Genomic DNA, 71,113 nt, shown 5'->3' with positions numbered 1-71,113 from the left:
ATAGCTAAGTAGACAGATGTGAGGCATATTTTTTCTGAACATATCCACAAAAAACTTAAGAGTGGATATGTTTTGGGAAAGGGACTGGGTGGGACTTTGTTTTTCTTTGTGTCATTTAAAAATGTTCTAGCTGCACGCTGGTTTTTTTATGTGAAGACAGTAAAATTGTGAGCCATTTTTGTTTTCTTTCTTGTACTTTCTATAATTAAAAAAAAATGTCCCCCACTCCAAGAAAAAAAAAATTAAATGAATTGCTCAGGGCCACAACAGCTGGCAAGTGGCAGAGAAAGTCGCTTACAGGCCAGAGGGTCCCCAAACCCAGGCTCTCTCCACACTAGGTCATTCGGAGATGCTGTCGGGGAGGCAGTACCAGGCCACGCCTTGACAGTGACCGACAACAGAGGCTACCAAGCTGCAGGGGCCACAGCAAGCTCTCCGTCCTGATGTCACCTCATTACCTGGGGCAGGCAGGAGCCATACTTTAGAAATATACATATGTATATATATATATTTGCATTGTGCTAGGCCTCAAGCCCTTAGCTTCTTTTTCAGCTTTTTCCTTTGGTGATGCCTTTGTCCTAAGTGCAAGACAGGCCTGCAGTGTTGACCCTATGTCAGATAGAAAACTCTGAACTCCAGGGCTGGAGTCACCAGAACATGTCACTAGGGGAAATCTGAGAATGTCCTTTAAACACAGATAACCATCTGGGATGGTTTATAAAGTCCTTGAGCTCCACTTTTCACTGGAACAGTTGCCTTAGGCAAACCCCCATTGCCATCAAGTAGGATGGGTGACAAGACAGAGGTGTATGTGAGGGTGAGGGTTTCAGGAAACAGTTGGAAAATTAGGAAACACTATTCTTCCAGCCAAAATCTATGTAAGTTTATTCAGTATAATAAGGGAAGCCCAAGCGACAGAACTAAGCCTTGGTGAAGAGCCCTGGAGGAGGAAGCAGATGGGAGAGCACAGTGAGCCCCATTCATTCAGTCATTACTGACCCTGAAGGCTGACCAGCTGAATCCACCCCTGCGAGGTTCACGGGGAAACAGAGGTCATGGTCACTGTACACAGATGTACTGAGCACCCACTATGTGCCAGCACTGTGCTGGACCCTGGAATACATCAATGAACTGAACAGGCAACAATCTCTGTTCTCCTGAGGCTCACAATCTTTTGGGAGGAGAAAGACCAAAACAATAATGTAACAAGTAGGTAAGCCATATAGAGTATTATTGAAAAGTGCCACAGAGAAAAGTAACAGAGCAGGGTAAGGTCAGGAACCCTGGGGAACTTAGTTCAACATTTGATTAAATACCATTTGTGACTATTGTTCAGTGCTGATTATCCCTTTTTTGGCCCAGCCAGACAGACTCCTTTGGGAGTGGGGAAAGGGAGTTATCACCTTTTCTTAAAAAACAACCAGGGCTTCCCTGGTGGCGCAGTGGTTGGGAGTCCGCCTGCTGATGCAGGGGGCGCGGGTTCGTGCCCCGGTCCGGGAGGATCCCACATGCTGCGGAGCGGCTGGGCCCGTGGGCCACGGCCGCTGAGCCTGCATGTCCGGAGCCTGTGCTCCGCAGCGGGAGGGGCCGCAGCGGTGAGAGGCCCGCGTACGGGGGGGGGGGAAACACAACCAGTTACTGAGTACCCACAAGGGCCAGATATCTTGCAATGTATTAAAGTAAAAACCGCTTAAATTATGGCCCTATTGTGAAGTTATCTGTAACCTTTTCTAGGAGACAACTCATGATGCTAATGACAATCAATCATCATACCAGCGGCAGTGTAGCTACCACTCATTATTGAAGCAAGCGCTTTACATTTATCTTTCTCCATTCTGGGGGAAGAAATGCTTTTTCTTAATTTTTATTTTTAAATTATTTTCTTTTAATTTTTCTTGGCTGCGCCACACAGCTTGTGGGATCTTAGTTCCCCGACCAAGGACTGAACCTGGCCCCGGAAGTGAAAGCTCAAGTCCTAACCACTAGACCGCCATCTTTCTCTATTCTTGCAACCATGTATGAGCTACTAGTATTAGCTCCATTTTATTCCTGAAGAAACTGATTCTCAGAGTGGTTAAGTGATGTGGCTCAAGGTCTCAGAGCTGTGAAGGAGCCACAGTGACAAGTGAGCACACAAGGGCCACCTAGGAACCGAATGCACGGTGGGGGCCCTTTCGGGATCCTGATGAGAACACCACTTACAAACAAAATGTACGAGACAATGGGGAAGTCTGAACACTGACTGCATATTTTAATTTTAGATATGATAATTGCATAGTGACTTGATAAGGGGGAAAAAGTCCTTTATCTTTTAGAGACACGTAACTAGGAATTGAATGAACTGAATGAAATGATATGATATCTGAGATTTGTTTAAAAATAGTCCAGTTTGGAGAGCAATGAGGAGAATTAGTGGGGCACAGATGAAGCAATTCGTCCATGGGATGATAAAGGTTGATCTCAGGTGCTTTTAAGAATTACATACTAAGTAGTAAAAGAAAAACATTGAAAAAAAAAAAAACCCAAACCCAAAACCCCACAAGCTTTGAGCTAATCAAGGGAGGTTCTAGCAGCAGCTTTTCCACTGTAAGATCTTAAGTAAGTCACTTCCCCTCTCTAGGGCTCTGTTTCTTTATCTCCAAGACAAAGATCAGACTAGATCAGCACTTTACAAAGCTTTTACTTGACCCTCCCCCTGCCCCCTTCCCCCCCTCCAAAAGAAGAAGAGGTCCATGGTTAACTGTTTCACAGATACTGGTTAAGCAGGTTGCTTTACTGCAGGACTTTTCAGAGCCCTGAGATATGTTAATGTGCGTGTAAATCTCCAAGATTCCAAGGCTGGGGGGTGCGGGGACAGTATTTTATGACCCTGTCTGGCCACTGAAGTCTTTTCTGGATGAAAACAACAATCTGGGGGAAGACTGATCTGGAGAGTTCTCGAGGTCCTTTCAGCTCTAACAAGCTGCACTTCTACAATGAGGTCTTACTGCACAAGCAGGACCAGGATGAGGGAAGGCGAAGAGAATGAGGGCCTCACACTTCAGACTAGATTGGGGAAGGCCCTGAATGCCAAGTTAAGGACTACAGAATTTATTATGCAAAATAAACAGTTGAGAGGAACAGCAGGATCCAAGGATCCAAGTTGTACTATACTCCAGGGCAAACTGGAATCTGGGATGGGAGAACAGAAGCGGAGATGTTGCTGCCGTAACAAGGCATGAAGGGCTAAGAACGTGCTCTGGGATGGCAGCCTTTGGGACCGAAAAGAAAATGGCACATTGGGAATTCCCTGGCGGTCCAGTGGTTAGGGCTCCATGCTTTCACTGCCGAGGGCCCGGGTTCAATCTGTGGTTGGGGAACTAAAATCCCACAAGCCGTGCAGTGCAGATAAAAAAAAAAAAAAGGAAAAGAAAATGGCACATCAGGCCAAGGGATGAGGAAGAGGCCAAGAGACTTACAAGCTACCTCAGATGCTTAGGAGATGCTCTGGAAGAAATGGAGAATTCAAGCAGAAAAACTCTGCCGGAAGAGAAAAGTCAGATTGCATGAGAACAAAAAGAAGAGTAAAACAAATTCTTGAGAGCTACTGAGAAGTACAGCAAACCTGAGACTTCGATTCTAGAACTTGAAAAGCTTGAAAAGCTTTGGGACATTAAATAGTCAAGAGGTGAATTCAGATCCTCTCCATTAGATGAAGGAAGGAACGTTCTACCTGATGATCTGATATCGAGGCAAAGGACTGAATAAGGACTAAATAATGTTGAAGTTCAGCAAGCACTGTACTAACTCATTTATTCTTAACACCAACACCATAAGCTGCTCTTATTATTCCGTTTTTCAGATGAGAAACTGAGGCACCAAGAGGCTGATTTGTCCAAGGCCAAATAGCTACATTAGGTGATATGACCAAGACTCAAATCCAAGTGAGCTTGCAAAGCCCATCCCTGGAACTCAGCATACCTCAGTGTTCTCTGCATCTATAGAAAACAGTCTGCTTGAAGAATATACACCCAGCATCCCCTGGGAGGATCACAGGGTCTCCCAAGTTCAGCTCAACTCACCTAGCATGTACTAAAAGCTCCTGCTCTGTGTCTTCACTTTACTTGTGACTGTGGCTTAGGAAAGTAGTACAGACATGCCCCTGACTTCAAAGAACTGTCTGTTAGGGCCACGAGATAGACACACACAAAACAGCATGATCAACAGAAAACAAAATGATTAGAGTCCAAAATGAGAGCTGCAGATAAAAGAACCTATCTCGGTTGTTGAGAGGAAGGGGAGGTCACCATGGACTGAAATGGTTTGGGAAGACTTTCTGAAAGAGGTAGAACAGAGGCTGGAGCGCAAGGATGAGGAGGGATTAAGGCAGTCTGGCAGGATGGAATGCGGTGGGGAGCAGAGATGAGAAGGACAGGAAAGAACCGAGGCAGGGACACCAGACAGAGATCTCCTGAAAAACCAGTATCCACAACAGCTCACAGGTTTCCCCATTCCCACAGGTGTAGGCTAGACAATGGGAATAAAGAGAATAAGTACTCCTGATTCTGCACTCTGGGCACCTGTCCTACGAAATGCTCACCTAAGTTAAGAACATAGATTTTCTAAGGACGTTCACTGCGATATTGTTTCTAAGAGTGAAGAGTCAGAACTAAAATGTCCAGCAACAGGAAATGGATTAACTAAAAGAAGATACATTCAGTCCAAGGTACACTGCAGTCATCAGAAGAACGAAGTTGATGTGGAGAGATCTCCACGATGTACTAGGTCTGAAAAAATGCAAGCCGCAGAGCAATTCTATGGTTTATTACCATTTGTGAAAAACAAAACTACATGAATGTATACGTGTACGTCTGTCAGTGTATACAAAAATATAAAAAGATATACACTGGACTTCCCTGGTGGCACAGTGGTTAAGAATCTGCCTGCCAATGCAGGGGTCAGGGGTTTGAGTCCTGGTTCAGGAAGATCCTACATGGTTCAGAGCGGCTAAGCCCGTGCACCACAACTACTGAGCCTGCACTCTAGAGCCTGAGAGCCACAACTACTGAGCTTGCATGCCACAGCTACTGAAGCCCACACGCCTAGAGCCCATGATCCACAACAAGAGAAGCCACCGCAATGAGAAGCCCACGCACTGCAATGAAAAGTAGCCCCCGCTCGCTGCAACTAGAGGAAGCCTGTGCACAGCAACAAAGACCCAACGCAGACAAAAATAAATAAATAAATAATAATAATTTTTAAAAAAGGATATACACCAAAATTATACTGTGATTATTCCTAGAGACAAGAGTGGGATGAGAGTAAAAGCGGATTTTCCCTTTGACTCTCCAGAGCTCTGCAGTTTTAAGTTTATAATGAAAATTTATTCCTGTGTTAAAAAGACTGCAAGTTCCCATCCAGCCTTGTGGTTCTCATGCTTTAACCTGCCATGAGGGCAAAGAATGCAAGAACTGCACAAACAGAGGATCACAAAATTTCACAGCTGGAAACCTCAGGGATGTTCTGATTCACACCGCCTGAACCTTAGGAGCACAAGACACGGCAAAGGAAAGGATCTGCACTAAGATGTAACAGAAGGCCCGACAGGAACAAACAAATCAAGCACCCAACTTTTAATGCACCTTTGTGCTGAGATCTTGGGAAGATCAGCTTATTACTGATTTTTAAAATATGCAAACTGGGGATGCTATTTTACCTCCTCTCAGCCCGGTTGACATTTATTCATTCCTTAAGACTGGGCTCAAATGTCATGTCTCTCTTTAAATAAAATTAACTTTTAATTAAATTGCCAAATTAATTCTTGCAACTTTTTAGACAAAACATAGCTAAAAATAAACAATTAAAACAACCTGCAGGGCTTCCCTGGTGGCGCAGTGGTTGGGAGTCCGCCTGCTGATGCAGGGGACACGGGTTCGTGCCCCGGTCTGGGAAGATCCCACATGCCGTGGAGCGGCTGGGCCCGTGAGCCATGGCCGCTGAGCCTGCGCGTCCGGAGCCTGTGCTCCACAACGGGAGAGGCCACAACAGTGAGAGGCCCGCGTACCGCAAAAAAAAAAAAAACAACCTGCAGTCCTACTACCCAGATAGAGCCACAGTTAACTTTTTTTTATGCAAAAATAGGACGGTGGCAGACAGTATTAAACAGAATACTGTGAAAGGTTTTCCATATCATTACATTTTTCTCAACAGCATCTTTTTAAATTACTACATAATTTGAAAAATAAGAACAACCTTTTGCTGAGGTACTGTGCTAAGCATTTTATTTACATTATCTTAATTAATCTTCAAAAGAACTCCATGCACACACCAAAAACAAGCTTAGATGGAGGGGAACAACTGCTGGGGGACGGTTGTTGCTAGGGGTTGAAAGAGATCAGGTACTTAGCCAAAGTCACACTACTTATCAAGGGCCAGACTCACACTCAGGTCCTACTAAGTCAAACTGAATTCTTGACCACCGTGATACTCCCCTCTAAAAATGGACCACAACTCGTTACACCAATTTCCAGCTGCTGGGTAATTTGATTGCTTCTAATTTTTCTCTGTCATAAACAGTGCTACGACGGACAGCCCTACAGCTCAACCTTTGTGATCACCTCACTTCTGGCTAGAAACTTTCTCTGATTGCTCTAAGGCAAACCCTGCTTCTCAAACTATCTGCAGCAAAAGACCTATCTTTAAAATTTTTCAATCCATCATGGACTGATATTTTTGTAAAATACAATGAAAATTAATTCCTAGAACTATGAAATGAAAAAAACACATACAAAATATAAGCCCCAGGCTTCCCTGGTGACGCAGTGGTTGAGAGTCCACCTGCCAATGCAGGGGACACGGGTTTGTGCCCCGGTCTAGGAGGATCCCACATGCCACGGAGCGGCTGGGCCTGTGAGCCATGGCCGCTGAGCCTGCGTGTCCGGAGCCTGTGTTCCGCAACAGGAGAGGCCACAACAGTGAGAGGCCCATGTACCGCCAAAAATAAATAAATAAATAAATAAATAAATAAATAAATATAAGCCCCAAATGGTTACAATGGTCAATTACATGTTTATGTATTATTTTACCACAGTTTTAAAAAAGCCCCATTTAAAAAAATTAACTGACTGAAGAGACTTCATCAAATTGTCATAAAAGTTTCTAAATTCTTACTCTCAGTTTCTGCGCCTATCACGTAGAGGACCAAATAAGTCTGGGCACGGAAGCTGGGATGCAGACCGCAATTATCCTCTCCCATGGCTATCTGTTTACCTGGCTTCCCTTCCTAGACTGCAGTCACGCCCATGTCTGGTTCACTACCAAACGCTCTGGCCCAGTGCCCAGAGTACACTTGCCAACCCGGTGGATTGAGGGAATGTTCAAGTAATGTCTCTGGCCTTGGCTGCCGGGAGAGGCTACTCACCATGTGGAACCAGGAGGAGGCTCTTCACGATGCCTCTGAGGGGGCCGAGACTGATCTGGTTGGTGGTGGCAAATTCAGAGAGCTGAGCCAGAAACCTTTCCACCTGCAGAGAGGGGACAGCACAAACCAGGCCTTCACGTGCTAAGCATCTCAGGACTGTAGGCCCGCACTCGGGAACGCTCCTTATCACAAGACACTTTACCTCTTTTGGCTCAGTTAGGAAGTGGAAGAGTACTTCTGTCAGGGCTGAGAACTTCTGTGAAGAGAACACAGAACATCAGTAAAATTCTACTCCTGGGTCAGTGTTCCCACATCCCATCCTACTACAGCCCCTTAAGAGAGAAGAGGAACACACAGATGTTGATACCTGTTTTGATCACCTTAAAGTTACAAACATTCATAATTTGAAAATATGTAAGCACACCAATGCTCACTGCAGCTCTACTTACAATAGCCGAGATGCGCAAGCAACCTAAGCGTCCATCAACAGATGAATGGATAAGGAAGATGTGGTACATGTATACAATGGAATATTACTCAACCATGAAAAGAATGAAATCTTGCCATTGGCAACAACAGGGATGGATGTAGAAGGTACTATGCTAAGTGAAATAAGTTGGAGAAAGACAAATACCATATGATCTCACTTATATCTGGAATCTGAAAAACAAAACAAACAAAACAAAAACAGACTCACAGATACAGGGGGGAGAGGGGTGGGGTATGAAGTGGGCTAAGGGGATTAAGAGGTACAAACTTCCAGTTACAAAATAAATTAGCCACAGGGATGTAATATACAGCATAAGGAATATGGTGAATAATACTGTAATAAGTTTGTATGGTGACAGATGGTTACTAGACTTATGGTGATCATTTCATAATGTATACAAATGTCAAGTCACTGTGTAGTACACCTGAAACTAACATAATATTGTATGTCAACTATATTACAATTAAAAAAAAAGTTACAAATATTCACAATACACACCACCAGTGTCAATCTATCTGTACCACTATATTGTCTGAAAAACTCATATATCTTTTTGGGATACTTAGGCGATACATATTGAGAGATGGTGAGTGTGTGCACACATGTTCACACATACATCTCAAGGGTCTAGATACCACCCCTCCAACACCTCCCCCCGCATAAGACCTGAAAAGGAAAAATCACTGGAACATTCATAGCAGTTACTTTTTTTTCTTTTCTCTTTTTGTTTATACTTTCACATACTTATTATTCAAACGTAAGTCAATTCAAATATATAATTTCTCCCATTTTCACCCTCACAAATGGTAACATATCATATGAACTTTTTCTCTACCTTGCTTTTGAAAGCAGTTACTTCTGTGTGGCAAGATTTTAGATGATTTTTATTTTCTTCTGTTTTGTCTATCCATGTTTTCTGGGTTTCCTTCTCCCACAATAAACATCTTGTTGAGCATATGACAAAACAGTAAAGTTTAACACGTTATTATACACTGTCTTAGAAGAGTCTCTTATTCTTTTGTGCATGTGAACCTCTTTATCAGTACCGATTACTAAGAACTGAATAGGGGCTTCCCTGGTGGCGCAGTGGTTGAGAGTCCGCCTGCCGATGCAGGGGACACGGGTTCGTGCCCCAGTCCGGAAAGATCCCACATGCCGCGAAGCGGCTGGGCCCGTGAGCCATGGCCACTGAGCCTGCGCGTCCGGAGCCTGTGCTCCGCAACGGGAGAGGCCACAACAGTGAGAGGCCCGCGTACCGCAAAAAAAAAAAAAAAAAAAAAAAAAAGAACTGAATAGATGTGTGTCCCCAAATTCATATGTTGAAGTCCTAATACCAAATACAGGGTATTACTGTATTTGGAGAGAGGGGCTGTGAGGAGGTGACAAAGGTTAAATGAGGTCATAAGGGTGGGGTGCTACTTGGATAGGGCTGGTGCCCTTGTAAGCAGAGGAAGACACCCCAGTGCTCTCTCTGTGAGGCACATGTCATGAAGACACGAAGGCAAGCCAGGAAGAGAGCTCTCACCAGGAGCTGAATCTATTGGCACCCTGATCTTGGAATCACCAGCCTCCAGACTGAGAGAAATCAATCTCTGCTGTTCAAGCCGCCCAGTCTGTGGTATTTTGTTATAGCAGCCCAAGCAGACTGAGACACATGTCCTTACTTTCCCATGTTCCCTCCCAATGGACACAGTGTGTGTGGCATAGTGGGGAAAATCAACACACAAGAGTTTAAAAGACCCAGATGTGAATCATTGTTCTGCTGACCACCCAGTGTGACCCTGGGCAAGTCACTCGGCCTCACTGTGATTCAGTGCCCATTGGGAAAATGAAGGTAATAATACATAGCTTCCAGAACAGTACTAATTGGCACATGCAAAGCCTCCAGTACAGTGCCAGGCTAGAGGCTAAACCAACAGCAGCAATTACCACAGCTACAATTAAAGTCACTATGCCAGGGCTTCCCTGGTGGCGCAGTGGTTAAGAGTCCGCCTGCTGATGCAGGGGACACGGGTTCGTGCCCCGGTCTGGGAAGATCCCACATGCCGCAGAGCGGCTAGGCCCGTGAGCCATGGCGCTGAGCCTGCGCGTCCGGAGCCTGTGCTCCGCAAGGGGAGAGGCCACAACAGTGAGAGGCCCGCGTACCGCAAAAAAAAAAAAAAAAAAGTCACTATGCCAATAGAGCCACCTTCCTGAAGCAATATAACATTTAAACAAAAAAGATTACAGATACTTCAGCTCAGAGCCCCCAAAGCTATACGTGTAATATGACTGTCAAATGCATCTGCCCTTTTTCCCATGACACTAAACTCCACGCAAAGCCCTGGCAAGGCTCTGTATTATTTTATTCTAAAGTGTATTCTATTTTAAAATATAAAACTAGCGTTTGAAAATATAAAATATATGCAGAAGGTTTTAAAAAGACCCAGCTAACTTAAAAGAATATAAAATAAAAGGTCTTGCTGCCTCCCTGCCCCCTCCCACCTTAGTCGCACTCCCCAGGGTAGTTACTGCTAACACCTCTGTGGCCTTCCCATCATTTTATTTTCATTTAATTTCTTTTAAATACAAATGGGATCATATGGAACCCACTCCCTGCACCTCACCTTTTTTTCACTCAATTACATCTTAGAGATCAATCATGTCAGCAGATATAAATCTACCCAGTTCTTTTAACAACTGCATGACATTCAACTGGTAAAGACTTAGCATAATTTAGTTCCCTAGAAATGAACATTAATGGGTGTGTTTGTTGGTGTTATGTAAATGATGCTGCAATGAATATCCTCCCACATATTTCTTTGTGACATGTATGTCTATAAGATATATTCTCAGGAATTCCCGGGAGGTCCAACGGTTAGGACTCTGAGCTTTCACTGCCAAGGGCCCGGCTTCAATCCCTGGTCAGGAAACTAAGATCCTACAAACCTCGTGGTGCAGTTAAAAAAAAAAAAAAAAAAAAAAAGATATATTCTTAAAATGCATCCTAAGTCAAAGGATATGTGCATTTTTTATGTTGAGGTGTAGTTCAAGTACAACATTATATAAGTTCCAGGTGTACAACACAGTAATTCATAATTTTTAAAGGCTAGATTCCATTTACAGTTTTTATAAAATATTGGCTATATTCCCTGTGTTGTACAATATATCCTTATAGCTTATTTATTTTATTTATTTATTTATTTTTATTTTTGGCTGCGTTGGGTCTTCATTGCTGTGCGCAGGCTTTCTCTAGTTGCCCTGAGCGGAGGCTACTCTTCATTGTGGTATGCGAGCTTCTCATTGTCATGGCTTCTCTTGTTGCAGAGGACAGGCTCGCAGGCTTCAGTAGTTGTGGCCTGCGGGCTCTAGAGCTCAGGCTCAGTAGTTGTGATGCACGGGCTCGAACCCGTGTCCCTTGCATTGGCAGGCAGATTCTTAACCACTGTGCCACCAGGGAAGCCCTTTATAGTTTATTTATTTTTTACATAACAGTTTGTACCTCTTAATCCCCTACCCCTATCTTGCCCCTCCCCCGTTCCCTCTCCCCCCTGGGAACCACTAGTTTATTCTCTAAGACAAATGCATTTTAAATTCTGAGAAAATATTGCCAAATTGCCTTGCAAAGACGTTGCATGGATTTACACTCCCACCACCCAACGGCCTAGAGGTGTCTGCTTTCTCAAAACTTCATGGATATTCCTGGGAACACTTTAACCAGTGCTGGTCCAGGGGCTGTTTTTCTGCAGTATTTGGGATATTGGGTATCAGCCTTGCCCAAATGCTGATATAGTGAAAACAAGAACAGTCAAGACTGGCTTGAGAATGTGTCCTCAAACTGTGAGTTTTCCTCTATTTCTTTAATTTTTATTTTTTTTTCTTTTTGCTGCAGATCTGTGAACTGTCAGATCTTTGGCCAACTGTGTTTCCTACGCCACCCGGGGCCTTTTAAAACATGGGGCGACTGCAGTGGTTGAGAGTCCGCCTGCGGATGCAGGGGACACAGGTTCGTGCCCCGGTCCGGGAGGATCCCACATGCCGCGGAGCGGCTGGGCCTGTGAGCCATGGCCGCTGAGCCTGCGCGTCCGGAGCCTGTGCTCCGCAACGGGAGAGGCCACAACAGTGAGAGGCCCGCGTACCGCAAAAAAAAAAAAAAAAAAAAAAAAAAAATGGGGCGACTGAGAAGGCCTCCAGCTGCTTTTCCATTTCCAGGCCTCAGCCTAGCACTCAGGCTTGGGCTCCTTGTGTGGTCTCATCCCTGCCTCTCCTCTCAAGAAGGGCCTCAAGCTACTGTGGTCTGTAGGCTGTTACAGACCCCCATCCCTATCTCCACTCTTCCAAAACCTCCTTATCCTCAAAGTCCTGCCAAGATACCAGGACACTCCCAACAAGAAAGGGACCTACCCAGATTCTTAAGTTCTGAGGCTCCCTCTTGGAACCTTACCTGGGGGCACTTAGAATTTTCAATCTTGATAAGGAACACAAACCTGTCTTAACAGAGAAGGTTCCTCCTCCAGCTTTGTAAGGTCAACTGCACCTTAATTATTGCCAGTGCACAGTAAGTATTTGTTGAATAAGTCTTCCCTAAACACTTTCCCCATTCTTTGCCTTTGTACCTGCATAGCTGTCTCTCCCTGGAATGCTCACCTGCTCATGAATATCCATGAAATCAAAATCTTAACTATTCTTACCAGTTAAACATATGAAAAGATGCTCAAGATCATTCCAGATAAGAAATGCAAATAAGCAAAACAAGGAGATACCAATTTTTCACTTATCAGATCTTCAAACTAATAGTCTGATGACACCAGTGTTGGTGAAAGTAACAGACATGCTTGCACACTGTTGAGAAGATAAACAAACTGGGGCAACCTTTCTGGACTGTAACTTTGCAAAATCCATATCTACTTTTTTTAAACAATCAGACCCTTTGACCTAGTAACTCCACTGCAAGAAGTATACCCTTCACAGATGTTCTAAAAAGTAAACCCAGACACACACAAAGCAGTTTGTTGACAGCATTGTTCTTAAAAATAAAAAACTGAAAGCAACTTAAGTGTCTATTAATAGGGGACTGATTAAATTATGTTAGATCTGTTTCAAGGAATATCACACTCCCTTTTGTGTAAAAAAAAGGTTTTAAAGGATACCCATACATATGATGGCAGATTGCAGACTTTTTTTTTTCTATAAAGATACATGAGAAACTATCAAAATGATGATTTCTGGAGACAAGAGAAATAGGTGTTTTTCTTTTAATTTTATACCTTTGAATACTGTCTGAATTTTCTAACTGTGTGTGTTGCTAGGTGAGAGACTGCAGACATTTGTTTTCTTTATATTTTTCTGAATATCCTCTCATAACCACTCTAAAAGTGATTTTTTTTTTTTTTTTTTGCGGTACGAGGGCCTCTCCTGTTGCGGAGCACAGGCTCCGGACGCGCAGGCTCAGCGGCCATGGCTCACGGGCCCAGCCGCTCCGCGGCATGTGGGATCTTCCCGGACTGGGGCACGAACCCGTGTCCCCTGCATCGGCAGGCGGACTCTCAACCACTGAGCCACCAGGGAAGCCCTAAAAGTGATTATTTTTAAATCCTACCTACTCTCAAGGCTCCATGTTACCTAGGACTGTCCATGGCATCAGAGAGCACATGCAGATCCACTCAGTGCTGTACTGTGTCTCCATATTCTGACCTGCCCCAGCAGATCACAACTTCCCCAGCACAAGAGGCCTCATTCATCAAGCCTTTGTAAATCTCACTGAGTTTAGTGGCTATTTGGTACACAGTAGGCATTCAGATAAATACCCACCGAATAAGCAATAAATGGTGATGACAACATTAATACAATGATTCTTTTTCTCCTTGAGGCCTGGGCCTCAGACTTCAAGGTAAGTTCAGCTAACAGAGTGGCTACTCAGAAAAGTTTGATCACCCAAGAAAAGGGGGGAAAATGGCCCAAAGGACTCTGATAAGTTGCTCATCAGGAAAAAGCTTTCTGTATTAAAAACAAAGGTAAAGGTTTAAAGTGCGTTTCAAGGTTAGAAAATGAGTCCAGCTCTGATCTTAAAGGAGGTGGATTATCTTTGGAATACCAAGTTGGAGGTAAGCTTAGAGATCATACAATCCAGAAGCTTTAAAAAAAGTTTTTTAGCAGCAGAATCTTTTTTATTCCCCAAATAGAAGTCTTTCAGAATGCCCCAATACACAAACAAGTAAAAGCTAAACTACCTGATTGGGGAGATCACCTACAAAGCTCTATTCTAGTGTGTTTAATTCCCCAGGATCTGAAGTCAGGTGTCCGGTCCTGAATTCCTGGCTCCACCACTTCCTGGTTGCCTGCCCTTAAACAGGTCAATTTATTTCCCTGAACCATTTTTCTTATCTGTGAAATGGGAATGGTAATAGTACCTGACTCCTAGGGTGGTTGCAAGAACTCGGTGACTTAATACACATAAAAGCACTTAGAACTGGGCTGTAAAATACCGTGGCCTTAATACACATAAAAGCACTTAGAACTGGGCTGTAAAATACCGTGGCCGCTAGCCATGTGTGGCTACTGAGCACTTGAAAAAGGCTAATCTAATTTCAGATGTGCTTTAAAATACACACTAGAATCAGAAACCTCAGTACCAAAAAGTGAAAAATCTCACTGATATATTTTATGTGGGTTACACATTGAAATGATAATATTCTGATATAGTGGATTACAGAAAACACATTAAATTCATTTCCTGTTTCTTTTGAATTTTTAAATGTGGCTAATAGAAAATGTAAAAGTAGACCTGAGGCTTGCAGTTCATTTTTCTTGGACACTGAAGCCGTAGAACATGACTGGCATTACAATTAGTGTTACTTCATGAGAAAACAATAAGTTGTGAGGATGTTGAGATGAAAGAGAGGGGCCCCACCTCCTGGGAAGTTACAAACCCAGTGGGGGAAATAAATGCACCTTTGCTGTGATGGTGAGAAGTGACATTTTAACTTGCTTCATTTGTCTGACTTAGTGGTATGAAAGGGGCATCCCAACCAGCACAGGAGCAGGAAGACTTCAGGGTTGACTGGCTGGCACCTGCAGCCTGAATAGTGAGAAAAAGCCTTTGCCAGCTCCACTACCATCAAGGACCCGCCCTCTACTGTGTAGGGTACATGGTTTCTTTCCTTGGGGACTACCAGTATCTCCCTTAATTGGGGCGGATGGGAGTGGCGACGAGGACTGGATGTCATCGCTTGCCCACAGAGCCATTCTGGCCTGGCCATTACCTACACACACATCCCACCCCCTGATGACCTGCCCCCACTCCAGGCTCCTTCAGCCCCCTCGAGATGCTAAGACCCTCCTCAGTCTCCCCAAGACCCCCGGCCTTCCTACAAAATGTCTCAGTCCCTCGCCTGGCCCACCAAATTCCACGGCTCCCCCAAACTCCATCAGCCTCCCAAGGCCCTTAGTCTGTTACTTCGGTTCTCCCAACTCCCTTCGGCCTCATCAAGACTCCCCTCAGCCCCCCGTCCAGGACCCTGCAAACTCTCCTGGTTCCCAGGACCCCCAGAAGTCCCCCAGTCCCATTTCTGGGTCCCCGAGATCCCCCCTGGGATCCGTCAGCTCGGCCTTAGGCCTCCCGAGATCCTTCGGCCCTCAAAACTGGCCTGAGACCCCAATTCCCCTCAGCCCCTCCCCGAATCCCTCCCTACCGCCACAACGCACAGCGGGCGGCCGCGGCCTAAACCGCCATCCCCTCCGGCGCCCCCGCCCGGATCCCGCGCCGCGGTCGCCCGGCCCACCTGCGCGCCCAGCTGGTTCAGCTGCTGCATGTCGCCGCCCACGGCCTCGGGAACGGGGTCCTGCGTGCAGTGCAGGCGGCCCATGGCGTCCGCTCGGCGCCGCAGACCCCCAGCTCCCGCGCCTCCCCGGACTTCCTCCTTCGCGCCGCCGGCCTCGCCGCGCTTCCGCAGCCGCACTTTCGCCACGGGCCGCCGCCGCCGCCGCGCTCCTCTCGGACCGGTTCCGGGTGCTCCCTCACCGAGCCGCTGACGCGCGCGGACCCCGGGTGGGGCGGGGCAGGGGCGCCCTCGCGGAGCCCTGGATACCCGAGACCGCTGTGCCCAGTCCAGGGCGCTGAGCAGCACAGCGGTGAAACGCGGGATTCCCTGCGTGATCTCCCCCTGGGCTCAGAGCTTGGCCCCTCGGAACCTGCTTCACTATCCGTAAAATGATCCCGGGGGTGGCGCCTTAAATGCGCTCACCCTCTTAAAATGTTTAGAAGATAGCCTGGCACACTGGAGGTCCTCAACCAATGGCTAGCTGCTATCATTAACATCGTTACTATGCATCAGAAGATATTTAGGGCATGCCTCCTAGATGCCAGGCACTGGGGATATAGAAACGTGAACAGGCAGGCCAAGTGTCTCTGGGAGAGCTTGGGTCAGAGCAGAGCAATAAAAGTTCAAACCTGGGCTTGCACCAGCATCATCTGGAGGGCATGCCAATTGCTGGGCCCCACCCACAGAGTCTCTGACTAGAAAAGCCTGGGATAGAACCTGAGAATTTTGCGTTTCCAACAACTTTCCAAAGACCAGAGTTGAAGAAACTCTGGAGTGAAGGAAACACTGACCCAAAGAAGTGCAAGGAGTGTGATAGTGCCAGGCAGGAAGGTGGTCAGGTTGGTGGGGGAGATTATTGAGACAGTGATAATCACTGCAGCCCCTGAAACATTTTAACCCCCATGCTCTCTTCCCAAGGACCCCTTGCAGCCCGAGATAAGTAATAATTACCCTGATCCCCACTGGACAGATGAGAAAACCAAGACATGCTCCTTGGAATCTAAGACCTGAGCCCTGCAAGCCCCAAAGCATCTTCACCTACCCCTGAGTCCAGCCTTGAGTGTAGGGAGAGGGTTCCTAGATACTTGGGGTGGGGGAGTGTGGGGAGGATTGGCTGGCTTTCTCCACCAGGCTTTTTTCTCTACGCTTTCCTAAAAATCCCTTCGGAAAGGGTATGAACAAATTCCTTCATACATTCATTCAACAGATAATCCTGAGTACCACCTGTGGGGCAGTTGCCCTGACAGGTGCTGGGATACCACAGTGACAAAACCAGATGCAGTGCCTGGCCTGGGAGAAGTCAGAGTTTAGTCAGGGAGGTAGACACACACGTGAAAAATCATGTGTGGGTGAAATTATGAAATGATGCCAAAAAGTACAAAGTGCTTTGAGAATGTATACAGGGCACCTGTCGAAATCCAAGGTACCTGGAAGAAAGTAAACCTTCGGGTGACTGACAGACAGGGACTGAACTCAGACCCCCTGACTCACTGTCCAGGAATTTAATTTTAAAATAGTTTTAACCTATTAAAAAAGATCCCTATCAGGGACTTATATTTCTTCATATCTTTAAGTATTAAATCAACTTTGTTCAGGTATAAATTATATACAATGAAATGTACCCATTTTAAGTGTGTTTATTTTAAACTTAAAAAAAATAATAATCTTGAGGAAACCACTAAATTTCCTTCATTTCTGCTCCCACAGTGACTGGTGCTGAGGCACTCAATAGATATGTGTGGAATTGAATGTGACAGAAAATAGAGGAAGGGAAAGAAATTCACTTGAAACTGCAGCCCAACACCACAGTAGGACAGTAACTTTTTTTCCACATCACAGGTCATTGGGGCCGCTGTGATTTGTTTGGTTTTTACATATTCGGGGCTCTCCCACTTTGCCAAGCTATTTAATCTCTGGTACTCAAAGTGTGGTCCTTGGACCAGCAGCATGGACATTACCCAGGAGCTTGGTGGAAATGCAGACTCCCAGACTTATCCTAGACCAGCATTTTAAACAAGATCCCCTGGTGATTCATGATCACATTCAAGTTTGAGGTACAAATAATCACAGTTTTAAAATTCCTACCACATGCTGGGCTTTATTTTATGCACCCAAAGACATCCTGTGTATAATGTTAATACTTTGCATTGTCTACCTCTTGTCTCTCATATTATTTCTATTTTAATGTTTATCACATTGTGTTTTTGCTGTCATTTACACGTGTCTCCTCTGCTTACTAATTATGTTGTCTTGGGCAAATTACTAACCTTTCTGTGCTTCCATTTCTTTTTTCATTTGTAAAAATGGAGACAATAATACAACCTACGAGAAAAGATGAAATGAGATAATGCTTTTAAAACACTTAGCACAGCAACTTTTTTCAATCTTATAAATTTTTCAATCTTATAAAAAGGAGATGGCAATAAGAACCCTGGTACACAATTCACTTTCCACATCTGATTATTTCTTTAGGAGGAATTCCTAGAAGGGTTAAGGGATATCATGTTCTGACTTTCAGGGTTCAAAATAGCACTAGGATGACAAACTTTCAAGTTAGGGAGAGACTAGACCATGATTGATCTGAGGACACCCAGAAATTAGCATTTCAGCCTGAACAGGACCCCAGTGGCAGGTTAATTTCCCTGATGAGGACCCTGCTCTCCTAACCCACATTCCTCAGCCCTGAGAAGAATTCCAAGTCCTCTTAAGAGAAACTTCAAAATCTCACACAACAGCATTCTTAGTTTCAATTATAAATGCTACAAAAACCTCACCATAAAATGTGGCATAATATTCTACTGAGCAAGAATATAATAATGCTCAAAATGAATCCCCATTGGTTGCCTATTCAGGTCTTTACAGTTTTTCAATTTTATTATTAAGAAGTTGGCAACTAGCAAGGACAGTAGATAAAAATTATCTTTCCAATGTTGTCCTTCACAATCCACTCTCAGCTAGAAAGGAGTGGTGATTACTGTTAATGAGGTAACTTTGTAGCAGGAAATGCAGACCTGGGGCCAAGCCTCCTTCTAGAGAACCCCCGCCCCCAGCAGCTCCCATTTCAGCCTTAATGAGGGACCTTGCTCCCTTCATTCACTTTAAAATGTCCCTGCAGAGGGCAAAGGAGGCCCCCTCCCCCAACCCCTGCAAGTGAAAGGAGTTCATTAAGAAGTCCTTTCTCAGGCTGGAGGATTCCCACTGGGAATTTCACCAAGGGGCTAGGTTCTCCCTGGGAGAATTGTTGACACTTCAGGCTCTGAAATGCCAAAGGGCATCTTTTAAAAAATTAAACTTTTTATTCTGAGACAATTGTAGATTCACACTTACACTTTTAAGAAATCATACAGAGGTCTGTACCCTTTTCCCAGTTTCTCTCTGTGCACAGATCCCATCTTGCAAAGCTAGAGTGCAATCTCCCAACCAGGATATTGACATTGATACAGAGATACAGAACATCTCCATTACCACGGGGATCCTGCATTTTAGCAGGAGGGACAAACTCCAGATGCTCTTTCTACCAAAAACTAGGGGAAAAAGTACTATGGATATTTTTATGTTTCCACTTGTGATTATCCTCATCATACCTTCAATATTATCTCCTTTATTATAAAAGCAGATAACAAAAGCCGCAAAATTACAGTTAGCCTAGCCTCTTCAAAACACCTATGTCATGAAAGTCATTAACAAAGGAAAGCTAAGGAATTTTTCCAGGTTAAAAGAAACCGAAAGGATAAGGTGACTACATAAATGCAATGTGTGATCCTAGAAGGAGGCAAACAATTGCTATAAAAGATACTATTGGCACAGCAATGTGAATATCCTTAACGCTACTGAACTGTACACTTAGAAATGCCTAAGGGAGTTCCCTGGCTGTCTAGTGGTTAGGACTCCGCACTTTCACCGCTTAGGGCCCAGATTCAATCCCTGGTTGGGGAAATAAGATCCCACAAGCTGTACAGCATGGCAAAAAAAAAAAAAGAAAGAAAGGAAGAAAGAAAGAAAGAAAGAAAGGGCTAAGATGGTAAATTTTATGTGATATGTTTTTTTTTTTAACCACAATTTTTAAAAAAGACATTATTGGGACAGTTGATGAAATTTGAACATGACTTTAGATTGGATATAATATTGTATCAATGTTTAATTTCTTGAATTTTATCATTATACTTGATTTATATAAGAGAATGTCTTTTTTCTTAAGAAATATATGCTGAACGTATAAGGTAAAGAGGGATAAAATGGTTCAAGAAAAAAAAAATGAGGAGGGGGTAGTGCAAATACGGCAAATGTTAACAATTGGTAACTCTGGGTGAAGAATATACGGGGATTCTTTGTATTATTCTTGCAACTCTTTTGTAAATTTCGATTTATTTGCAGAATACATTTTAAAGGTTTTCTTTTAAAAAGTTAAATGATCTTTGTTCCCATCCTGTGAGGAGAGAAATGATTTTCTATTTTAACTAGTATATCTTTGAGTACTCGCTCTGAGAGAGGTGTCTGACATTTATATGCATTTTCTTCCTTAATCCTCTCAGTAACCCCACCAGGAGGTCATAACTCATCCTTGTTTTTATAGAAGGGGGGATGGGCTTAGAGAGGAAAGGTGCTAATCAAGGTCACTTGCTGGTTAGGGGCAGGACTGAGGTTGGAACCTCCCAAATGTGCTCTCAGGATCACTCCGGAATGGCCTATTAGACTTCTTTCTCCATGTTATTTATTTATTTATTTTGAACCATGGACTCATATATATGCTGTTTATACTATTTAGCATCTTGCCTTTTCACTTAGAAGCATGTCTTGTAGCTCCCTCCACATCAGCAGTTATAGACTTGCTATTTCCTTTTCAATAGCTGTATAGTCTGGATGAATCCTATCTGATTTAACCAGGCCCCTACTGATGGACACTGAGGGTTTTCCCATGTTCGCACTGTTACAAACAATGTTAGAGGAAACATTCCTCCATGTACAGACACTTGCACTCTTATGAATGGAGTTGCTGGGCCTTAGAATGGAATTGCTGGGTCAGTACCTTTTTTTAATTTTTTTTTATTTTTGGCCACACCACGGGGCTTGCGGGATCTTAGATCGCTGACCAGGGGTCAAACTCGGACCCTGGCAGTGAAAGCGCCAAATCCTAATCCACCGGACCGCCAGGGAATTCTCCCTGGGTCAGTACCTTTCATCTGGGGAGGATTTGCCTAATGCCCAAGGAGATTCGAAGTCAGCTTTGTGGAGACATTTGTCCGTTCATGGGACACATCTTTACTGAACACTTATTATGCACCCATCATCGTGCTAGATGCTGGTACAGAGCAGTGAACTAGAGACAAAAACTCTTCTGGTGGGAGGCTGTTAAGGGCAGAGGAAATGAGATGCTTAAAATAGGAAGATTTTTAAAAAAGAAAGATAGTAAATCAGGACCAGGTCGGAAGCAAATTCACCAACACATGGGGCAGGGGAGAGATTACTGATTAGTTTTCAAATTGGCTCTGAGCTTGTTTGCAGCCAGGGGAGAGGAGTCAATTCCACTTTTAGTTTTTAACCCTTACACATGTAAATGAATGTAAACAATCCTCTATTGTTAGACTCCTAGGACAGTTCCTATTCTCTGATTTTTGTATGGGATGCGGTGATGTACTTGCTTGTTTGTTCAAAAATATTTCTCCAAATCTCAAGATTTTTCCTTGAGACAAATTTGAGAAGTGGAATTCCTGGGGTAAAGCCTGTTTAAGATCCTTGGCCTAAGCTCCAATGGACATTTACACCATCCCCTCTAGAAATTTGCTTTTTAAAGGGCCCTTTGGCAGTTCCTAGTTTTGAGGGTGGGGGTGATAATGCCTCCACCTTTTGGGAATCTCACCCCTTATTTCAAATTCAAGGTGGGATTCACTTTGCCTGAGAAAATGAGGGCTTGGATCCCTATTGTCTGCTTTGTTTTTCTCCTCAGGACTATTATAAAGTGAATGCCTGCTCTGGGCCCTGATGTAGGACTGCAATGCAAATTGATGCTGGGTGTTGTGAACACAACCTGGGTATAACCTTGGAGGAGTTCCCCGGGGGAACTTTCTCTTCTAGACCATTTTGATTATCTGAAGGCTGGAGGAGTCCATTGACTCCTTCAGACAGCAGATACTTATTGAGCACCTACTATGTGCCGGGCCCTGTGCTAGGTCCCTGGGACACAACAGTGAACAAGACAGGCTACTGTTCCGCCCCTGTGCAGCTCCCAATCTGATGGAGGAGATACGCCGTATCTGAAGAGTCACTCAAAGACATTACAAAGGGTTAAATGCTAGGAAGAGAGTGGGGTCTTGTGAGCAGGTTCAGTGGAGGTGGGGTAGAGGGAGCCAGGCATGAGTAGACCTGAGAGATGAATGGAGGTTAAGCCGAGTCGTCAGGCCTTGAACATATGAACTAAACAACCCAGGGGGAAAGCCCTGGGGCCTTAAGCATGTCACCCAGCCTTCTCCCACTACTCCCCAGGTCAGCACAACTCAGTCATTTTCCAAAGCCCAGCCTGCAGGCAGTGTTATCAGCATGCTGTGTATATGGACTTCCTGCAGCTTGGAGGGAGAGGGCCTGCCCAGAAGAGATCAGGGAAGGTCTGGACACGGGGGAATCCATTCCCTCTATGTTTAACCCGAAACAAAAGAGGAGGCGGAGTCCAGATGCAGAGCAAACTCAGGAAGTAGAATCCTTCCTTTCCAGTCCCTCAGCAATAATAACAGTTGTTATTATTACTACATATCAGGCACTGTGTTAAACACTTTCCACATGGCTTCTTGTTTAACCCTCAATAAACTTCTGAAGCAGAGATCAGCAGGGCCAGGGAACTTGAGTGGCCTACCCGAGGTCACACAGGTGTTTGAAGCCAGTGCTCTAAGCCACAGGACCTCTCCCTCTTCAACCTGTGGGCAGCACTCTATAACAGGCGTCCATGTACCATCTCACTTTCACAATGAGGAAAACATTGGGGCACCCCCTTTTTAAAAAATAAATCTATCTATTTATTTATTTATTTTTTGCTGCGTTGGGTCTTCGTTGCTGCATGCGGGCTTTCTCTAGTTGCGGTGCGTGGGCTTCACATTGCGCTGGCTTCTCTTGTTGTGGAGCACGGGCTCTAGGTGAGCGGGATTCAGTAGTTGTGGCTCGCTGGCTCAGTAGTTGTGGCATGCGGGCTCTGGAGCGCAGGCTCAGTAGTTGTGGCACACGGGCTTAGTTGCTCCATGGCATGTGGGATCTTCCAGGACCAGAGCTCGAACCTGTGTCCTCTGTATTGGCAGGCAGATTCTTAACCACTGCACCACCAGGGAAGTCCCGGGACCCCTTTTAAGGGAGGAATTCAAGCCTTAGAGAAGATGTGCTAGAGGTAAGTAAGTCCCAAACCCCTGTTCCTGACTTAAAACCAAGAAATATTTCCTGAGCACCTACTAGGAGCTAGGCCCTGTTCTAGGTGCATCAGGAACAAAATATAGCAGTAGTCAAGCAGACAAATAAGCTGTCCTTCATGGAGCTTACACCCTAGTCGGGTAGACAGACAATAATAAGTAGGTGAATACATAGCAGATTGGATGATGGCAGGTGGAAGGGAGGTGGGGAGTGCTTGTGGAGGAAGGTGGAGGTTTGCTCTGTTAATGGTGGCGGTGAAGGAAGGCATCTTTAATAAAGTGACATTTGAGCAAGGACCTGCAAAAATGTGAAAAAATAAGCCATGCAACTGTCTGGGGAAAGAATTCCAGGCATGGGGAGAGAAACTGCAAAGGCCCTGAGGTCAGAGTATGCTTGGTGTGCAGGAAAGCCATGAGGCCAGTGTGGTGAGAGCTGCGAGGACGATGGACGGATGGAAGGTGAAGTCAAGGTCAGATTGGGTCAAGATCATGGGGGCCCTTCTGGGCCATCAGAAGCACTTTGGCTTTTGCCCTGAGATGGGGAGTCATGGGAGGGCTTTGAACAGAGACAGAGGGTGGTCTGCCCTAAGTATTGCAGAAACCCTTCTGGCTGCTTCAGAGGAGAACATAGGGGGCAAGTTGGAAGCCAGGAGCCCAGGAAGGAGGCTGGTGTCGTCTTCTTGTGAGGAGGACGGTAGCTTGCTAACTTGTACCAAGGTGGTGGCAATGCAAGGACGGTGAGGGTCAGGTTTTGTATCTGATTTGAGGGAAGAACTGTCAGATTTCCTGCTAGATCCAGTGTGGAAGCATGAGACAAAGGAGTCAAGAATGACACTAAAGTGTTTGGCCCCATTCCACGCTCTACATCTGCCTTCAGTGGAGGAAGCAAGTGCCCAGAGAGGGGAAGACCCTTGCACGAGGTCACTAGGTGGGTTAATGGGAGACTAAGACCACAGCCCCAGGCTGCCGACCTTCTTACCCCACCTCAGGAGTCAAGCCTGAGCTTCCAAACATAAGGCCCCAGGGTACTTGCTGGTCTGTCTGAGACTGGGAGAAAAATAATAATGAGTCAGAGCACCCACTGTGTGTAAATGGGGTCCTTGCTCTCAGGTAGCTCAAGGCCTAAATATGTGTATCCCAGAGAATGAGCAGTTAATTGCTTATTGGAACTCAGAGAAGGAATGGATCTCATCTGGCCAGGAAGAAATAAATTCCTTTAGGCATTGGAGAGGAGGTAGGATATTTTTTTCTCCCACTAAAATACGGAGAAAAAAAATGTGTGAGTGTACAGGGAGTATTTTTTTTTTCCTTCTCTTTAAAAAAATATAAAGCTCTAAAACAGGCAGTCCATGATGGAAAGTTTTAGAACACTGATTGTCTCTGTAGGAGTGGGGGCAGGGATTGCCTGGGAAGGGACACCAGAGAACTTTCTAGGGTGATGGTGACGTTCTATATCTTGATAGGGGTTTGGGTTACACAGGTGTGTGGGTATATGTGTGTGTGTGTGTGTGTGTGAAGGTTTAACAAATGTACGTTTAAGATTTGTGTGTACCTTGGTATATAAAATTTACCTTGAAGACAATAAAAATGTAAACAAACATTAAAATCTAGTTAGTGATATGCATGTTGAAATGTTTAAAGGGAAGTGTATTGATGTCTGCAATTTACTTTGAAATGTTTCAAAAAATAAGATGGATGGATGGATGAATAAATGGATAGATGTGTAACTTGGGTGGTGGGTATAAGAGTGTTCCACATAATTTCTTTCAACTTTGCTGAATGCTTGCATGTTTTCATAATAAAATGTTGGAAAATTATAAAAATAATTAATTAATTGTTATATAGTCATCTGGGACAATTTAACAGTAACTCTTAAAACTGAAAATATCTGGGAGTTCCCTGGTGGCCTAGCAGTTAGGATTCTGGGCTTTCACTGCCGGGGCCCAGGTTCAGTCCCTGGTTGAAGAACTGAGATCCTGCAAGCAGTGCAGCTCAGCCAAAAAAAAAAAAAAATTGTAATGGATTGTAATGGGGAAAATTTGCAAACACACTCATTGTCCATTAACAGGGTAAACTGTTAAATAACTTGCAGTTCATTCATACTGTGGAATTCTGTGAAACAGTTTCAAAAGAATGACAGAATCATAAGTGCTGACACGGCCATTTTCCCTTGGGTTGACCAAGGAAAGGGCAAAATGTGATACACACACAACATAACATGTCCTTCACCCTACCTCTGGGACTTTGGTTTTTGCTCTGAGGGCAACCTGTGTACGAGTTCTAAGCAGAGGCTTGAGGGTAGTGGGGTAGGGGGACTAACACTTTATAATTCAACAGGATCCCTAGGCATCTGTCTGGTAGTAGCAAACAAACGGGAACTTCAGGTGGCAACCCTGGAACCTGGACAGCGGACGGGGGAGGACAGACATCTCCTGGAGGCCCCAGAATGCAGCTGGAATGGGCACTAGGGCCTGGAACTTGCAAACAGTGAACATGGCCTTGTTCCTTGGCACCTGTATTCCCTGTCCCCATCACCACTACAGTCTCAGTTGACGTTTCTTCAGGGAGGACTCGAGGCTGAAGTCTGTGCTGCTGTGCGTGAGGACATATGTGAGGCTGTGCATCATCCCCTTCAATCCTCACCAGCCCCTTTTATAGATGGAGCGAGTGAAGCTCAGACAGGTAAGCTCGTCAGGCCAGGCAACAAGCGGCAGAAACAAGACTTTTACAAAGAGCTTCCTAACACTAGAAACCTATCAACTGTGGATGAATCAAAATCAAGGTTACCTCATTTCATGATCATCACAAAACTTGGAGGGGCCGTGGGGCACTCTCTAAAGAGTAAGGCATCGGATCTGTTTTTCTTTTAAAGATTTATTATTTATTTACTTATTTATTTATTTCATTTTTATTTTTGGCTGTGTCAGATCTTAGTTGGGGCTTGCAGGCTCTCTGGTCATGGCGCGTGAGCTTAGTTGCTCTGCGGCATGTGGGATCCTAGTTCCCCGACCAGGGATCGAACCCGTGTCCTTGCATTGTAAGGCGAACTCTTTACCACTGGACCACCAGGGAAGTCCCCCGATCTGTTTTAAGGCTCAGGATGGAGAAAGCCATCAGTGGTTTAGGCCTGGGCTCTCAGTCAAAAGCCACAAAGACCAATTACGGACAATTCTACGGGAGTTTCTTTTCACAAGGACCACTTTGAGGAGTGTGTTTCAGGGCAGCGGACAGTAGGGCTACGTTTCCTAAATCACATCTTATACCTTTTAAAAATGATCATCTTGGGTAATTCAGGGGAGGCAAGTTAGGAGTAATGTTATCATTGCTGCTACTACTACTAATGAATAACTTGAACATTCATTCATTTGATGTCTGGCGAAAGGGGATAAAATGTTATCTGGATCCAGAGACTTGCAGAATGAAGGGAGGGCTTTCTTTCTTTCTTTCTTTTAAAATTTTTATTGAAGTATAGTTGATTTACAATGTTGTATTAGTTTTAGTTGTACAGCAAAGTGAGTCAGTTATACATATATATATACCCACCCTTTTTTTTTGTTTGTTTAGATTCTTTTCCCATATAGGCCATTACAGAGTATTGAGTAGAGTTCCCTGTGCTACACAGTAGGTTCTTATTAAGTTATCTATTTTACATATAGTAGTTTGTATATGTCACTCCCAATCTCCCAATTTATCCCTCCCCTACCAAGGGAGGGCTTTCTTGCTTTCTGCTAGCTCCCACTGTACCAGACACCATGCAAAATTCTTCATTCATATATGATCACATTACTAACCTGCCTGCTGAAAACCTTCCAATGACTCCGCATGACCTGGCCCTGCTTTCTTCACCAGATTCCAGCCTCCTTTCCGCTGCTCCAGCCACATGGGCATCCCCTCAGTTCCTTGTGTGGACCGGGTTCCCTGTGCTTTAGGGCATTAGCAAGTGCTGGTCTCACTCCCCCAAACACTTTCCTCTCCTGTAGCCTCCTAACTGCTGTGTTCCCTCAGATTGCTGCTTGGCCACCACTTTCCCAGGGTGGTTTTCTCAGGCCCCGTCACTGAAAATCCTTCCTCTTATTATACCCTGTGCTTGTCTTCTTAGCATTTAACACAACTGTAATCTCATAATTTCTCATGAGATAAATTTAATTAATGTCTGTTTCTCTTACTCACTCTATTGTAAGCTCCAGGAGGACAGGACCAGGAAGGAGTCTGTTTTTGTTTTCTGTTTTATCCGCAGTCCTACTACAGGAGATTCAATAAATATCCACACCCCTCCTCCTCCAGTGCATCCCATTCAGTGAGGGTAACAAGGAAAGAATTTCTAAGCTGGCTTTGCAGGGGATGGAGAGGGTGGGCTGTCAGGACAAGGAGGCAGGGTATACCTCACTTCTTATCCCAACCCCCATCCCCACTCCAGGGCACTTCCTTTTTTTGGAGGAGGACTAGGAGGAAGAGAAGGGAGATGTCAGGAGCAAAGCCTCAGGATAGTTTTCCTGGCTCAGAAGATGGGGCGGATTCACCTTCCCAGGCAAAGGAAAGTCGTGGAGCTGTGCATTGAGCAAAGGGCTCTAGGACCTAAGGAGACTCAGGATCCAACCTCCTGCCCACCAGTGACTTGCTGTGTAACCTTGGGCAAGTTACTGCTTCTTTCTGAGCCTTATTTTCCTAAGGTCCTCCTACTCAGTAATAAGAATACTAACAATAGCTAATATTTAAGGAGCACTTACCAGGCACCGTGCTAAGCCTTTTATGGGGTAGCAAAGTGGTTAAGACCATAGCTTGGTATCTAATACGAGTTTGCAACACACTTCCTGGAAGTATGACTTTGGACAATCACTCTACCTGTGAACCTCAGTTTCCCCGTGTGTAAAATGCAGATACCACTCCTTCCTACTTCATAAGGCTGCTATGAAAGTCCACGTGTAATACGTGTAAAACCCCCAGCTCAGTGACTGGCACACGGTATTTTCTCGATACAATAGCTACTGTTAATGTGATTATTTATTTATTTATTTATTATTTTTTTGGCCACACCACGCGGCTTGTGGGATCTTAGTTCCCTTACCAGGGATTGAGTCCAGGCCCTTGGCGGTGAAAGCGTGGAGCCCTAACCACTGAACCGCTAGGGAACTCCCCCTAAGACGCTTATTTAATAAGACTTATTATAAAGAATAATACCCGGCCAGATGCTGTGCACTCATCTAGGCAGGTATATTTAAAGCAACTATTTCAATGGCCCATTTGGGGATTTAAGAAAGCAGAAAAGAATTCCTTCCATCGTCAACCGTGGCAGAAAGGAGTCTGGGTGTTCCTGTTGAAAATGAAAGGTGAGGAACCCACTTTGCAAATGAACGTGGCCTATAATGACACTGCAATTAAGACTGAGTACCTTACAATGGGGTTCTTTCACATACATGGGCTCTGCGAATCCCCGCGGTCACTCCGGGAAGTAGGCATCACTATTATTATTATTCCAATTAGAAGGGGAAGAAGACTGAGGCTCAAACTCCTTAGCATAGTACACGTGGAGTGGGGGGGCGGGTCACAGGTCGTGGGGGTCGAGCCAGGAGTCTAGACCCTGAGCTGCCACCAGCCGGCTGTGGCTCAGACAAACCGCCTCACCGTGCAGAGCCTCTGTCTCCTCGACTGTAAAATGGAGCTCATCATGCTAGACGCGGCTTGTGGAGGTGAAGTGGGCTGGCCTCAGCAGCTGGGAACCCAAGGGACAGGGCTATGTCCCTGAGAAGGCAGGGAGAATGCTCATCTCTGCACCAGCCATGAGCGTGGTGAAATAAGTACTCATTACCAATAACAATGTATTTTTTAAATTTAACAAGCACTTTTATGGTGGTTTCCATGTGCCAGGCACTGTTCAAAATGCCTCACGTGTATTTTTTCTTTTTAAAAAATTTTTTTGGCTGCATTGGGTCTTCATTGCCGTGCTCGGGCTTTCTTTAGTTGCGAGGAGGGGGGCTACTCTTATTTGTGGCGCGCGGGCTTCTCATTGCGGTGGCTTCTGTTGTTGCGGAGCACGGGCTCTAGGCGTGCGGGCTCAGTAGTTGGCCTCACGTGTATTAACTCATATAATTCTCACAACAACCCCACGACATGGTACTATTACTACCTTCCCTTTACAAGTGAAGAACTTGAGGTACAGAGAGGTGAAGTCACTTGCTCATAAAATACTGACCATATATGGAGAAGTTAACTGCTCATCAGGCACTTTTCAAGTGTTATTAAAAACCTGTAGCTGCTCTAAAAGCTGAAAAGATGATGGTATAATTCTATACAAATATAATATTTAATCACAACAAAGGTAAAAGTCCATCAGTGTGTTGATTTATTAGCATGAGGGCATCAAGGATGTATGTATGTATGTGTTTTTTCTTTTTAATGTTAATCTTTTTTGGGGGGAGATAATCTTTTTATCTGAGACAATCTCTCATTTATAGAGGAGTTGTAAGACTAGCACAAGGAACTCATGAATGTCTTTGTAACCAGATTCTCCATTTGCTTACATTTTTGCCCCATTTGCTTTCCATTCTCCCTCTCCCATATATATGCATATTATTGTTTCTGAGCCATAGAAGGGCAAGTTGGTGTCATTGTGCCCCTTTATGCCTCAATACTTCCGTGTGTCTTTCCTAAGAGCAAGGACATGCTCTTAGCTATGTTTTTTTTTTTTTTTTTTTTTTTTTTTGTTACGTGGGCCTCTCACTGTTGTGGCCTCTCCCCTTGCGGAGCACAGGCTCCGGACGCACAGGCTCAGCGGCCATGGCTCACGGGCCCAGCCGCTCCGCGGCATGTGGGATCTTCCCAGACCGGGGCACGAACCCGTGTCCCCTGCATCGGCAGGCGGACTCTCAACCACTGCGCCACCAGGGAAGCCCAGCTATGTTTTTTGATGACAAAGCAAATGTCCTTTAAGCACAGAATCTTTGTTGTTTCCTTCATAAATATTGATTTGCCATCACATCATAATGATTGTGATCTGTTACAATAAATTTTTAAGTGAGCACTGTTGCACCTGTATGCAACCAGAGGAAAATCTGCAATCTAGAAAAAAAGGTTTGTGTGTATGTAGTAACATCTCTCTCTATTTTTTTTTTTTTTTTTTTTTGCGGTACGCGGGCCTCTCACTGCTGTGGCCTCTCCCGTTGCGGAGCACAGGCTCCGGACGCGCAGACTCAGCGGCCATGGCTCGCGGGCCCAGCCGCTCCGCGGCATGTGGGATCTTCCCGGACCGGGGCACGAACCCACTCCCCCTGCATCGGCAGGCGGACTCTCAACCACTGCGCCACCAGGGAAGCCCTCTCTATATTTTTTAAATATCAAAAAGCAAAATCTTGGGGGTCTGGGAGAATAAAAAGCAAAATCTTTCTTCAAAATATTTCACTGGGGGCCAAAGCCTTGTCTGCCTAACTGGGTAATCCAGCATCAATGTGTTCATTTAAATGCATTCAATGGTCCCAGCAGCAATCCCCTGAAGTCTTCTCTCTCTGTGGCTGAGGAAAACTGAGGTTCGGAGAGACAAAGTGACTGATTTATCAGATTCACATGGTCTTAGAGGCTGGATTCAAATCACAGTATCTGATGAAAGGTCTCCCTCTTGGACCTGGGGTCAGTCCCTCTGAGAATGGATGCTGGGGGTGACGGTGTGGTGTGGGAGATGTATATGGCACACCCTACCACCCAGACAGTGTGAAGAGCAGTGGACAGAGAATTGGGGGGCCTGGGTGCCAACCCAGTCCATGCTGTGACTCCACATTCACACGGCCAAGGCAGACCCACTGTGCTCCCCTCCAAATCCACAGTCTGCAAGCCTTCCTCATTTAGGTAAATACACCACCCTTCGCGCTGGTGCTCAGGCTAAAACCCCAGGGGTCATCTTTGATATCACTCTTCCCTTTACCCACTGGAGCCAGCAATACCACTTGGCTCATCCTCTACAATCTATCCCAAATCCAGTCACTTATCTCCACCTCCTCTGCTCTCAGCCCCAGCCGTAGTCTTCCAGATCAGGCACCAGACTTCTCCCCATCCACCTCCCTACTCAGGTCTGTTTTAAACACCTGAGTCAGAACATGGCTCAAATGGTGACATCCCCACCATGACTTGCCAGGTCTCACAGGACACGGCCCCCCTGTTATTTTTTCCCTCCTTACTTCCTGTGCTCTGGCCACACTGGCCCCCTGGCTGTCCCTCCCACATGCCAGGCTGGATCCTGACCTGGGTCTTCCCCTGGCTATGTCTTTCCAGTCTCCATTTTACAATATCTTCTTCCCAGATTTATCCACACCTGACTTTCTCTGGTTTGTTTATTTGTGTTTCTTGCCTGACGCTCCCTAACCAGCGTGTAAGCTCTGAACCTTCCTGTCTGAATTCCTAGCCAGGTAGCTGCCACATAGCAGATGCTCAATCAAGGTCAGGCTGCATGGCTGACTCACTTTGCACAAGCCCTTCTCTTCTGTGGGCCTCAGTCCCCTCATCTGAAATGGGGCCCCCAATTCTCCTTGCCCTGGCTCCTCGTGGAGTGGCTGAGAGGCTCAAATGAGGTGGTAAATATGACCAAGGAACTTTGCAAACTATAAAGTCCTGTGCCATGGGGAACCATGCCATTTTCCCTTCACCTCCTTTCCAAACGACAGGACAGAAACCATTTGCTTATTCAGACCTTATATGCTTTTCTTCCTGGAGTTAGGTGGTCTGCTGTCCCTAGAAATGCCTGCCATGTCCCCCCAAACCCTACTCTTTGGCGTCTTAACTACACCTTCCAGGCATTCCTGGTGGTACACAGACATCCTTTGCCATGTGGCAGGTCTTAGCTTATGGATCAGAAAACAGAGACCGAGCAGCCCTCTCCACAGGCCCACAAACTTCATATAATTTCTTTCCTCTGAAGACTTACCACAGATGGTGGGCACAAGCCACAGGCCCTCTTGAGAGATCTTCTTCCTGCACTAACTGACTGGAACCCAATTTTGGATGTTTGTGCCAGAAGGTCAAGGAGTTCCTGCCACTCATTCACATGAGGCTTTCCTGGTTGCTGAGCCCATTTGACTTTCGTATCTCCTTAGCCTCTCTCTGGGTTCCTAGGTAGAACAAGATCCAGTAAGTTTAGAAACCTTTGCGGCTTCCAGAGAATTTACCACTTACTCATTTGCAAATACCTGGTAAGAGATGAAGGGAAAAAGCTGTGGTTTTCGGAGCCCAGGAGTCAGGAAACCCGTGTTCATTCATTCAACAAACTTGTATTGAACTCCTCCTTGTAGGCAGTAGAAACAGAGCTTGGAACAGGACAGACAGATGCGGTTTCTGCCCTCATGGAGTAGAGCTCACAGTGTGTGTGTGTGTGTGTGTGTGTGTGTGTGTGTGTGTGTGTGTAAAACAAGAATAAGAAAGATGTAAACAAGGAAATATGCAAAGCAATTACAAATGGCTATACGTGCTACAAAGCGAATGAAATAGGAGTGAAGGAGGGGAGACTGTTCAGGCCGGGTGGTCAGAAAAATCTCTCCAGAAGGTGACATTTTGGGAGAAAACTGAATGGTGCAGAGATCTGGGCAAAGAACATCCAGAAACATGCTTGATGTATTTGAGGAAGAGCAAGGAGGTGAGAAGATTAGATGAAGTGACGGAGGGGCGAGGCTAGGAGACGCCTGGGAAGGCAGGCTGGAGCCTGCTCACCTAGGGCCTTTGTGGGCCATCTTGTCATCATTCATTTGTTCTTTCATTCATTCAACATTTATTCAGCATCTAACTGTGTGCTGAGACACACTGAGACCTTGCCCTCACAGTCTCATACCTGGAGACACACAATAAGCAGGTAAACAAATAAATACTGTCAGCGTAAATACCAGCTATGAGAAATATCAGGAAGTGCTGTTTTCCAATAGTTCAATGCCCCTTGAAGGGCAGAGGCCGTCGAGACCTCTAACAGACTGGGGCTTCCCCTTCGGGTGATGCCAGCTGTACCCCAGAACCCAGCCAGGGACCCGACTGTCTTCGCTCCTCTGCTCTCCCTCCCCTCCCCTCAAGATGGCCGACAAAGGGCCAGCGGGGTAGGAGGGAGGGAGGAAGGACTAGTCCGAGGGTCCAGAGCGGGGTGACTGACCCGCGGGGACACCGCAGGGCCCAGGTGGCACTGCGGCTGGAGTGGGGGTAAAGGGGAGACCCGGCTGCTGTGTGACTCCGGTGGGGGCTCTTCCTTCTCTGGGCCACCGCATCCAGACCTGCGCGTCTGTGTCCGTGGTCGGAGTGGGGGGCGGGGAAGACGAGCCCTGGTAGGAGTCTCGAGGGTTGGGGGACGTCTGCGGGGTCGCCTTGAAAGCCTGTTATCCCGGTGGTGATTTAACCTGCCGGGGGGGCGGGAGGCGGCGCCTGTGGAGGAGGAACGGAGGGGTGGCTCCGGAGTGATTTCAAATTTCCCTCGTCCCCGCCCTCCGCCCCCCGCGCCCGAGGTCCGGCTCTGAGTGGCTGCGGCGGGGGCGCCCCCGGGCGGGGGCGGGGCGAGTTTCGGGCCGGGGTTACAAGGGGACTCGGCACCGCCCCCTCCCCACCCACTCCAGCTGCCCGGTCCTGCCCGCGCCGCTTCCTCGCAGCAGCCGCCCCCCCGGCCCGGCGGCCGCAGCCCGCGTGGACGCCCCGAGCGCCCCCCGACGGACGCCACCGGCCCACCGGCAGGCGGGCGAGCGGGCGGCCGCCGCGCCCGGCCGGCAGCGCGGGGGTTAAGTGGCCAAGTAAACGTAGCTCGGCGATCGGCGCCGGAGATTCGCTAGCCGAGCGCCCTGCGCGGCCGCCCGCCGGCCTCCCGCCAGCCTGTCCGGATCCGCGGCTCGACCGCGGAGCCGCGCCCGAGCCAGGCTCTCGGCAGGTGAGCGCCCCGTGGCCCCGGGGAGGCTCGCCAGCCCGAGGATTCCGTGGGCTGGTGGGGGAGGGCATAGCGGCGGGGTCCCGAGACTGCAGGGAGGGAATCCCGTTCCGGGACCTCCTGGGGAGGCGGCTCCCATCCGGCTGGAGACCAGGCATGCTTGGGGAGGAGAAGTCCATGATCCTACTTGGGGGAAACGGGCAAGGAGGATAAAATGGGCGGGGAGCATGTGTCTTACAGCGATACGAGTGGAAGGGATACTTGCTCTGTTCCCGAGACGCAGAGGAGCAAAGAGGTTCGTCCCCAGGGAGGGCGATGGGCGGCCTTCCTGGGGTCTAGAGCCGAGGGGAGGAGGTCTCCCACTGGAGAGAAGTGGAGTTAATGGGGAGGGGTATTCTTACCTGGCCTCGGCTTGAGAGGGAGCCTCCTTGGGGAGGGGAACGGAATAGAAGAGAGTTCGGCCAAGGAGGTGAGCGTCCGTTCTTTATGACTTGTACCTGGGGGTTCATCCGAGGGACTTTTTTTTTTTTTTTTTTCCTTTTCCGTCCCAGGGCTAGGAGAGAGCTTGTGGATGGGTGCGGGCGAACAGGTGGGCCGGGGTGTGCGCGCTTCTCGGGGGCGTGTGCCAGAGGGTCGGGCTCGCGGGGTCCTCCCTAGATGAGCTACGGAGAGCGAGGCGCTGCGGGGCTGCCGGGATGCCCTCGGGAGAGGCTGCCTTTTCCCTGTGCACACCTGGCCCGGGAGGCGCCGGTCCGGGGCGGCGCTTCCCTACTCCGGCCACGCTGCCTGCCCTCGGGGCTCACTTTCTGTTTTCCCCTCTTCCAGACTCAGTCTGGTCCCACTTCCCAAACTTGCAAACTGAGCCTGAAAACTTCAGCAGTACCTCCGTGCCCGTGTGATTGTTCGGCGAGGGAGGGTGGGTGTTGAGCCCCACTTCACAGGGCTAGTGGAAATTGGGAAAGAGCCGGCCGATTTAGCAAGTTAGCAACAGAGTTGCTCTTGGGCCTGGGTTTTCCCCGTTGGAGTCACGCACCTGTGGCAGGGAAGGGCTGCAGGAGTTCTGGGCCCAGCCCCAGGCCTGGACCTCCACTTGGCCTCCTTCCCCTTATCTGGGCTGAAAGAGGCTGGCTGGGCCATTGTGCTTCCCCATCCCTTCAAGCTGAGATGTGTATGAATTAAAGAGAATTAAGGACAAGACTATGATTTCTGACTTTCCGCCTCCTGATTTCTGGATGCTGTGAGTTTTGGTGAACTGGTGGTAACTGTCTTTGGGATCCCTGGTGGGGCCCTTGCTTCCAGGGCCCAGGACGCCGACCTGCCTCTGCCCTCCGCCACCAGGACTGCTGTGACTTCTTGCACCCCAGCCATTGGAATCCCCAGGTGCAGACTTAATTCTCCCAGCGTTGAGATGACGCTACCTCTTTTATAGGGCTGGCATACAGTAATCCCTCAATAAAGGCTTGCCACTCTTGGCATCATTATCTAGTGTGTGGTCTAAGCAGGCTGCCCTCTTTTAGGGGAATGCATAGGTCTTTGGCATGTGTTTAAATCTGTCCCTGTAAATCTGTTGCCCTGTGTTCCTTAGTTATTACATCTGTGAAATAGGAACAATCGTACTGATAACCCCAATTTGTGTAAGAACGAAACTAGTTTTTACGTGACTTAACCTCTCACCCTCAGTGTTTCCTCAGATGTCTGACAGAGGTAATAGCCCCTATCACATTAGGCTTGGGTTAGGACTCAATGCGATAGTGCTTGGCATAGCAGGTGGTGAATGTTGACATTGTAGTAATTAACCGCTAGCCCCTCTTTTTAGGGTGGCCATTAATGAGAATTGGGGATGAAGGGAGGCACCTCTGCTGGCCCCTCCTTTCCTGCCTTCCTCCACCAAGGTATTCCTCTGAGCTATGAAAGCTTTTCCAAATCATTGTCCTCAATTTGGGAGTTGGCAGGAAGGAGTGCCTTTGTTCCTTTTTGAAAGGAACATGTTTTTGTTTTATGGGTTGGGGCCATTTTTACACCCCCGCCCAAGCTTGGGGCCTACCTTGAAGGCGTGGAGCTAAGTGAGATCCTTTCCCTTTCCCCATTGGGGTGGAGAAGGCTGAGACAAAGGGCCCAGGGCTGGGGCTGGCTGCATCCCGCTCCTTAGAGCCATTGCAATACCTCCACCCCTTGCACTGTTGGCTAGGAGGGGAGGAGGGTATCTGGGAGCTGCAGGGGGCGAAAGGGAGGAGCAAGGGAGGTGGGGCTGGGAGAAGCTGCTTCCCCTCCTTCCTCTCCTCCAGCCACGTGGGGCCTGCAACCCAGAGGGGCCTGTCCGGGCTTTCTTACTGCAAGCTTCCTGATTGGGGGGTGGGGGGTGGTTTGGGGCAAGTTCTCCTTCCCAGAAAACTTCTTTGTCTCAGACCAGCTTTCCTGCCAGCTGTCCCACCTCCAGGCTCAGATACTTTGCAATTTCACCTGAGATGGTCCTCACTAAATCTGAAACTCCTCTTGGTGCAACAGCATGGCAAGTGCCTCCACCTCAGCCTTTGAGAGGTACAGGATCTCAGGTTAGGCCCACTCTTGGTGTTGAGTGAGTTTTAAAATCATGAATTTAGGGTGATTTTTCAGTTTCATGGTGGACCAGGGCTGGAGGATTACAGAATTCCTCGTGGTGTCGGCACCCTCTTTGTAAAGTGATGGGCTGATATTCTCACTGGGCCGAAAATTTGCAGCTGATGGAACTCGGAGATCCAGGTACTTCGGCAGCTTGGCGGTTAGTGCTTTTCAGAACTTTCATATCTGCCCGTATCCCAGGACAAGAGTTTGTCCTTCCAGAAGGGAACAAGCCCAGTCCAGGTGTTCAGATGTGTCTGGCTGTGGCTGGAGGGAAGTGGCCTGGTAAACGCAGAGGGAGCCCACACATGGGGCTGCTGTGCTGGATTACCTTTCTGTGAAGTGGGTACAAGTACATACACACCCAGTAGAGTTGGTAGGAGGATGAAATGGAATCCAGGGGCCTTTTAGCTTAGGAAGCCTTAGGGTGCTCTTTCACAAAATGAGTTGGGTGGGGGTCCTAAGTGTTGTAAAAAGCCTGTTATGCTCTAGGTCATGTTAGTCATTGGAGTCAGTACACTCAAGGGGCCTGGGCTTTGGAATCAAATCTGGATTGGTATTCCTGTTCACTCAGTTTATAAGCTGGTGGTGAGCCTCAGTTGCTCCATCTGTAAAATAGGGCTGCGTTGTTGGCCAGTTCCAGGGGATGTTGAAGTCAGTTGAGACGCTATAGATTAAAAAGTGCACATAGTGAGGATTCAATAAATGTCGCATTATGTGGTAAATACTGAAATATTAGCAAGTGGTCATTATTTACGTCTTGAGAGAAACAATCCTGGTTAGCATTCCTGAGATTTTCCTCAGGGAATAAGCAAAAAGTGAGGAGGACCTGTTATGTGTAGGGAATTGGAATATTTCAAAAAATGACTTTTATTGTGTTAGATACAAATGAAAATCAAGTTTACCATCTTCAGATGCCAAGAAAAAAACGGGTCATGGCCTATAATCTCACAGTCCCAACGTAATGAATGTTTTGCTTTCACTGGGGGAGTGGGTCCCCTCAATTTCTTCTAGAAGTAGAGAAAAGCGTAGAGAGGACCAGCAGCCCTTCCTTAGTGAAGGGATGAGAAACGCAAAGAAAGTACAGAGCGGTGAGAAAAGGTGCTCAATTGGGGAAGGTGCCCGAGGGCACTGTGGTCACCTTTGGGGCCGGCTTCCCAAGCAGATGGAATTAGCTATTGAAAGATTGTGATGAGCAGGAAGTTAGAAGTGCATTTTCAGAAATGACTGATAATTGATGGGTGTGAGGGATCCCTGGGGAAATGTTCTTGACCAACAAATTTCCTTTTGGGGACAGGTTGATGCTGACCAGGTGTGTGGGAGGAGGAGATAACGGGAGGAGTGGGCCCAACATCTTTGGGGACTCCTCTCCCGAAGTTGAGGGAATAAATTTCCTTGAGCCATTACATCCCTTGTTTTTTTCTACTCTTTCTATAACTCTTATTTATCAGATGTGGTGCCTCCTGGCCTGGTAGAATTTTGGCCATTTGTCCTTAAGTTCTGCTTTCTGGTGTCCTCAGCTTTTATGTTTTGAAGGGTTCTTGTCCTACAAATTCCATTTGTAATGATGTCTTCATCTTGTTTTTTGGACACATCCCTTACCTCCTTGAGAATCTTCACTTAGCTTTTAGTGCCCCTTCCAATGTTTCTGAGTATGTCTCTTTGTTTGTTTGTTTTTACCATTTTCATTTCTCATATTTAAGTTTTGAAACTTATCTCCATATTTGAGAGAGACTGAAATTATCTGTGGGACTTAAACTGGAGGGTTTCTTTGTGGGACAGGGACTTGAACATGTCTTTGGGTCTCCCAAAATCTGAAGGAAGTTCTCTGATATATTGGTTTGTCTTATTCCCCGGAGCAGAGGAATCTTTAGTGCGCTGCCCAGAGAGATGTACAGGCCTGGCTGTGAGAAAAAGGTACCGGGGAGTTCTCAGTTTGGTGTTAATCTCTTCCCCCTGATCAGGTCTCCTGTGTTGCAACCCGGGTGGAGAATTGGTTGCCTACCTGTTTCTCTTCCATCCCTCCCTGCAGCCCCACCTTCTGAGGTTAACTGCACTTCCTAAGCAGCATTTATTTCCCGTTGCGTTTGCTTCCTGTAGCAAATGGTGGCATGCTGGGGCCAGAGCCAGGGCCTTCCACTGCACTTCAGCTCCTGGGGAAGGGATGATGCCTTCTTTGTCAGTGTTCCCATTCCTCAGCACAGTGCTGGGGCCCCTGACGTCCTGGCTCCATGAATGTGTGCTGTGCAACTTGAGTAAAGCAGCAAAAGCAGGCCTCCGTCGAGCCTGAGTGTCCTGTAGCTGCGGCACTGAAACCCAGATGGGACACCGCAGGTGAGCAGGAGACCTCACCTGGGACACGGTAAGAAATGCAGTGGTAGTCGAGATGCCTGAACAGGCAGGTGCTGTCCGCAGGGATTTTCCGGGTTGTTCTGGGTTATATGGGAGGCAGGATGATAGGATTTGGAAAATTCTGAGCAAATGTACATAGAGGTGTGGGTGAAATCTTGTCCTCTGTAGTGTAAGAGCAAAACAGGTTTTGGGGATGAGCCTACCTTGTTATCTCCACTGTCCCCTGGCCCTCCCTACCCCCCAATTCCTAACCTCAACCCCATGAGGGCAGGGACTGGCTGGCCCTTGCCTGCCTTTGATGCTCCTGCTGAATGAACATGGTTCCTGAAGCATAGCAGGAACTCTTATCTGAATGGATAAGAGTGGCCTTTTCCAGGGTCCTGATCTGTCCTAGGATGTTATGTGTGTTGGGCTGAAAGCGCAGTACAGAGTAACTGCTCAATATTAAATATTGTCACCCTTACCTAAGGCCACACAGCTAGCAGGGAGTGGAATCTGCATTGAAATGCTGTGAAATTTCTGAGCCCTTTGCCTCCTCCACCTGGCTTAGACCTACAGAACTGGCAGGATGCAGCTGGGTTAAGGTGCTCTGGAGTTACCTGTCTGCTGACTGCTTTGTCTGCAGGCCTGATTCACCACTGCGTTGAGGTGGGCAGGCCCAAACCCCTACCAGGTAACTGTGGCTAGTTTTTCAAAAAGCCGTTTATGTGAGATATCATGGGCTTTTATAAAAAAGCCAATTTAGTATGCAATTCCATTTTAACCTCATATAGTTACAACTTTTTGTCTTGTGAAAAAAGAACTTTTTTTTTTTTTTGACCTCGCTGTGTGGCTTGCAGGATCTTAGTTCCCCGACCAGGGATTGAACCCCGGGCCCCCACAGTGAAAGCCCCGAGTCCTAACCACTGGACCACCAGGGAATTCCCGTGATGGGAACTTTTAAGATCTACCCTCAACAACTTTCAAAGATACAACACAATTTTGTTAACTACAGCCACCGTGCTGTATGTTACATCCCATAGTAACATGCATAGGGACTTAGTTACATACGTAGTAACATACATAGGGACATAACATAGGGACTTAGTTATAACTGGAAGTTCATACCTTTTCATCACTTTCCCCATTCCCTCATACATTGTAGCTAGTTTTTCTTTTTGTCTTTTAAAAGAATAAGTAATGCTCAAGGACTAATTTTCTGATTAATCTGTAAGTCCTCTCAAGGAAACAACTAGGAATGATGTCTAATGTACAGTGCTAAGCTCCCTAGAAAAGAAATCTAAGGACCAGAAGAGGGAACTAGAGACAAGAAAACCCAAACTGGGGCTTCCCTGGTGGCGCAGTGGTTGAGAGTCCGCCTGCCGATGCAGGGGACACGGGTTCTTGCCCTGGTCTGGGAGGATCCCACATGCTGCGGAGCAGCTGGGCCCCTGAGCCATGACCGCTGAGCCTGCGCATCCGGAGCCTGTGCTCCACAACGGGAGAGGCCACAACAGTGAGAGGCCCACATACAGCAAAAAAAAAAAAAAAAAAAGATAAAAAAAAGAAAACCCAAACTAAGGGATGTTCAAGACCTTTAAGGAGAAAATCAGTGAAATTTCTCAATAAGGTTGGCAGGCTTGTCCTAGCAGGTATGAGCATTTATTATAAAGCTACCACAATTAAAAGAACTTGCAAGGGGTAAATATCAAAAAGAGGAGTGAACCCAGAGAGATCCCATTTATATACAGGAACTTTATAAAAGAGGTGGAGTTGGGACATACTAGTTATTATATGTGTCTGGCTTTCCTTGTAGGGAAAATTGAGATCCCTACCTCAAACCATATACAAATAACTTCAGGTTAACTAAACTTGAACATTTTCAAAGGAAGAAATGTTTCTTGGACAGTGACATTTTAAAGTTGACTTTCTGATTGTGAAAGTAACATGGGGATACGGTTGTCCATTCCCCCACAAGCTACCTTCCTGAGATACCTAACTTTTTACAGTTAGAGGAAAAATGCTGGAGGAACTTTGCTTAATGCACATAGTAATGAATTAACAAATGGGATTGTATTGTTGAGCAGACTTTCACTTTACATGGCTTCATCTAGCAACAGTTGCCCCATTCTTTGCTTCTCAGTGGTCTCCCTGGTGTGGCTGCTTATAATTTAGTCAGTCTCCTATTGATCATTTGTTTGCAGCTTTTGCTACAGCAAAGAAAGGCAGTGCCAATCCTGCTCACAGGTTTTGGTGAGAGCTTTGCGCTGAGTCAATTCCTCGCAGTAGAATCCTGTGTAACGGGATGCAGACACTTGGCATGTGAGATCATACTGTCAGATTGCCATTTTCAAGGCTGAATCAATATCCCCATGGCATTGGTATGTAGATGGGCTGAGATTTAAGACTAGGCTGAAGCAACAGGTGCAGCCTGCTGTGAGGGGCAGAACTGAGGGGGTAGTTTTTCAGAATAGTGATCTCCTTTCTTCCCTTACCCCTTGGGAAGAGAGCAGAGGGTGCTTTGGCTCTGGTTTTGCCAAGGAGGACAAGGCCACAGGAGTGGGCATGGCAGCTCCCAGAATCCTCTGCGTCTCATCATGCCCCACCTGTCATTCTGGGTGACCTGTGGCTTCCCTGTCCACATCTGCACGTCCTTCCTAGGGCTTCCCAAATAACTTGTAGGGGAAGGGGGCTGTTTGCTTGCATTTTGTTTACATAGGGTAAAAAGTTTGACTCTAAACTCCAGTTTAAGTTGCCATATCATTTCAGATCTTTCTGTACGTTCCTAGGTTTTCCTGTGAATTATCTAAAAGGTAATGATATATGATTTTACCACAGTCCATTGACAAACATCCAGGTATTTGTTAGTAGTTTGCTATTAATGAGCAATGCTGCAAGGAACATCCTCATAGTCAACTTTTTTACTTATCCAATTTGACCCCTGCTGGGATCAATTCTTATGATGATTCTGATAAATATGCCAAGGACCAGCTATCACTGTACAATGACAGTGGTGCATGTAGCCATGACCCAGAGGCACTGAACAATTCTCCAGACTTCGGAATCATCGTGGATGAAGGGATGCTTCCCTTTGTGAGGCAGAACTGGGAAGTCTGGCAAGACAGCACACGAGAAAGCGTAATCTCCAGGTTTTAAGGTTTTGTCATCTACTTTGGGATCTGTAGCACCAACCACCTAGGAATTCGGTGGGGTCACTTCATTTCACAGACTATAAAACTGGGGCTTGAGGAAGACAGTGAGGACTTTTTCTTCCTGCTTTCCTGTGAATCTGATCTCTTATGGAATTTAGTGGAGATCCCTGATCAGGCAAAGGCACTGAACTGGGACCCTGTGCTCTGTGTGCAGCCAGGTGGGCAGCCTGTTTCTGGCCTCCTTGACTTGGTACTGTCCCTGCTGCCTGGCTGCCTCCCTCTCCACTCACCTGGGTGAGCTGTCCCTCCAGGGCTTACCTTTTATAACTGTGCTTACTTCATCGTTTGAAAATGTGTGTAAGATCTGACTTCTGGACTAAAGCCTCAATCTCCATCACTTAGTCACTCTGGAAGCCTCAGCAAGGAATCTGCTGATCTGTTTCCTCTGAGCTTGTTTACTCATCTGCAAAATGGAGATCATAAGAGTAGCTCTTTTTATGAGGTACATATTGACTGCTCCATCTCAGCTATTTTTGGGGAACAGCTAAGAAAGGCTTGAGTAGTTTAATAAGGGCAGGAGTCAGGAGTCAAGATATCCCTCCCACAGGCTGAGAAGGAATTTTTTAAACGGGGGAGGTGGGATTATCTTTCAACCTCTCCCTTTTTACTTCACCAAATCTCTAAGCCCTGGGTGGACTAACCATGGGCAGGGATGTCCAAGTGGCCTCCCCCCTTCCACCACTTTGCCATCATGCCCACCATCCGCCACTTCCTGCACTGTGAATTTAATTAATGCGTTAACATTTACAAGGTGCCAGGGAAATAGTTCTGCTGTTGGTGCCAGCCTGGAAGAAGTGAGTGACATCACTTCTCAGCTTTATAGCTGGGTTGGGGAGTCCCTGGGCCTCCTCCCTGAGTCTAATTAGGGGTGCCACCCACCCTTCTGTCTGCCACATTGCATTTGGACACGTCTGACCTGGTTCAGTCGGGACACAAGCACCCTGCACTAATGAGGCAGGGCCTTGCAGCGGGAGCCTTGCTAGCGAGCCCACCCAGCACTGCTGCCCACCCCCAAGTCACGTGCTGGACCCCAGCCTCTGGGAAAGGGTCAGAGTTCACCTGCATCACGAGGATGGACCACTACCGCCTGTGGAGGTGAACGCTCAGCTGGTGTATCATGTCCCTCAGCCATAGGGCTCCTGTAGCCCCTGGGATAGATGGTGCACTGTTCATAGTGTGTCTCGGGCACAGCAGTTACAGGCACGTGCCCAGGGCTGCCTGGGCACGAATTTGGTGCTGCCACTTTGCTGGGTGACTTAATTCATCTGAGCCTGTTGACAGCAGGTTGATGAGAGGACTTGCCTCAGGATGGGGTAGGGGTTAGAGGTTTGTACTGCCTTTAGCTTACAGTAGGGGCCTGGGAACTGATAGAACAGCCAAGAGGCAAGGCTGTCCTGAAGCTGGTATGTGAGCCCCTCTGAAAAATCCCTTAGGAAGGCGCCACCTCTGTCAGGGAGGTAATTCTGCCAGTTTATCCTCCAGCGCTGGAACCATCGGTCTAGATGAAGCAGCCGACTTGTGTTGGCCATGTTATCTGGGAAACGCCAATTTTGACCCGTTACAAGCCAAACGGCTTCATGAGGGAGATTTGTATCTACCATTACAAACCAATGCGGGGTGCTAATTTCTTCCTGTTGCCAAGAGCATGTAGTTCAAATTCGTGTGTTCTTATTTAATTTCCCTGGACTCTGAGCACCTTTAAACAAATCTCACCAGTCAAGTATGTATTATGTTGCCTGACCTCAGTTCGCCCATCTGTTATACAGGGGTAATAATAGGAACCTCACGTAAGGATTGCATGAATTAATACAGGTAAAGCACAAAAAGGTGCCTGGCATATAGTAGAAAACGCTGAAAAAAATGATCAGGTGAGAGGATTTGTATATCTACATGGAGAGGGCCAGATTATCACTTTTTGAAGCAGAGGCCTATGAGAGAACCCTTCCTGGCTTTTGAACTGTGGTTTTTGAAATCTGAGTATGTGATAGGGAGATGGGGAGGGCTTCCAGGCTGAGGACCAGCAGCAGCACACGCCTGGAGCTGGATCTCTTTGGCCTTGTGTATAACCTGGATGGGAGAGAAACCGAGCTGGGCATCTTTCAGTCATGCCGGTTCTGGACGCTGGTGTGTGTGGTAATGTCATTGCAAATCCAGGGTAATGAAAACTACAGGGAAGGGATTTTTAATTAAATCACATTGAATTATGCCACTAGAAGTAATTATTTTACATGCCCAGCTCACCCCAGGGCACCCAGGTAGCTGGTGACACAGCTGGTTGGTTTCCTTTCCTGAGTCTTCCTCCAGTGCCCATGGGTTTGGTTCTAGGGGCAGGATTTTTCCTGAATGTTGAGATCTGGCTTTGGGAAGGAGCTCTGCTCACTTGTCCATCCCTCTTGGCAGGCTGGTGGACAAGTTAGCACTGCTGAGGCCCTGGGGAAGCCTGAGGGTGGTTAGTCGTAGTTAATCATTGTCAGCTCCAGGCTGCAGGCCCCAAATGGGTCTGTCTAGGAGGGAGACTCCCATTGATCCAGTTGGGGGCTGTCTGAGGGAATCCTGGGTCCCAGATGAGAGGGAAGTCTTGTCCCTTGATTTCAGCCTCTGACCTGTTACCAGCTCCTCACTAGAAGCCCTGTCTGCCCCTCCCCCCTTCACAGAGCTCCCCTTGGACCCTCCTGGTAACTTGTACCCCATGGCCCAGCCTCCCACCCCCTGCCAGGCCACCCAAGTTATTTAGTTCACTGGTTTGGCCTGAGGCGAAACGCTGGAAATTAATCATTACTTTGAACCACACTCCAGCAGATTTCCTGGGATCCTGGCCACTTGGACTCACAGGAACTGGCCATAGGTCAGACAACCTGTTCTTCCGGGTCAGGGCTTAAGAGTGAAAGGGGCCGAGAAGTAGCTGGGTCAGGCGCTCCTCCTTTTCCCTGGGGCTGGTGAGAATCCTTAACATGTGTTGAGAGAAAACACCAGGAACTGTGAACCTGCATACATACCCTGGGCCACATGGGGTGGTTAAACTATATCAGTGTATATACATTTGTGACCCAGGCAGTGTTTCTTTTCTTTTTTTTTTTTTTTTTTTTGTTGGCGGCTCCGTGAGTGGCTTGCGGGATCTTAGTTCCCCCACCAGGGATCGAACCCAGGGTCCCGCAGTGAAAGCGCTGAGTCCTAACCACTGGACTGCCAGGGAATTCCCAAGGCAGTGTTTCTTTAACGTGCATATTGATCACCCAGGGATCCTGTGAAAATGTTGATCATGATTTAGTAGGTGGGTGAGATTCTGCAGTTCTAACCAGCTCCTGGGTGATTCCCTGGTCCCTGGTCCATATGGGGACTAGCAGAGGTCTAGTTGCCCCACACCCACACCTGGGGGATGGACCGGTGCAGAGGACAGAATTGAGAACCCACGTGACATCGCAAATCCGCAGTGGGGCACTGCAGGCCTCATCAGTGAGCCCCACAGCGCCCCCTGGTGGGTATGGTGCCAGCGTCACCACTGCAGCTTGCAGCCTAGACGATACATCTGGAAGGTACCCTGGAGGCTAGCTTGGTCATCAGGCACCATGTGGTGAGTCTCCAAGATGGGGAATAGGGGCTGGCAGTGATCAGCCCCCATAGGCAGCCATTTGCTGGGGAAACTTCCCAAGCAGGGTTCCAGGACAGGACAGTGTGGCACCAAATACTGGAGCTGTTTGGGGTAAACAAAGGAATGGGAGCCTGGGGGCCTCACCCTTCTGATTACGTGTGGTTTCTTAAAAAAATTTTATTTTATATTGGAGTATAGTTGATTAACAATGTTTCAGGTCTATTACATGTGATTTTTTGACTTTGGAGACTAATCAATCAGGTCTGTGTGTCAGTTTTCCTTTTCTATAAAATGGGCCCACAGTCACATTAGGAGGAATAAATGAGAGCAAGGTGCAGGTTCTTGAGGCCAACATGTCGCAGGCAGTGGGCCAGGTCGAAGGTCGCACAGCCCTCCAACGCATCCCTGAAGACCTGGCCCATCCCTGAAGACCTGGCCCGAGCTGGTCTTAGCTGAATAGCCTAGTGATGGTGCGGATACCAGGGTGGGCAGCAGTGGGGAGGCAAAGGCCCAGAGGTGGGGTGTGGCTGGAGCAGATGGGGAGCCATGCCCCTTGTTAAATGCCCCAGTCCTTCCCGCTGTGTCTCCTCCATCCCTTCCCTTCTTGGGAACTTGGGACTCTGAGCCCCAGCTGGTAAGGGAGGAGGAGAGTGAGCGACAGGCCAGCAGACCAATGGGCCCCTGAGGTTGGGGTGGGGCGGGGCTTGTGCTGCCATGGAGAGGAGAGAAGCTGTTCTGTGGGGGAGGAGGGGGCGGGTGGGAAGAGGACCTGGAGATTGAGGGGAAGGGAGAGAGCAAACAAAGGGGTCAGGAGGGAAAATAATGCACTGGCTTCCTGAGGCCCTGCAGAGGCTGGGCAGGGAGAGAGGGCCAGGGGCAGAGGGGACCAAGGCTGGCGGCAGGCAGGCCGGGGCAGGCAGGCCCTAGATGGCATTGTTTGAAGTGGCCGGCTAATTGCACAGAGCAGCCTGAGCCTCATACCACGGCCCAGCCCCCTCCTCTGTCCTGGGTGCTGGCTTCTGAGCCTTCAGGTCGAGTGGCCACATGGAACCAAGTCCCGATCCTCCGAGTTTGGTGAGGGGGGCAGGCTATGGGGGGCAGCCTGGGCGGGGTCCTTGGGCGGGAGTATCACCCTGAGGACAAGTCATGGGGCCTCTCTTGGCCTGAGGACCTGGAGCCGTTGGCGGGAGGTTTGGGGGCGTGCTGCCCCCTTGTGCCCTTGCTTCCCTGCTACCCTCCTCATTCTGGCCCTCGCGCAGGAAACAATGAAGGGAGACACCAGACAACTCAACGGAGAGGAGGACGCCAGCAGGAGGGACGACTCCATCCTCACCAACGGGGGCTGCAGTGACCAGTCTTCTGACTCCAAGGACGCACCCTCGCCCCCAATCCTGGAGGCTATCAGCACCCCGGAGATCAGAGGTGGCAGAGGTGGAAGAGGTGGCCTGGCCTGTGGGGAGGACGGGTGGGCAGGAACTGGGGACCACAGCTGGCACACGAGCCTCCGAGCAGGCTCAAGGCAGGTTGTGGGGCAAGAGCCTCATACCACGGCTCTGGGGAAGCTCTAGGGAAGGGAAGAGGATGGCGGCAGAGCCCCTGGCCTCCCTATTTTCCCGTCACCTCAGCTGGGACTCTGAGCAAGTGACCCCAAGGCGATGACCCTTGTTCTTTTCCAGACATGGGGGTGGTCGCGGCATAGATAGACGGAGGTTTTTCGCCCTTTTACAGGGGCACCCCTCTCCCCTAGCAGCTGGGCCTGTGATTTTTATGGGAAGAAATACACTCAGGCAGGGAGCATCTAAGGCTTGCTGCCAATCCCACCCTCTCCTCCCTTCCCCTCTGCTGCTCCCAGATCAGATCCCTTGGGGTCCTCCCCACTGAGATTTTCTGGCCCAGCTGGTTTGGAAACCCCTGTATTGTCCCATCCCGCTACTGAGAACTCAAATTGCGCTGTCCAGTAGCACTTTCCAGAGGGTGAAAGTGCTCTCTTTCTGCATTGTTCACTCCAACAGCCAGGAGCCACATGTGAGCACTTCATGTGGCTGCGATGGCAGGCGCTGGAATGCTCATTTAAGTGGAGTTAGTGACCACTGACTGGGGCAGCACAGTTCTGGAAGGAACGTGTCAGGAGTACCTTCAGTAGTGTTTCAGGTTCTATATTTCATGCAGGCCTTGGGTCCTGTTTCCTTACTAATACATTGAGGGGACTATGGGTCCCGAGGGGTTAGGAGTTAACCCCTGAAGATGCCAGTGGGTTTAGGGAGACCCCAGGCCACAACCCAGAGAAGAGACCAGGACAGGCTGGCGGCTGCCCCTTCCTCAGCAGACTTTGGTTCTTTCCTCCACAGGCCGCAGATCAAGCTCACGACTGTCTAAGAGGGAGGTCTCCAGCCTGCTAAGTTATACTCAGGTACCCGCTCCACTCTCACTTTTTGGGATTCAGGGGAATTCTCTTTGGTTTGCATCACATAGGGAACCTGAGGCCCACTTTAATTGGTACCCAGTAAATACTTGTTGAATGAGGAATTTGAACATTGCTAGGCACACAGAAGACTTCCAGCAGCCTCACTTAGGATGCCATTTGCTGCTGTTATTTGCCAAGTTTTTGAAATTATTTTTTTCTCAATCTGGATGATCAATTACATTGATAAATTTCTACTGTAGCAAGCTGTCCTTTTATTCCTGGAATGAGTCCAACTTGCTCATGGTATGTTTTAAATTGGATGTACTTTAGCATCTATTCATGAGTAAAATGAATGTATGATTTATTTCTTGTAATATATTTTGATTTATTTCTTTGATAGCAAGGTTGTGTGGCCATGTGACCTCAAGGATTTTTTTTTTCACATTGGAAAGAATTTGCCTGGCTTGTTTTAGTGGATTTTCAACAATCACTGAAATATCTTTTACCACTTGTTGCAATATCAGTGTTTCTGCTTGATTAGTTTTTTCCAAGTTATAGTTTTTCCATGTTTTTTTCACTCCTGACATTTACGCCTTCTGTTTTCCTATTAATCATATTAGTTTTATCAATTTGGTTACTTTTTCAAAGAACCAGTGTCTGGCATTGGGACAAAGTTATGGACAAAAGTTGTGGACCAATGAAAACCTACCCTCATACAGCTTCTCTTATCCTCCTGGAGGACAACAAGTGGGCACCCATATGATGAGGAATGTGTGGGGAACTGGGAAGGGACAGTGCTGGATCAGAGGCTCAGAACAGCTGTTTTAGTCTCTGAACACTTCCTCTGTGCCCTGCCTTGGGCAAGCGTGCATTATTTGATGCTCATTATAAGCCTGTTCTTCCCTTATAAGGGAAGAACCACTGTACCAATTTTAAAGAGAGGAACGGACTCACTCGAGGCCTTAGTTGGCAAGTGAAAGTCAAGTTCTTAACACTCCGGCAAGACCTCGAGCCACTCACCACTGCTCTGGTTCTCATGCTCAGTTTTTGTTGGGTTTGGTGTGCAACATGGGACTTGACACAGGATTGGCGCCATTTGACTTGACACAGGATTGGCGCCATTTCTTCTTGGTCACTGTAGCAAGAAGCATCTTCCTTGAGCCTGTGATTTCTCCCAGACACTGTTAATTGTGGAGATTAGGTCTCCCTAGGTCTCCCTGCTGCGCACAGTGAGCTAGTCTAACCATGGTGTGGGCACGGAAGGCTTCACGATGCACTTTGCATTGACACCATTTCTTTGGTTTTCTAATTCCACCAAGGTTTCTCTTGAATTCATGATCTTGAATTCATGATCATGTGGTAAGCCACTGCAAAATATTTTTTGAACAAATGAGGTTGAAAATCTTTTTAAGTCACTCAGACCAATATTATGATTGTTTTCTATATGATTGGCTCTTCATTTTAAAACTATTTTGGTTATATGACATCCGAAAATACATAATGTTTCATTTGTGAAGGATCTGACGGGCAATGGAGATGGCGAAGGGGAAGACGGAGATGGCTCCGATACTCCAGTGATGCCAAAACTCTTCCGTGAAACCAGGACTCGGCCAGAAAGCCCAGCTGTAAGTGCCAGCCCTAAGCCAAGGCACTTCAACCACACATCAGCCTGCATTAAAAACCTTGTCCAGGATCTCCCTGGGGGAACTTTGAACAAATGTTTTGAAATTGGAAAATGATAGCAAAGCTCATGAATTATCATTGTGAAGGTTTTCACATGGCAGTTCTCTACTTTTTTGGGAAGAACTCTAAGAAGTGCCCAAGGGTGATAGTTTGCAGGTGGATGATTCAACTGCCAGTTACCTTTGGGAGTCGCTTCTGTAGGTGGATTCTGTGACTTAAAATCTGGAAACGGGAAGGCAATTACTGCTCATGGTCACCCAGCCTGTTAGAAAGCAGGCTGACACTTGGTGACCATGGCAGGTGCAGTTGATAATCTCACCCATGTGATGTGTATCATCCCGTTTTTTTACAGATGACAGAAGACGCCGGTAGTTTACTCAAGGTTAAACATTAACTCTTGTGTGCAGGATTTGAACACAGGTCTGCAACACCCAAGTTCATGCCATTTTTGAGAAGGAAGCATAAGGGCTTCTCATCCGTCTTGATGATCCAGTACCTTCGGGAGGAATGCAACAATAGTAATAATGCTTTTGGAAAAGAAAAGTGTTTGGTTGAGAGTAAACTTGGATTTTATTTTTCAATTCAATTTGCAGGTGCCAGTTTCAGCTGTGCCAGGCAGAGTGGGACCTGCTGTAGATTGTCAGGCAGCCCTGCTGGCCACCCTGATCCCTTATCCCACAAACTGGGGAGTTCCTGGGTGGGAAGTGACCAGTCGAGAATCCCTTCCTGCTAGACCACCTTGTTCACTTCTGTTGGCCTGAGGCTGCCTCTCAAGCCCAGTCCTCTGGGCCCCCTGTCTAAGACCCCAGCCTCCATTCACCAAAGGCCTCGTGCTTATCCTCTCTTGCTTCCAGGTCCGAACCCGAAATAACAACAGTACCTCCAGCCGGGAGAGGCTCAGGCCCTCCCCACGTTCCACCCGAGGCCGGCAGGGCCGCAACCGCGTGGACGAGTCCCCCGTGGAATTCTCAGCTACCAGGGTTGGTTCCCCGGACGCTCAGACCCCTGCCCCCAGTCTCTAACTGGAAGATCTGCCCCTCTCACCACACCATGGAAAGTGGCCGCTGTTATAACCTGCTTCCTTTCTTCACACTTATCACCCTTTCAGGGTCTTACCTTTCCTTTCTCTCCCGGGTGCTGGGTAAGCTCTTCCTAAGCCCGATGACTTCTATCCTGGCCTGATCCCTGGATGGAACCGTGGTGGGAATGCAAGAATTCCCTGTTGACTGGGTTCTTACTCCTCCTTGGAAAAAGCTCAAACCACTGATACCAGAACTGTCTTGTCTCCTTAGTATCTTCAGTGACTCTCTTGAGGCAACCCCATGGGTTACAGCAACTCTCGACTCCTGTTGCAAGGCTGGGCACCAGGGAGCCCTCTCTGAGCATCACTCATCATCCTGACTTGGTCCTTGATTCTGTCCTTGTCCTTAAGGAAGTTGCTTTCTCTCGCCACTTAAGGGACACTTACTTGTTCCTGGAAAACCATCCTCGGTGGTGGTCTCTGTTTCATTAACTTAACGTCTTCACTCTGCTTCACTTCTGGTTGCTTGGGAAGCCATTGGGGGTACCACTGGTCTCTGGTCACCCGCCTGGTCTGCTGTGGCCCAAGCTATGTGTCCTTTTGTCCACAGTCCCTGAGGCGGCGGACGGGATCATCTGCAGGCACGCCATGGCTGTCCCCTACCAGCTCCTACCTCACTATTGACCTCACAGATGATGATGTGGTGCCCCAGAGCAGCAGTACACCCTATGCCCGCCTGTCCCAGGACAGCCAGCAGGAGAGCATGGAGTCCCCGCAGGTGGATGCAGAGGGCAGAGATGCAGACAGCACTGAGTATCAGGTACCACTGGGGAAGGGCTGAATATGGGGAGAAGGGAACACTTACCCAGAGGTGACTTACTACGGTTTTTGTCACTTTTATCATAATATTTGAATTCATTTGCCAAGTACATTTTTCATATACAACATGGTCCTTGCTATATCCTTATCTCCTAGAGATAACTCAAGCACCAGGTTAGTTTACCATCGGATTACTGATTTTTCTAAACATGACATCTTTGTACCTAGATATATATACCTTATATACATAATTCATAATTCGATTCATCATGTTTACATATACAATTGTTGATCTGCTTCTTTCCCTTATTAGGAACTGGAGTTGCCTCGCTTTCATGTCTATAATCCATTGTATTGTATAATCCATCTAGGGTTGTTCATAATTAACGAGTTGAGCTTGTTGGTTTCACTCAGGCTTTGCTATATATGCATGTGTATATGTATGTACACATCATGTAGAAATCCTTTTTTCCATGTACATGACTTCAGAGTAGATCTTTTTTTTAAAATTAATTTATTTTTGGATGCCTTGAGCTTCACTGATGCATGGGGGCTTTCTCTGTTGCAGCGAGCGGGGGCCACGCTTTGCTGTGGTGCACGGACTTCTCACTGTTGTGGCCCGTCCCGTTGCGGAGTTTGGGCTCGAGGCACGCAGGCGTCAGTAGTTGTGACATACAGGCTCAGTAGTTGTGGCTTGCGGGCTTTAGAGTGCAGGCTCAGCAGCTGTGGCGTATGGTCCCAGTTGCTCTGCAGCATGTGGGATCATCCTGGACCAGGGCTCGAACCCGTGTCCCCTGCATTGGCAGGCGGACTCCCAACCACTGCACCACCAGGGAAGTCCCAGAGTAGATCTTATAGATACATTTTAATAACCTGCATGATTCCATGGGCATCTCACCTTTTATGGCAAGTTTTTATGTGCAAGTGGCCAAATTTTTTTGTGTGTGTGCATTTTAATGGCTTTGTAGTATCCCATTTGATGGCCTGTGGTGGGAATATCCAGGTTTTTTACTCTGATCTTACTTCCTGTAAGTTTTCAGTTAATATCTTCACAGATACTAGGTTACATGTTACAGGTTACATATTATAGATCCAATATAAAAAACCCCACGTTCCTGTCAAACAACCAAACCTGCCTATGCTCTGCCCCTTATTTTCAAGCCATTCTCGCTGAATTTTCAACCAGGAAGTGTTGGAGGTAGGGAATTTCCTGAGGAACTCTGCCTGCACTTGCAGGAAGCCCTGTGTTGGACTCCGAGGCAGTTGCCATCGGGGTCAGTGCGACAGGCAGGGTTTTTCCTTGGCCCAACTGGTCTGTCTCATTGCGATTCCTTCATGTGGTTTTTCTTGCAGGACGGGAAAGAGTTTGGAATAGGGGATCTCGTGTGGGGAAAGATCAAAGGTTTCTCCTGGTGGCCTGCCATGGTGGTGTCCTGGAAGGCCACCTCCAAGCGTCAGGCAATGTCTGGCATGCGGTGGGTTCAGTGGTTTGGCGATGGCAAGTTCTCCGAGGTGAGTCCGGGGCAGGGTGAGCTTTCATGGCCTTGCAGACCCACAGTGTTTTCCTTCTCTTCCTTTTACAGTTGCCTTTTAAGATAATGGCCTGCTTTCTGCAGGTGGATGAGACTATGTGACTCTGTGTGTCCAAAAGGAGGACAGAAACTTCCCTTGCTCATTGGCTCACACAGGCCAAGAGCTCTGGATCCATGGCCACCTGGGCTCTGTTGGTCTATTTCTCTGTGGCAGAGTCACCAGTATGGATTCTGAGGGGCAGGAGAGGCCACCTGGGAAGATACCCTCAAAGTATTCCAGTGGTGGAGAAGCCTGGAAGAGAAAGGGATGTCTGACTCAGTCATTTAGTCCTAGGGGCAGAGACATCCCTGGCTAGGCTTAGAGATGGATCCAGGGTCACCTGGTGACAGTTATGGAAAAGCTCTTTGAGTGGTGATTTCAGTGTTTCTTGATTATTGATATTAGCCATTTAAAGCTCACCTTTTGTGTATATATGTATGTATGTGTATATATATATATATATATATATATATATATATATATAAATATATTTAAATACTTTGTTAAGATAAAAATTTGCTTACAGTGCAGTGCATAGATCTTAAATGATCTATGATTCAATGAATTTTCAAAAATGTATGCACATATGTAAACAATATCTCAACCCAAATATAGAACATTTCGACCTCTGCCGTACATTCCCTGTATATACCACCCCTATAGGTGACCGCTGTTCTGATTTCTATCACTATAGACTAGTTTGGATTATACACAAACTTATGTAGATAATATAATATATACTGCTTTGTGTCTGGCTTCTTTTCATGTACATATATTTTTGAAAGTTGTCCTGTTGTAAAACTCATCTTTTTTTTTTTTTTTTTTTTGGCGGTACGCGGGCCTCTCACTGGTGTGGCCTCTTCCGTTGTGGAGCACAGGCTCCGGACGCGCAGGCTCAGCGGCCATGGCTCACGGGCCTAGCCGCTCCGCGACATGTGGGATCTTCCCGGACCGGGGCACGAACCCGTGTCCCCTGCATCGGCAGGCGGACTCTCAACCACTGCGCCACCAGGGAAGCCCAAAACTCATCTTTCTTGATGAGAGTCTATGCTGGGGATGAATCAGGCTACTTTGATTCTTACACCTTTTGGAAGACACCTTCATAGACCTCCAGGTTTTGATTAGAATGCGGCAAACAATACTTTTCCTGTGATGTTGTCTTTAGCGCATCCCTCAATGTGTCCAGAGGTTAGGTGAGGAACAGCAGAACAAGTGGGCTGGAGTGGAGGCAGGTGTGGGAATGAAGGGCCAGCTGGTACATCTGTGGGACTTGGCCTCAAGTTGAGATTCTTGTTTTCCCATAAATTGGGCCATTTGCCATTAACGCATTGCAGTTCTCAAAGGGCAAGAATAATATGACCTGGAGTATCCCTCGTGGGGAGAGTCTGCATACAGAGGTCCTCCTTGGCCAGCAGAGGGAGCTGAAGGACGAATGTCCTGGGCCTGTGCTCGCCCTGAAGCATCTAATTGCAGGGCGATGACTTGTGTGCAATGAAATGAAAAAAAACATGGAGTGTTTGTCATTGCTTTGGCCCAGTGAGACATAAAATGTGCTTAGCAAGACTTAGCAAGACTGCGTCTGATGCTAATATTTAAGGTGCTGTTATGTTAGCATTATGGGATGGGATTGCAGTATGGGGCCTGGTGCTTAGGCCGCTTGCTGTATTGAAGCAGTTTGGCATTGGGGTAGCACCTGCATTTCCATGCACAACTGTGTTCAATCCCAGTTCCTTCTCACCAGTAGTGGCAACGCTCCTATGGGTGGTTGGGCTTAGAGATTGAGAGGGGAGCATGAGTGCCAGCACTGGGGAGAATGAAATATCACATGTCTTGTCAGCTCTGAAACCTGAACGCCCAGTTTCATCTCATAATTGGCAACCCAAGTGGTTCACGCATGGCCTGGGGACTTGGGGATGAGACTTGTAGAATCTGGATCTTTAGCCCCAGTGGAATTCTTGTGTTAACAATTCATGATTACTAAAAAGAGCTTACTCTGTGCCAGGCACTGTTCTCTAAACACATCCATTAGCTCAATTAATAAAAGGGTAAAGTAAGTAGACAGTAAGTAGTAATCACAGCTATTTGTCATGCTCACGAAGGAGGAAAGAACATGTGCAAAACCCCTAAAATTGGAGCATCCATGGTGAATTTTAAGACTGAGCTCCAAGGTGGGGGTCACACAAGGGATCATGAAAGTCATTTGCTCTGAAAATATCTGTGAACCTGATCCCCAGGAATAAGCCCATGAGAAACCCAGGGCACCCAAGACACAGGCTGTAGGTGAATGTTGATGATGGCTTTCTCTTCTAGATACCAGCAGATAAGTTGGTGGCCTTGGGGTTGTTCAGCCAGCACTTTAACCTGGCGACCTTCAATAAGCTGGTCTCTTACAGGAAGGCCATGTACCACGCTCTGGAGGTAACATGGTGGTGGGTGGCTGGGGCCTGGCCCCAAGAATGGGGTTAAAGCAAGAAACATACAGAAAGCCAACTCAGGCCTCAGTGTGGCCAAGGATGGGTTGGAGGGGACTGGGGCAAGCAGGGAGGAAGGAGGTTAAAAGACCATGGCCTGACAGGCCATGCTGGGAAGGGAAGGAAGGGATTTGAGACTGTCCATGATTTTCCAGTGCTACCCCAGCTCCCCGCTGGTCTCTGAATGAGGAAGGAGGAGCCCTGGGAAGTAGGAGGCGATATTCGAATCAGTGAGCAAGCTTTTCCAGAGCTTGTGGTTCAAGGCCAAGACTGGGCAGCTGCTGAGGGTCAGCTGCTTCCTCCCCTTGTCTGTGGGATCCGTCAGGCTCTGTCATTCCTCTACCTTGACTTGCAACTGAAAAAATCAGTGTCCTCTGTCCAGCATTTATGAGACAAGCTCTGTGCTTAATTAGACATGTAAGTCCTGGTGCTTCTGAAATAGGACTTAACACCTCCACACCTTCATTAAGAAAATAAAGCAAGAAACCTGGAGCTTTCTCAGAGGCCGTGAGACAGTGCTGGCTGATGCTTCTCCTATAGCTAAAAGTGACACAGCGAATTCTGATCCTCTGCCCTCGAGAGGGAGCTGACCACTCCAGTTCCCTACAAGGAAGAGATCATATTTGGTGCCTGTGTGGGGAGACTTAACGCTCCCCCCATGGCCTGTCCCTGCACAGGCCGTTCCTCGCTGTCACATACCACAGCTCAGGACAGCTGTCTGGCTATGAAAGGGCCCAGTGTAAAGGGGAATGCAGGCCCCAGCAAGGGGCATCCCTGGGTGGGGCCAGGCAAGCACCCGCCCCTCCTGTTCATCAGATTCTCTCTGTATCTCGGCAGAAAGCCAGGACGCGGGCTGGCAAAACATTCTCCAGCAGCCCTGGAGACTCGCTGGAGGATCAGCTGAAACCCATGTTGGAGTGGGCCCACGGGGGCTTTAAACCCACCGGGATTGAGGGCCTCAAACCCAACAACAGGCAACCAGGTGGGAATGGCTCCCTGTGACAGCACCTCTGCTGCTGCTGGTGGGAGCACCCTGGGGAGATGCAGTCACCCCCTGCCGCCTCTCATCCCACCCCCGCTTTACAGCAGCCAGTCAGCCCTGGCTGGCTCCTTAGTTTAGTTAGTTTTTTCCAACAGCCTAGCCTTTTCCAGTTTCACTGGACACTTTCCTGCCAAAAGGTCAAGTACACATAACCGGGATTGAATCTGTTCTTTGTTTTTTATTTACCTTTTAATTGTTTTACATCTTTATTGGAGTATAATTGCTTTACAATGTTGTGTTAGTTTCTGCTGTATAACAAAGTGAATCAGCTGTATGTATACATATATCCCCATATCCCTTCCCCCTTGCGCCTCCCTGAGTCTGTTCTTAAAGCTTGAGTAAACAGAGTCAAGATGGAATCTTCACTAGCACCTTTTTTTAAAAGGAAAAAATAAGTAAGATCTGCATATTGGAGAAAACTTGGAATGTGTTTTAAAAAAAACCCCACAAACACCCAAAATCTATAAGTCACCTCCATTCAGAAAGGGGCATCATCTATCCTCACGTTGACCAATATTGCATTTCCCCCATTATTAGGGATCTTGTTGTCACTCTCCAGAAATCCAGGATTTGTCTTATAATCCTTATATTTAACGCAGTGTTTTCTGTTTTGTTTTGTCCCTCCCCGCCAAAAGTGGTTAATAAGTCGAAGGTTCGTCGTGCAGGCAGTAGGAACTTAGAAGCAAGGAAACACGGTACTCCCTCCCCATCTTTTGACTATGCACTCTTTCTCTGCACTTTCTTTCAATTTCTTTGCATACACAGTGGTCACTGGAAAAGAATCAAATCTGTTAAAAGTCAACCTGAACTCTTACCCCTGCCCCGTCACTCCAACCTTCACAACTGCCCTTTAGGGCAATATTTTTGGGTGTGCACGTCCTTCCAGCTCTTTCTGTACACTGGTTGGATTCCTGCTTTCCCTTTGTTTCTCAATATTTATCGTATAAGCACTGTCAAATGTCATTTTCTCACTAAAGTGTCCTTATGATTTTTAACGGCTGTGTAATTTTCTCTCCTAGGGTCAGAGTCAAACTTAACCATGTCCCTTATGGATTATACTGTATAGAATGAATAAAAATACAATGGAATTTATAGACATATAAACAGTAGCCACCTAATATAATTAAATGTTTTCTAGTAGCCACATTAAGAAGCTTAAGAAAAGAGTAAAATTAATATTGATCATACACTTAATCTATTTCCAACATTTTAGCATTTCCAACAGTCAGTCTAAAAAAATTAAGATATTTTACATGACCTTTTAGTCCTATTTTCAATATCTCATTTTTGATATGTCTTAGAACATCTCAATTTGGATGCTAAATTCTCATTAGAAATACTTGATGTCTTTTCACAAATGTCCAACTTGTTCCAAGTGAATTAGTTAATTGGATCAATTGCAGTTTTTAAATTCACATAGAAGTTAAATGTAAAATGCAGTTCCTCAGTCATACAAGTGACATTGCCAGTTCTCAGTAGCTACATGTGGCTATCAGCTCATTGGGGATCATAGACCGTGTCAGGGTTTCATCTATAGACTGAGCTGTGTCTAATTCTCTTTGTGCTGGGTCTAGAGCATGTACTTTGCAACTACAGCTGTTGAAGACCCTGTACGTGGGTTAGCTACGTGAGGAGTTTTAAATTACGTCCTCATGCAAATTTTCCATAGAGGGGCCTGAGACGCCCAGGGTAGACTCATGTCATGGCCAGATGCAGCTGGCACCCAGACATAGAAAGTAGGGTCCTGTCCTCCCAGCACCCTCCTCCCACCCAGCCATGGCTGCCTTCTCCTCACCTTTCACAGAGAACAAGACACGAAGACGCACAGCTGACGACTCCACCACTTCTGACTACTGTCCCCCAGCCAAGCGCCTCAAGACAAATTGTTATAACAATGGCAAAGACCGAGGAGAGGAGGACCAGAGTCGAGGTGACTGTGGGGCGAGGAGGCTGGGGGACGGTCCATCCTCACGTGGAAGTGGGCAGGTAGTGAGGACCACTCAGCAAGGGCGTAGATGATCAGTAAGAGGCTCCCCGACCTCATCTCACACCTTCTCTCTTCTCAACAGAGCAAATGGCTTCGGATGTTTCCAACAACAAGAGCAATCTCGAAGGTAAGGCCCTATCCTTGGTTGGCTTCCCTGCCTGGGTAGCGCTCCCAGCCTGTGCTCCAGGCCTGCTGGTCTGCCCTGCGGAGGTCCACCCCCAACTCTGCGTTGACCTCAGGTCGAGGCATGGACATCTTACTCAGATGCTACTTAGAATGAGTTGCCTGATTTTCACTGAGGCTGATTCCTAAGATCAGTGAGCAGGAAGTGTGCCTGGGGACAGAATGGAAATGACGATGCTTGGGCTGGGAGAGCCCAAAACCTGAAACCATAATCTATGACCTCATGAGCCCCCTGAACGAGCACTGCAACTGGCTTTGAGGTGAAAGGCGGACACACTTCACCACTGTCACTCTCCAGCCAACTCTGGTTCTTTGCCCTGGCTGGGAATTCCGCTGGAATTGAAACTGCCCAGTACTCATCTAATGGAACTCATCTAGTGGAATGTGTGAGGACAGCTGTCTATTGCTTCCTCAGCCCGATGTCCTTTAGTCAACAAATATTAAGTGGTTAGTCAGTGCTGGGTAGGAAAACAACAGAGCTGTTGACCCAGGGAGCCCCGATTGGAGCAGGCCTTTTTGATTCTGGGAACCTGGACCCGTGATCCTCCTATCCCCCAAGACTCCTTCATCTGTCTGCTTCCTGGCAGGGCGTGCTTGGTATTTATTTTGCAGGCCCAGTCCACCTGGTCAGTGATGTAGATCAGTAAGACCTGCTGATGTGAAGGGACAGGATAGCCTATAGTAAAAGGACCCGGGCTCTGAAATTACAGCCATGGCTCTGTGTAGGATTGGTCACGGGCAAGTCCTATCATGATGAGACAACAGGCAAACTGGCATCACCACAAATTCTCCAAAAGTCCCAGTCTGTAAAGAGTCTTTAAAGATTTTTCATACCAGGCCCTCCAAGCTTGGTTCCTCTGCTGGCACAGCTGCTCCTTGTTCTGTTCTGTGGGCACCACCCTGCCCTCCCGTTTCTGGGTCAGACCTTTGCCTGTCTTGTGGGACCTTCTGCTTGGAGCTGTCGATTTAGCCTCTCCATCTCTGGAACAGAGATGGCAACTTTGAAGCACAGTCAAAGGAGCAAATTGTGAAGAATCACTGGCATATTCCTAACGTGGAGTAAATAAGAACGAGACCCAAGGCTTCAGCAGCTGATCTTGGGGCTGTCATTGCCACAAGCTGCATCCCTGTCTTTCTTACAGATAGCTGTTTGTCCTGTGGTAGGAAAAACCCCATGTCCTTCCACCCTCTCTTTGAGGGTGGACTCTGCCAGACGTGCCGGGTAAGACCAACCCCCACCCTGGACTTTCCTGCCCCTTCCCTTCTTCTCAACTTCCCTGCACTTCCCTAGGATGAAGCACCTGCGTGTAGGCGGTGGGGAAGGCTCTAGTGGGGCCCGATCGCCCCACCCTTCCTTCCAAGGGGCGGTGCCCCGCAGACCCCAGCCAGTTGTCCCTGTAAAGAGCACCAGGCCGCCCATGACCTGTTCTGTGGCTGCGTTCTAGGGCCTCCGCCAGTGAGCAAGCGAGCGGGGCCTGGAGGTCCCTGATCTCCGATTTCACAGGCATTTCTCTCTGGCTGCCAGGACCGGTTCCTTGAGCTGTTCTACATGTATGACGACGACGGCTACCAGTCCTACTGCACCGTGTGCTGCGAGGGCCGCGAGCTGCTGCTTTGCAGCAACACGAGCTGCTGCCGGTGAGCACGGGGACTGGAGCCTCGCTGACCTGGGGACGGGGCCCGGAGTCAGTATTATATCTGTGGGGGCCTGTCCTTGAAGGTTCTATGTCCCTGAAGTAGAAGTGGGATGTAGGGATGGGTTTAAGAAAGGCAGGGAGCGGGCTAGAGAAGGATCCCCAGAGCTGCCTGTGGACTGAGGGTGCCCAGGTTTCCAGGGAGAGGTTACTGTTCCTCACACACAGGGCCTTCCCGCCCATGGGAAAGGGCAACTGGGGGCCCGAGAGGGTTTCAGCCAGCACACGCCAGCTCCGTGGGGAGGGTGGGGTTCGCAGGAGAGCCGCCTGATGACGGGCACCCCTCTTCCCCGCTACCCGGCGTAGGTGCTTCTGCGTGGAGTGCCTGGAGGTGCTGGTGGGCCCGGGCACGGCGGCAGATGCCAAGCTGCAGGAGCCCTGGAGCTGCTACATGTGCCTGCCCCAGCGCTGCCATGGCATCCTGCGGCGCCGCAAGGACTGGAGTGTGCGCCTGCAGGCCTTCTTCACCAGCGACCCGGGGCTCGACTACGTAAGCCTGGCACCCGCCCCAGTCCGTGGAGTTCACAGAAACAAAGCTCCGCTGTACAGAGGAGTGTCTGAGAGCCTCAGACTGGAGCCCGGCTAATTGTCCCATGTGCGCTTCCCAGGCGGCTCCAGTGTTCTTCCCTCCCCTCCTTCTTGGCTTGGCTTTTTCAAGGGCCTGCTGAAGAAATAGGGATGGAACTGACCCAGCCTTAGTCTTAGTGGAACTGCAGAGCGGAGGGAAGCCTGTGACCTACTCCCAAGTCTTAGTGGGCATATGTGGCTTTTCCTGGGCTGCAAGTTCATGGAGGAGCACGTGTCTTTTTGTGGGTGACTTTGCACCTGTGTCAGAGCCTCATCTGTTCCGTGTCTAAGGGTAGAAGGGCCATCTGTGCCAAAGCTCCCCAGGGCATCCCAGCGAAGAAAGGGCAGAGCTCAGGGCTTGTGTCCCTCAGAGGAAGGCCAGCCCTTCCTCCTCCCAGAGCTTGAGTCCCCCTCCCCATACCCACACCTTGACCTCCATGACCTCTTTATTTAACCTGGCAGGAAGCCCCCAAGTTATACCCTGCGATTCCCGCAAACCGAAGGCGACCCATTCGAGTCTTGTCCCTGTTTGACGGAATTGCGACAGGTGAGTTAGGAGTTCACCTGGGCATGCTCACCTGATCCAGGTGTCCGTTATCAGTGTCAAGAAAGACCCCTGGGAAGTACCTGTTGGTCGCCTGTTCTGAGAAATCCACTGGCTCCTTGTTTCTCTCCTCAAACCTCTCCCCCATTTCACCCACCTGGTCCTCTTTTGGTCCTTTTTAAAGGCCTGGATATTTTAGCCTCTGCATTTTATTTTTTACTATGTACAGGAATTTTGGAAAATTATTTTCCGTTCCATAAGCATAGATAATATTGGAGATTATTAACTGGGCAACTGTTCTCCTAACATCTCTAATCTTGTACCCTCCCGTTTCCTCTAGGTTTCCCACGTATAGAATAAGCATAGCCGACATGCATGTTTGCCCCTGGGCACTTTGCCTGATTTAACTCATTTAATTGTCAGAACTGTCCTGTGATGCATTGTTAGGAACATTTCCCTTTTACTAGAGCAGGAAGCAGTGAGAATGAGTTGCTGTGCACTTAGCATCACTTGTACTTCTATGTTCACCGGTGTCCACCTGCCTAAAACACTGACAGCTTTTAAAGCTTTTTTTTTCTCAGCATGGTTTTGGAGAAGATACCCATTCATGTATCTGACTCTGCTGGGGTGGTAGATGGGGGGCCTTGGCTATGTGCCTGTCAGTTTTAATAAATGCTGCCAGTGGGCTATACCAGTTATACATATATATTTTCTTCATGAAACTCCGCAGAGAGCCTGGGGGCCCAGTGTGCAGTTAGGTAGGGTTAGACCCTGCCATTTGCAGGGGTCCACTTGAGGACTGCTATGGCCTTGCTGTGTCTGGTCTGAGTTCTGGAGATGGCTTAGAGTCACTGAAAGGAGGGGCCCTCGGCAGGACAACCCTGATGTCTTTTCTCTCCCCCTCGACCCCACCCCCCAAACAGGGTACTTGGTCCTCAAAGAATTGGGCATCAAAGTGGAGAAATATGTCGCCTCTGAAGTGTGTGAAGAGTCCATCGCCGTTGGAACTGTTAAGCACGAGGGCAATATCAAATACGTGAACGACGTCAGGAATATCACAAAGAAAAATGTGAGGGCAGCCCCCCTCTTCCTCCACTCCCTGAGTCCCCCACATCCTCACAGCCACGTTGCCACCTTCTCCATGCCCGGGGTTGTGGCAGAAGAGAAGGTTTGGTTCCATCAAGCTGTAGTGTTAAACCTGCAACTTGGAAATCAGTCAGAATGATTTAGATCTTAGCGTATCCTGAGCATTTGGTTTTCTTGGGTCAAAGGTAGAGTTGGGAGACTGAAATCACCAAGCAAGACCTAGAAGTGGGTTTTCTTCTAGCTGGTTACCTGGAACCCAGCCTGTTCATCTCTCCATCCTCACCCCCATCCCGGACTGTTTTTCTCTTGCAGATTGAAGAATGGGGCCCCTTTGACTTGGTGATTGGTGGAAGCCCATGCAATGATCTCTCAAATGTGAATCCTGCCAGGAAAGGCCTGTATGGTGAGCATCCCATCTTTCCCGTGGCCCCAAGAGACCCTATGTCCCCTGCATGCTGGTCCAGGAGGAGTGGGCTGAGAGGGAGCTGTTAGCTTCTGGCCAAACTTACCTGTTGCCTCTGTTCATGCCTCATAGTGACTCCCCCGTCCCCAGAGATACAAATGAGTACTGCAGTGCTGATGCCTGTCATTGCAGAGGGTGGCAGGGAGAAGGGACAGTAAGGCATCAGCCTTAGCTGGTCATTGGGAACCCATTGGTCTCAGTATGGAGGGGTGAGCTGAACGGTTTGAACCTGGCTCTGCCGTTTTCTTTTGTGGGCTCAGAGGGCACAGGCCGGCTCTTCTTTGAGTTCTACCACCTGCTGAATTACACACGCCCCAAGGAGGGTGAAGACCGGCCTTTCTTCTGGATGTTTGAGAATGTGGTGGCCATGAAGGTTGGCGACAAGCGGGACATCTCTCGGTTCCTGGAGGTGAGGGGACCCGGGGTCTTGATTGTCAAGATAACATGAGCATGAAGGCCCTGCTGGCAATGGGGGTGTAGGGTATTTCCAGTGTTGTGAATGATTTCCGGGTTCCCCATGGAGGGCATGGCTAGGTCTGAGAGTAATGGAATGGAGTGGGTTGGTTCTCTTTAGTACTTGGAAAACATTTGATCTCTCACCTCACCCCAAACCCATTGAAGTCAGATGATGAAACCATCACCTACTTTTGGAGACATCATGAAAGAGATTTTTTACTCTAGAGAGTTTTTTTTTTTTTTTTTCTCACCCTTGTTCCCAGAAACTCTGCATTAGGGACCATGGGAAGTTAATTATTTACTGTTTAATATGCATCAAGCACTGTAGTAAATACTTTATGTGCATACTTATTTCCCCCCAACTTTAGAGCTAACGTTCTGCTAGTGAGGTTATAGAACTGGCTGGTCAGTTCCCTCATGCCCTGTGAACCTGACCAATCAGTGGCAGAAGTCAGATTTTGCCAACACTGCATTTCCATAACCAGGACCTCAACCTGCTGGATTTCAATTTTGAGCTGCTTTTACCACTGTACACAGTACATTCTGTAATAACATGGCGTGCCCCAGGGGATACTTTCTCTTACAACCTGCCGGTCTGATGTGGTCTCTTTCCCCACCATTAATATGGGGGCACTAGCTATGTCCTCCAGTCAGATTCTTGAGGGGAATTAGTCTGTCCCTTGCCTGGCAGGAACCATGCCTCCTGCACAGCCAGGGGACTGCCATGTCACCTGTCTGCTTCCTGAATTCTGCCATGGGCTCCCAGCAGCTTCCCTTCTCTCTCCCTGCAGTGTAATCCAGTGATGATTGATGCCATCAAGGTGTCTGCTGCTCACAGAGCCCGATACTTCTGGGGCAACCTGCCCGGGATGAACAGGTAACAAGGGGCTCCGAGTGGGGCAGGTAACAGCCAAGTTCAATATAACTAATGGTATGAGCCATTAACCATCGACTCTTATGAGAGAGACACATTGGAACCTTGTAGAAAGAGCTGGCTCTGCTGAGAAAAGGCCTCACCCTCTGCTTCAGACCAACCCCTTCAACCATAGGGTTATGGTTGTACACCAAGTACTGTACACCAAGTACCTGAGAATCTCAGGCCAGGATTCCTCAGTACACTTATTTCTGCTCTGCCTAGGGACCTGGTGCTTAAAAGTGCCATGTGTTGGAGCAGACTTCTTCCCAGCGAGGGATGCTGATGTTTCTACACCCCACCTCTCCTCCCAGTTACGGTCCATTGGGAAATGAACTTAAGCTCCCTGCCCCCGAGACGAAGTGATCCCTGGACCAGGCCTGTGGTGACCAATCAGGTGGCAGAGCTGAGATAACAATTGGTAGCCCAAAGCCTGTCTCCCTTGGATTTTCTTGACTGAGATCTTTCCCCAACTTTTCACTAGTCCTTTCACGTTGAAAGCCACAAGGCAAGTTTTTTGGCTGAGGATTAATTATCTCCGTTATGTGGCTTCACGGAGACCAACCTGCTAATTAAGATACCAAATGTGATGGTAATATAACTTGCAAATGAGTTAGCTTCAAAAAAATTCTTCTTTAAAAGGAAGTGTTGGAAGCATAACTTTCAGACATTTAGCAAAGTGTGGACAGAGGTGAGAAGGTACTGGAATAGCTTGGGATTTCTGTTGGGTGTCTTACATTTTCATTATCAGCCCATCAGATGGTGCAGTGTCCACGTCTGGAATGAACTTGGCTTATTCACTCCATTCCTGAGCTGTCACCCTGCCAGACACTTCTGACCCTGCTACCAGTTCCGTGGTGACTAGATGTCAGTCTTGGCTCTCACAGAGCCAGTGAGGGAGGCGTAGAGAAGACAAATGATTTCAGGGTCAGGGTTGGAGGGGGCACTGGAAGAGTTGATGGGGAGGCTTCTCATCCCAGCAGGACCCAATGTGATGGAGTGGAGACATGCAATTGAGAGCAGAAGGGAGAGGGTCAGGGAGGCCAATGACGGGCATTTGCAGAGCAGCTCCGGAGAACAGTGTTCCAGGGGTGGGGAGTGGGTGTGGAGTGGGTGTGAGAGGAGGGCTGAGAACTCCGAAGTATGGGCCAAATTATGTGAGGCTTGTAGTCATGGCAACACATATTTACTTTGACCCAGGAGTTCACGTGAGATTTTAAGTGGATGAAATGAGTTGTGTCTCTGGTTCTCAGGGTTTCTGGTGGAAGAATAGACTATCAACGTGATGAATGCAGAAGTGGGAAGGCAGCTGAGGTGTTGTTCAGGGGAGGAGGGCTCTGACTTTGATTACTGTGTTGTGCTCGAGGTACCATCCACATGCACTGAACACAATGAGAGCAGTGGCTCCAGGAGGGTGTCCTGTGGGATTACAGGGAAGGATCAGATTCTAGGTAATGGGATTTGCTGAGCATTATCTGAGTTGGGATGAGAAGTGAGCTGCTACAGGTGGGCTCTGCAGGCTCCATGACTCGGCCAGCGTCAACCCTGGGTCACAGACCCAAATCCAGCCTTTAGACCAAACATCTTGGTTGTTAAGATTTCAGTCCTAGAATCAACAGAAGGTAGAGCAGGGCTGTGAGCCCTTAGCTCCCCTGGGTCCATGGAAGAGTTGGGAATGGAGAGAGGGTGAGGTCAGTGTGAGGTATTATTCTGTGTTCGATGGCCCCTCTTGCGGGCACCATATCCAATCTTATGTCTGATTTCTTTTTGGCCTTGGAGTTACTTACACAGGGATGCTGTGGCATTCATCAACTCTGTGCATTCAGACCTTTTGCTGGATTTCTGGTCTGCACCTGCTTAACCACTTCATTTTCTAAAGTTCTATCCATTCTCCTTCTCAAGCATCTGTTTTTCCTCTCTCTGCTTTTGCAGGTTTCAGTGGTGAAAGTTACAAGGGGGAATTAATTTTAGTCCTTTTGTGAACCACCTTTTGTCTTTACTTGGACCCACTATTAAAGCCTCCTGAGGCTGCATTCCAGCAATAAGCAACCAAATCATGGGTTTGATGTGCTAATTGTAGTGAGTTGACCCACAAAGACCTAATCCAAGCTCCTGAGGCTCAGAGAGGTGGCAGAATTCGCTCAAGGTTGTTCACTCAGCCAGTGAGCAGTGGGGCTGAGACTGAGGCGTCTCCTGACTCCTCCAACAATGTGCTTCCCCATCCTGTTCCCCTCAGTGAAGGAGCTTTGACTATTGTTAACATTTGGGAAGGAGGAGCATTCACTCCTGGACATTGGGCTCCCCGCCCCCTGGCCCCCATCCAGGGGCTAGTCTGTCCCTGGCTCAGCACACAGGCTTGTGCTCATGCCCGGGCCATTCTTATCATGTATTTGTAGCAAAGTTCACTGCCAGAGCACGTTTTGCAGCTTGGGCTCTCACTCCCACCTTGGGAGGCTCCTAGCCAAGGCCCCTTTCCAGGTGGTAGAAAGTAATGGGTTTTGGATGTTCTCAGGCCTGTGATAGCATCCAAGAATGATAAACTCGAGCTGCAGGACTGCCTGGAGTTCAATAGGACAGCAAAGGTAAGATGTGCTCTGTGCCTGGCCCACTGGGAAATGCACTTGGCGATCTCTAATCGGGACTTGACCTTGGTGTCCAATTGGTTCCTGCCCCTCCCCCCACGTGACTCCCTGGTGCTGGGCTTCTTTCCCCCCATAATTGTTCTATCCTGTTTTCAAGTACAGTGTAGGAGAGGTTCTTGATAAACAGAAATCACTATGAGAAAAGGCAAGTAGACTTTCCGACTGTGAAGGCACGCTCCACGGAGACTCAGCTCATCCTCCCAGTGAGAAATGAGTACACTTTTGCAGAAAAAAAAAAAAAATCTACTGTTAAGTCCTGGATAATTCTATTAAGATCTCCATAAACTTACTTTTCAATGTTTCCATTAAGCTAAGCTCCATTCATTCAAGCCCTGGTTGACCATCCTCTACAATCTGGGTGGACTTTTAATTTTGCTTAATCTTGCTTGATCAATAACTCTGTTTTCTTGGCCCCCATGTGATCTCATTTGTGGTCATTTGTTGTTTATCTCTTGTTCTCTCTGAGGCTGGTCCTGCCTGTTCATTAATTTCTTGGTGTTTGTGGGAAGCACAGAGTGTTCTTGTCCTTCCAACTCTCCTTTTCTCATTCCCTCTCGGAGCCTGGCCCTGACACTCTCTCTCTGCCACCCACCCTCCCTCCTCCTTCCCTCACCTGCTTCTGAGCCTTGACCCAGAACCCTTCATTCTGTGCTCACTCCATGATGTCGTTTTGTTCTCCAGTTAAAGAAAGTACAGACAATAACCACCAAGTCGAACTCGATCAGACAGGGGAAAAACCAACTTTTCCCTGTTGTCATGAATGGCAAAGAAGATGTTTTGTGGTGCACTGAGCTAGAAAGGTGAGCAAGGCTGTACGTGGAAAGGGGAATCGAGCAGATAGAGAGAAAGGGGAAGAAAACATGGTTAAGGCCAGCAGTGGGAATGGGCAAGTGCTTGCCTTAATTCCACATGGTCTCACTGACCTTCTATGTTAGCAGGGCTGGGAGTAACCTTTTCAGTTAGTGCTTATTTCCTAGCAGAAATGGCAAAAGGGTTGTGGTGGTGAGGAATCCAAAACATGAGGTCATGAGATGGCACATCTGTCTATGTTGGCTGTGTTGCCCTGGCATTTGCCTGCCCCACCATGCTGGGACACTAGGATGTATGAGGATCCAGCTAAAGGAAACCCCCGACGTGCCATTGCTCTTTCTCAGGATTCCTCCTGCCAAGTTGCTTGTTCTAAAGCTGATTCCTCCTTAGCCACAGTCTGTCTTCTCCCTTATCCATTTATTTGACTAAGTTGGTAGTGTGTCTATTTTGATTCAGAGAACCAGCTCTTAGATTTCATTTCTGCTGTTCTATATTTAATTTTTTTCTCTCACTCCTTTTGTTTTATTTTGTTATTGTGATTAGAATGTAGTAAGGGCTATGACTATTCCTCTCTTTACATTTTTGGCTGTGTTTTGTGGTTATTTGATAAGAGTATTTACATTCCAGATATTTTAGTTCTACAACTGGATTTATTTCTTGGTATAATTTGTGGTATTAGATTGTAAACCTGGGAAACAATGAGGTCCAGTGTATCTGTAGCCTCTTCCCAGACCTGTGGTAGAATTCCATTCAGGAGGCTGTTGGTATATTTGGTTGCCATCTACCATTAAGTCCAGCTTGGCGCTTGATCCAGCAGTTTGCTTTGAAGAAGGAAACAAAATGCAGGATGCTTCAGTTTACTCACGGTAAATTATCTGAGCATCTGCTGATTGGAAATAAGTTCCATTCTGTGAGTGTCCTTATTCCTTACTAAGGCAATTTGCCTAACTTCTGTCCTTGTGTGGTTTGAAGAGAGGTACGTTTCTGTCTGCTGGCTGGCCAGCCATCTTGGCATTCATTCATTTGAGAAAAGTCCACTGAGCACCATCTATGTGCCAGGAGCATTGTGCCAGTCAGTATAGGGATGTGCATAAGACAGGTGCCGTCAGAGAGGGACCATGCCCTCATGACAGTCATTTGTGCTGAAGAACTGGTGGGCCTGACCTCTGGGGGTCAAGAGAGGGCTCATGTGAAGGCCTGGTGGGCCTGGTGGAAGGGACGGGTCAAAGGGCAGGAAGAGCAGCACCACATTGGCTGCCGAGGCGAGGATCCCCCAGAGGCGTTAAGCACGCTGGAGGGGGCACATCTGACTCCCTGTGTTTTCACTCTGGTGCCCCCCTCCCCACCCCCAGGATCTTCGGCTTTCCCGTACACTACACAGATGTGTCCAACATGGGCCGTGTTGCCCGCCAGAAGCTGCTCGGGAGGTCCTGGAGTGTACCTGTCATCCGACACCTCTTCGCCCCCTTGAAGGACTACTTTGCCTGTGAATAGCACCCCAGGCACCAGGGCCTGTGGGCAGAGCCACGACCCAGGAGGTGCACCCAGGCTCTGCCCTTCCCAGCTCAGCTGTGTGGGGTCAGGCCGAGTACCTCGTCGGGAGCAGAGCTGCCTTGTCCCCTCCTGGCAGGGGGACCCCGAGGTGCCATCTCCTTGTGCACAATTCAGACCTGGCCGCTCGGAGCGGCCAAACACGGTGCTCATTTTGTCTTCTAAAATTTTAAAACTTGAAATAGGTAGTAAGATGGTTTTTTTTCCCTCCTGGGTTTACCGCTTAGAGAAACGATGGCTAAGATACCAAAACCACAGTGCCGACAGCTCTCCGATACTCAGGTTAATGCTGAAAAATCACCCAAGACAGTTACTGCAAGACTTTAATTTTTTAAATGTCTGCAGCTCCTTGTTTCCAGGAGTGTGTGGCAGTAGACATGTAGCTAAGGGACCTTTTAAGGGCCTAGGATGGTTTCTTCTAGGGCTAGCAGAAGAGGACATGATGTCCATGTCTGTCTTGAATTTTCCCCGGCATGTTCCCCTGGCCTCAGTATAAAGGGCTGGGATCCGGGGCCCATTTCGAGTATTTTCCACAAGGATGGTGATTTCAGCCGGGATGACATCATCATCACTTTCAGGGCTATTTTTTTCCCCCATAAACCCAAGGGCAGGGCTACCCTTAGCTAAATCCCTCCCAGTGACTGCAATAGAATCCTCTGGAAGCTCAGGAAGGGGTGGGCTGGGTTATAAGCTGCCATGTATTGTGTAGACGGGTATGGCTTCTCACTGTCTTCCCCCCTTCCCCGTGTGAGGGGGGAGGAGGAGGAGGCTTAGGTAAGACGCCCCCCCACCCGTCCCCCCACCCTCCAGCCTACTCCGCAGGCACAGGTCCCCAGATTAGATGTATGACACCTCAATTCCTTAGGCTTCTCTAAACTCAGCAGTGACAGCCAGGGGCAGAAGCACATTCCTCTCACTTTCCCCTCATCTAAGAGACTGCAGGGGGAAAACTGCAATAAAAGCTCGACCCTCCAGAGATTTTAAAGTCCTTTTTTATTCCATGATAAATCGATAAATCGTTTTTAGGGGGAATGGGAAGTCGGACAAGCTGCATTTCAGAAATGCTGTCGTAATGGTTTTTAACACCTTTTACTCTTCTTACTGGTGCTATTTTGTAGACTAAGGAACAATGTTGACAGGTTTTGTGGGAGGTTTTTTATACGCTTTTTTTTTAAATCTCAGACATCTATTTTTGTTTTAACATTTTCATATTTTTTTTTTTGTAACTGGAGCCATGTAACAAAGTATGGGGGAAAATTGTGCCTTGTTTCAACAGTTTTGCTAATTTTTAGGCTGAAAGATGACAGATGCCTAGAGTTTACCTTATGTTGAATTAAAATCAGTATTTCTCTAACAGTCTGGTGTCCCTTTTGTTCTTTTGCAGGTCAGATGGGTGGGGTATGTGAGGGCCTGGTTAAAGTGGAAAGGTGGGTGGTCGCAGTAGGTCATTCATTCAACAAGCCCAGTACATAAGTACCACGGTGACCCCCAAATCTAGTGCCATGGTCCCCAAACTCCAATGTATCAGCATT

The 71,113-nt window shown here is 47.7% G+C and overlaps 2 protein-coding genes across 2 annotated transcripts in view; one reads left to right on the top strand and one right to left on the bottom strand.

The window, feature by feature from the left end:
• COMMD7 (COMM domain containing 7) overlaps window positions 1-16,130 on the bottom strand; it is a 21,429-nt gene extending 5,299 nt beyond the window's left edge. The window contains exons 1-3 of the mRNA XM_081255221.1: window positions 15,650-16,130; window positions 7,602-7,655; window positions 7,400-7,502 (exon numbers count right to left, since the gene is read on the bottom strand). Of these exons, the coding sequence (XP_081111347.1) occupies window positions 7,400-7,502; window positions 7,602-7,655; window positions 15,650-15,733 (241 nt within the window). The 5' untranslated portion in view covers window positions 15,734-16,130. The remainder of the gene's footprint in view (window positions 1-7,399; window positions 7,503-7,601; window positions 7,656-15,649) is intronic.
• Window positions 16,131-33,837: 17,707 nt separating this feature from the next.
• On the top strand, window positions 33,838-70,837 carry DNMT3B (DNA methyltransferase 3 beta). The gene is made up of 22 exons (XM_081257388.1): window positions 33,838-33,946; window positions 46,933-47,095; window positions 48,022-48,083; window positions 49,595-49,702; window positions 50,615-50,740; window positions 51,392-51,601; window positions 52,954-53,112; window positions 55,483-55,590; window positions 56,481-56,625; window positions 58,490-58,615; window positions 58,755-58,799; window positions 59,998-60,077; window positions 60,381-60,493; window positions 60,856-61,039; window positions 61,579-61,663; window positions 62,584-62,729; window positions 63,059-63,149; window positions 63,470-63,618; window positions 64,457-64,542; window positions 67,091-67,160; window positions 67,902-68,020; window positions 69,383-70,837. Exons 2-22 carry the CDS (start codon window positions 46,939-46,941, stop codon window positions 69,522-69,524), a joined length of 2,511 nt encoding a protein of 836 aa, XP_081113514.1. The 5' UTR covers window positions 33,838-33,946; window positions 46,933-46,938; the 3' UTR covers window positions 69,525-70,837.
• The last annotated feature ends 276 nt before the right edge of the window (window positions 70,838-71,113 follow it).

This window comes from Mesoplodon bidens, assembly GCF_964165515.1.
Source record: "Mesoplodon bidens genome assembly, chromosome: 15".
NCBI lineage: Eukaryota > Metazoa > Chordata > Mammalia > Artiodactyla > Ziphiidae > Mesoplodon > Mesoplodon bidens.
This window is presented reverse-complemented; position numbering and strand designations above follow the sequence as displayed.

Bases quoted from the DNA above. Each gene is read 5' to 3' on its own strand.
- DNMT3B (XM_081257388.1), top strand. From the start codon at position 46,939: ATGAAGGGAGACACCAGACAACTCAACGGAGAGGAGGACGCCAGCAGG. The intron at 62,730-63,058 runs GTGAGGGCAGCC...TTTCTCTTGCAG, and splicing joins GGAATATCACAAAGAAAAAT to ATTGAAGAATGGGGCCCCTT. The intron at 67,161-67,901 runs GTAAGATGTGCT...TTTGTTCTCCAG, and splicing joins AGTTCAATAGGACAGCAAAG to TTAAAGAAAGTACAGACAAT.